Raw genomic sequence first — 72,089 nt, forward strand, 5'->3', positions numbered from 1 at the left:
GAATGAGCACCAACCCCTTAGTGCAGGGATTCTGGACTGATACTTAGTGGCTAGCAGCTGGAGACATGTGATAGACAGGTGAAACAACTGACCCACACACACACACACACACACTCACACAGTTGATCATCACTATACCTGCAGCTTAAAACTTTCAATCCCTTAAAACCTTAACCTTCAATCCCCATCTAACCAGGTGTTAGGAATTGACATTCAGATGCAGATGAGGTGGGTGTCAGATCTTCTACAGTACATATGCAGATGATGCATATTTAAAACACACAGGAGTGACATACACAGAAGTAGTTAGACATTCTCATTTTGAGGCAATTTAATCTGCGCCAGCCCTCCCAATAGGCAAAACAATCATAATAATCAACACTGATTTTCTCAAGTATAAACCCTTTTCTGACCTGAAAGAACCAGACATTGATGAAAGGTAGCAGGTTGAACCGTGTTTTTTTGTCTTTCAGAATTCAGACCCAATTTTGCGACCCCTGCTGTTTACAGTATAGAGACACAACATGGTGTAGAACACAGGTGGGTAGTCACTAGATCACATCTATACTAGGTACAGTTTCTCACCCCCATAAGACACATAACATGTTGACTCCATTTATTATGATCATACAAGACTAGTCTACTCTACATTCAAAGAAAAATGGGATCTAAAGGGGTTCTTCTGCAATCCCCCTAGGAGAACCCTTTGAATAACTATTTTTGGTTCCAGGTAAACCCTTTTTGGTTCCAGGCAGAACCCTTTTGGGTTCCATGTAGAACCCTCGGTGGAAAGGGTTGAACCAAAAGGGTTCAACATGGAACCAGAAAGGGTTCTTCAAAGGGTTATCCTATGGGGACAGCCGAAGAACCCTTTCAGGTTTTAGATGGCACCTTTTTTTCTAAGAGTGTATGGAAGTCATCCTCATGCCCCCGACCACGTTGTTTACATCAAAATGACTCCTCCATTCACACCTCCCAACCGGCCGCCACGTTCTCTCCCTAAGGACTCTGGCTGAACGCCTGTTAGGGTTGACCATCATCAACTGCATTATCTTCCTTTGTCCTCGACGGAGTAGGTAGGGGAGAAAAAAAACATATAAATTATATTAGGTACTTTCGATAATGATTTAATTCTGCAAATGCTTGTTATGTGAATACATTAGAGAGGAGAGAATAAGTGGGTCTTTCAAAGAGTGCTATGCTGAGGTCACGTTGGTTCTGACTGCACATCCGCATGAATATATTCACTGTTTTCTATTCCACTGTGTTGACTGAGAGCATGAGGATGAATACAGGGTTGTGTCTCATGTCCATTTTGTTGTGATGGCAGGGTAATCATCCAGGTGTATCTATAAGCATTGATTAGGCTTGAAAGACTGTGTTTCAAGTCGGGGTGTCAGATTGAGGTGTTCAAATGGAAGTAGGCTTTGATGCTGAAATATTTGTAAAGGTTTCCCATAATGCAATGTTTCCTAGTCTTTTCGACCACCAGACGGTTCACGTATTTGTTGTAGCTCTGAATTAGCAGACCTCATTTAACCATGCTGTTACGGCTCTTGTCGAAAGGAGTGGACCAAAGCGCAGCGTAGAAAGTGTTCATGATTTTTATTTTCAAAAAACACTCAAACAAAATAACCAAAGTGAAAACGAAAGCGCACAGTTCTGTCAGGTACAGACACGAAACTGAAAACAAGATCCCACAAAATCCAAACGGAAAATGACAACTTATATATGATCCCCAAACAGAGACAACGATAGACAGCTGCCTCTGATTGGGAACCACACTCGGCCAAAACAAAGAAATAGAAAACATAGACTTTCCCACCCGAGTCACACCCTGACCTAACCAAACAGAGACTAATAGGGATCTCTAAGGTCAGGGTGTGACACATGCAACCAATCATCAATGGTTGTTTCTGGACGGGATCCTTTACTCTTTCACAACAAACCCACCAGACAGGAAGTGCTCAATCATCAATACTATGGCATCACTTCCTCCTGCACACAAGGTCAGCAGAGATATGTTAGAAAAGCATTTAAACAGAACCAACGGCCAAACAGATTCCTCCTTCACACAACACACACAGCTGTTTCGTCCTCTGACTCCCCTGTGTGTGTGTGTGTGTGTGTGTGTGTGTGTGTGTGTGTGTGTGTGTGTGTGTGTGTGTGTGTGTGTGTGTGTGTGTGTGTGTGTGTGTGTGTGTGTGTGTGTGTGTGTGTGTGTGTGTGTGTGTGTGTGTGTGTGTGTGTGTGTGCATGCATGCACTCTCTGGTTCCTGGAAAAGTGAGGGATTGAGTTACACTCTGTGGCGAGGCAAGATGCTGACAACGTCAATTCCTTTTCCATTCAACCCTCTCTCTCTCTGTCTCTGTCTCTGTCTCTGTCTCTCTCTCTCTCTCTCTCTCTCTCTCTCTCTCTCTCTCTCTCTCTCTCTCTCGCTCTCTCGCTCTCTCTCTCTCGCTCTCTCTCTCTTTCTCTCTCGCTCTCTCTCTCTCTCTCTCTCTCTCTCTCTCTCTCTCTCTCTCTCTCTCTCTCTCTCTCTCTCTCTCTCTCTCTCTCTCTCTCTCTCTCTCTCTCTCTCTTTCTCCCTCTCTCTCGCTCTCTCTCTCTCTCAGCCTATTGGCACTCACTACAAAGACCTGTGTTTGTTACAGGTAGAGTTGCCTCCTCAGACTGTAACAGGTAGAGTTGTCTCATCAGACTGTAACAGGTAGAGTTGTCTCATCAGACTGTAACAGGTAGAGTTGTCTCATCAGACTGTAACAGGTAGAGTTGTCTCATCAGACTGTAACAGGTAGAGTTGTCTCATCAGACTGTAACAGGTAGAGTTGTCTCATCAGACTGTTAGAGGTAGAGTTGTCTCATCAGACTGTTACAGGTAGAGTTGTCTCATCAGACTGTTAGAGGTAGAGTTGTCTCATCAGACTGTTAGAGGTAGAGTTGTCTCATCAGACTGTAACAGGTAGAGTTGTCTCATCAGACTGTTACAGGTAGAGTTGTCTCATCAGACTGTTAGAGGTAGAGTTGTCTCATCAGACTGTTACAGGTAGAGTTGTCTCATCAGACTGTTACAGGTAGAGTTGTCTCATCAGACTGTTAGAGGTAGAGTTGTCTCATCAGACTGTTACAGGTAGAGTTGTCTCATCAGACTGTAACAGGTAGAGTTGTCTCATCAGACTGTTAGAGGTAGAGTTGTCTCATCAGACTGTTAGAGGTAGAGTTGTCTCATCAGACTGTAACAGGTAGAGTTGTCTCATCAGACTGTAACAGGTAGAGTTGTCTCATCAGACTGTAACAGGTAGAGTTGTCTCATCAGACTGTAACAGGTAGAGTTGTCTCATCAGACTGTAACAGGTAGAGTTGTCTCATCAGACTGTAACAGGTAGAGTTGTCTCATCAGACTGTTAGAGGTAGCGCTGTCTCATCAGACTGTAACAGGTAGAGTTGTCTCATCAGACTGTAACAGGTAGAGTTGTCTCATCAGACTGTAACAGGTAGAGTTGTCTCATCAGACTGTAACAGGTAGAGTTGTCTCATCAGACTGTAACAGGTAGAGTTGTCTCATCAGACTGTAACAGGTAGAGTTGTCTCATCAGACTGTAACAGGTAGAGTTGTCTCATCAGACTGTAACAGGTAGAGTTGTCTCATCAGACTGTAACAGGTAGAGTTGTCTCATCAGACTGTTAGAGGTAGAGTTGTCTCATCAGACTGTTAGAGGTAGAGTTGTCTCATCAGACTGTTAGAGGTAGAGTTGTCTCATCAGACTGTTACAGGTAGAGTTATCTCATCAGACTGTAACAGGTAGAGTTGTCTCATCAGACTGTTACAGGTAGAGTTGTCTCATCAGACTGTTAGAGGTAGAGTAGTCTCATCAGACTGTAACAGGTAGAGTTGTCTCATCAGACTGTAACAGGTAGAGTTGTCTCATCAGACTGTAACAGGTAGAGTTGTCTCATCAGACTGTAACAGGTAGAGTTGTCTCATCAGACTGTTAGAGGTAGAGTTGTCTCATCAGACTGTTAGAGGTAGAGTTGTCTCATCAGACTGTTAGAGGTAGAGTTGTCTCATCAGACTGTTACAGGTAGAGTTATCTCATCAGACTGTAACAGGTAGAGTTGTCTCATCAGACTGTAACAGGTAGAGTTGTCTCATCAGACTGTTAGAGGTAGAGTTGTCTCATCAGACTGTTACAGGTAGAGTTATCTCATCAGACTGTTACAGGTAGAGTTGTCTCATCAGACTGTTAGAGGTAGAGTAGTCTCATCAGACTGTAACAGGTAGAGTTGTCTCATCAGACTGTAACAGGTAGAGTTGTCTCATCAGACTGTTACAGGTAGAGTTGTCTCATCAGACTGTAACAGGTAGAGTTGTCTCATCAGACTGTAACAGGTAGAGTTGTCTCATCAGACTGTAACAGGTAGAGTTGTCTCATCAGACTGTTAGAGGTAGCGCTGTCTCATCAGACTGTAACAGGTAGAGTTGTCTCATCAGACTGTTACAGGTAGAGTTGTCTCATCAGACTGTTAGAGGTAGCGCTGTCTCATCAGACTGTAACAGGTAGAGTTGTCTCATCAGACTGTTACAGGTAGAGTTGTCTCATCAGACTGTAACAGGTAGAGTTGTCTCATCAGACTGTAACAGGTAGAGTTGTCTCATCAGACTGTAACAGGTAGAGTTGTCTCATCAGACTGTAACAGGTAGAGTTGTCTCATCAGACTGTAACAGGTAGAGTTGTCTCATCAGACTGTTAGAGGTAGAGTTGTCTCATCAGACTGTAACAGGTAGAGTTGTCTCATCAGACTGTTAGAGGTAGAGTTGTCTCATCAGACTGTTAGAGGTAGAGTTGTCTCATCAGACTGTTACAGGTAGCGCTGTCTCACTGAAATTCAGTTGACATGGAGTAGGCTACCTGCTCCAGTCCTAGCCCAAGTAACTAGGCTACCTGCTGGTTACTGGCCCAACGCTCTAACCACTAGGCTACCTGCTGGTTACTTGCCCAACACTCTAACCACTAGGCTACCTGCTGGTTACTGGTCCAACACTCTAACTACTAGGCTACCTGCTGGTTACTGGCCCAACGCTCTAACCACTAGGCTACCTGCTGGTTACTTGCCCAACACTCTAACCACTAGGCTACCTGCTGGTTACTGGTCCAACACTCTAACTACTAGGCTACCTGCTGGTTACTTGCCCAACACTCTAACCACTAGGCTACCTGCTGGTTACTGGCCCAACACTCTAACCACTAGGCTGTCTGCTGGTTACTGGCCCAACACTCTAACCACTAGGCTACCTGCTGGTTACTGGTCCAACACTCTAACAACCAGGCTACCTGCTGGTTACTGGTCCAACACTCTAACCACTAGGCTACCTGCTGGTTACTGGTCCAACACTCTAACTACTAGGCTACTTGCTGGTTACTGGTCCAACACTCTAACTACTAGGCTACCTGCTGGTTACTGGTCCAACACTCTAACCACTAGGCTACCTGCTGGTTACTGGTCCAACACTCTAACCACTAGGCTACCTGCTGGTTACTGGTCCAACACTCTAACCACTAGGCTACCTGCTGGTTACTGGTCCAACACTCTAACCACTAGGCTACCTGCTGGTTACTGGCCCAACGCTCTAACCACTAGGCTACCTGCTGCATGTGTAAATACCTCTACTACAGTAGATCCCTTCTCATATCAAGGTTGGGACATTTACAGTATAGTAAACTCATTATTATTGGATTTATTGCTGTCTACAGCTTTGTTCTTTTAATAATGTTGCCAATGCCAGTCAATACAAAAATCCCCTTTCATTCATATCAATCTCATTTCAATCTAAAGGCCAAGACTAAATTAAGTTCTTTGTATGAGTCTCTATTGAATAGTAAGGTTTCTTGTTAAGCAATTTTTCCAGGTGGGTTTTTTCAGCTCTATTGGCTTCAATCCCCTTCTATGAGGATCATGAAAGGCAACAGTGACTTAAAATTCTGTGTGTGTGTGGTGTGTGTGAGCAAGCGTGTATGTGTAAGCGTGCGCGCGCATGTGTTTGTGCGTGTATATATGTGTGTGTGTGTAACCTTGCCCTGAGGCATTACTATTGTATTAGCAGTTGGAACATGTAGCCTTCACCTTTACTCTCGACTCAACGTCCAACATAACACAGACACACTTATTATGTACTTCTTCAACTCTGTCAGCCTTTGCTTTGGCTCCCCCTCCAGCCTTCCCTTTGGCTCCCCCTCCTGTCCAGCTCAGGCTTTCTGCATCAACGGCCTTCTAGCTGCTGCCGAACCTACTGCTGGCAAACGCCCTTCACTCATTAACACCGGACTTGTCTTGTCATCATTACACACACCTGGTTCCAATCCCCACTCTATCACTGTATATATACTCCCTCTGCCTTTTGTCTTTGTCGGTCATTGTAAATGTTACTTGTTTTCCTGAGAGGAATCTCTCCTACTATTTCCTGACTACTTTATATTTTGTACTTTGGGTTCACCCTGTGCCTGTTTGTTTATGAAGATATATTTTGAGCACAACAGCGTTTGGGTTTCGTCCTGCTTTGTTCTATGATGCTTAAATAAACTCAGTAGTTCTAAACCTGCGACTGCCTCCTGCCTACAGCTCTCTACACTAGTGACAGAATGACCGACCTAAGAAAACAGGAAGTAGCAGGACATCCCGACCTCTCCACTGTAGGAGCGAACTTGTGCCTGGAGCGCCTCGGGACTGCCATGGACGAGATGCTCCGGGCCGCACGCTAACTGCAGGATACACCACCACCTTCCCAGCTCCCCTTCGTGGTTCCAGCCACCCCACCACCATCTACATCACCCGGTCTGATCAGCAACATCTACCTGCCCCTTTCGGAGCGGTCTGACAGCACCTCCAGCTCATTGTAGGCAGTTTCTCCTGCATTGTGACCTCCACCTGGCCCTCCATGCCGGAACGGCCTCCGAGAGGGACAAGGAGGCCCTGGTGATCTCGGTGCTGACAGGCCGGGCTCTGGAGTGGGCGCACGCCGTCTGGTAGAGGGACGGACCAGAAGTGCAGTCCTATGAGCGCTTCACCCAACTCTTACGTGCCGTCTTCAATCACCCTACAGAGGGCAGAGAGGGAGGTGAGCATCCCCATCTATGTCAGGGGTCCAGGACAGCGTCGGAGTACACTCGGCGTCCACTGGCTGGAACGACCAGGCCCTGTTGACGTTTTTCCGCAGCGGGCTACAGGCTGAGGACCTCACGCTGGACCAGCTCATCACCATGGCCATCCGCCTGGATAATCTCCTGCGAGCCTGTCGTGGCCCATCCCGGGGGTTTGGGTCTCTCCCAGGAACCACCAGCGAGACTGAGCCCACAACACACTTTCCCCCTGAGGAACATCAACGCCGCCGTCAACAGGGTCTCTGCTCCTACTACGTGTAGTTGGACCACCCCTGCAACACCTGTCCCAGAAGGAGAACCAGGCGAGGAAGCGACAGGCCAAGGAGCGCTCCTGCACCTTCCCAGGTAAGCGTGGCCGTGCCTTGCTCCTCTATCCACCCAGCCCGTCCTCCTCCCTGTCACCTTCCCTGACTATTCTGGCCCCCCACTGAGTCCTGCTCTAGTGAACTCAGGTGCCGCAGGCAACTTCCTAGACCGGTCTGTGGCCTTATCATTACGCATTCCTCTAGTCCCTTTACAACCCCCTATTCCAGTCCTTGCCCTAGACAACCGTCCCCTGGGAACAGGACTGTTGCGCCAGACCACGATTCCCATTTCCCACAGTTACTCACAACCACCATGAACACACCACTTTCCTCATCTTAGACTCTCCTGCACTTCTCCTGTCTTATCCGGTGTCCTGTGTGAATTTAAGTATGCTCTCTCTAATTCTCTCTTTCTCTCTTTCTTTCTCTCTGAGGACCTTAGCCCTAGAACCATGCCTCAGGACTACCTGGCATGATGACTCCTTGCTGTCCACAGTCCACCTGGCCGTGCTGCTGCTCCAGTTTCAACTGTTCTGCCTGCGGCTGTGGAAACCTGACCTGTTCACCGGACGTGCTGCTACCTGTCCCGGACCTGCTATTTTCAACTCTCTAGAGACAGCAGGAGCGGTAGAGATACTCTCAATGATCGGCTATGAAAAGCCAACTGACATTTACTCCTGAGGTGCTGACCTGTTGCACCCTCGACAACCACTGTGATTATTATTATTTGACCCTGCTGCTCATCTATGAACATTTGAACATCTTGGCCATGTTCTGTTATAATCTCCACCCGGCACAGCCAGAAGAGGACTGGCCACCCCACATAGCCTGGTTCCTCTCTAGGTTTCTTCCTAGGTTCTGGCCTTTATAGGGAGTTTTTCCTAGCCACCGTGCTTCTACATCTGCATTGCTTGCTGTTTGGGGTTTTAGGCTGGATTTCTGTACAGCACTTTGTGACATCAGCTGATGTAAGAAGGGCTTTATAAATACATTTGATTGAAGAGGGAGAGAAAGGTAGAGTAAGAGGGGAAATAAAGAGAGAAAGGGGAGAGAATGCGAGATTAGAGGAGAGACTAGAGAAGGAATGGGATAACAGCCCTGTTTGAAGTGATAATGGCACATCTATATAACATTATGCCTAGAGTTAATGTGAATGATGAATCCAGCTCAGTTAAGGCATGCCTTCCAAATCTGAAGACTCCATGTTGTTGTGGAGTGTGATTAAAATAGTAACTCACTGTCATTGTCAACATCAGCACTTTTTGGAGGAACTCCTTTCAATGTCTCTTCTCCAACGATTAATGACAAAGTAGTCTACCACTAGAACTGAGTTTAAATTAAAGGTACAAAGGTACATAGTCCCGTGGGAAATCTTAATTGGGCATGGGACACAAGCTAAGGCTTGATCACCCTTTAGCTGGCCACCTTTGATGAGGGTGTTTAGTAATTAAAGGCCGAAACACCCACTGATTCGAAGGCACACTACTGAGGATGTGTCCCAAAATTGACATCTTAACCCAGTCTAAGAAATAAACCTCCCATGCCACTCTGTCAACATCACGGCAAATCTCATGTGAGTGCATACCATCTATTGGCACAATGGACAGTTTTTAACATCTCGTCCCGTGTTTTATGATTCTGATTATCTGGACTTGTCCAGTGACTGCTGTGAAAGGACAGCTGACAACATAGGAAAGTCTGTGTGACAGCTTGGAAAGACAGCTGACCGGAGGGAATAGACCCCAATGGGGCTGTAATGGGCTAGCTACCCATGTTGGCAGTCTCCGACGCTGCTTCAGTATGTTGGAGACACCCGCTAAGTGCTACTGAAAGTCAACAAAGGAACATACCCCTAGAGCCTGCGAGAGCTGGGGCGCAAGATGGCTCAACGACTGATCACACGGCTACGGACCCAGGAATGGAAACGACTACGAGTAGGAACACAGCACATGAGACAACCATAACAGCAGCAGGACACACACTTCAGGTGTGCAGCTGTGGTTGGGAGAGAGTAACATCGGCAAGGGGGTTAAGGATCCATCAAGGGAGGAAAAGGTGCTTGGTAGAGCAGAGACAGGGACCTCGCATTGACCAGTACTTCTTACGAAGCAGCCAGTCAAATCAGTCGAATGAAGCACAGCGACGGGACGCAAACCAAAGTTCGCAGAGCATCAGCACCCCTGTAACGGAGGAGGATAACACAAGCACAGAAATGCCGGTGGATGAACTCACCCAACCACAGAGACCTCTAAAAGAGGAAAAGGTCAAAGGGCACAGACCGAGTGTGAAGTGGCCCAAAGCTGTTGAAAAGAGAGAGTGGGAAACAATCAACAACGACCTGACAAAAATCTTGGAACAACAGGTAGGAACAGCAGAGAAAAAGCTTGAAAGGATGGGAGACATTATCTACCACTACGGAGAAGAGCGCTTTGGAGTAAACGAAAGGAGAAGTGGCAAGACACCACCCGCGCCAGCCAAATCTAGGAGGCAGCAAGAGATCGAGATACTTGTCAGAGAGAGAAGGCAGCTGAGAAAGCAGTGGAAGAAGGCCTCTGATGCAGAGAGAGAAGGTCTCATGCTACTCCAAGCAGACATCAAATGTCGGCTGGCAACCTTGCGAAGAGCGGAAAACTTAAGGAAACTTCGTAGGAAGAAGGAACACTCAAGAACACGGTTCTATAAAAACCCCTTTAAGTTTGTCAAAGACCTCTTCGCAAAGGAAAAGTGCGGAATCCTAAAAACTCCAAAGCCAGAACTGGAAGAACATCTGGAAAAGGTCCACCAGGACACGAAAAGGCATGAGCAGATAATCATCCCACATGACATCCCACCTATTCAACCACCAGAATTCAATCTGGACACTGACCCTCCAAAATGGAAGGAAGTAGAGAACGTTGTCCGACGAGCAAGAGCGGCCTCGGCTCCTGGGCCTAATGGAGTACCATATAAGCTCTACAAGAACGCCCCGGATGTTCTACGCTTTCTTTGGAGGCTCATGAGGATAGTGTGGCAGAAGGAAATAATACCAAAGGCATGGCAAAGGGCTGGTGGTGTGCTAATCCCGAAAGAGAAGGATGCGACAGACATCAGTCAATTCCGACCAATCTCCCTTCTCAACGTCGAAGGGAAGATCTTTTTCAGTATAATAGCACAGAGGCTGTCCACTTACCTGGAAAGGAACAAGTACATTGATACATCTGTACAGAAAGCAGGCATTCCTGGTTTCTCTGGTTGCCTGGAACATACTAGTATGATTTGGCACCAGATCCAAACAGCTAAGAAAGACAAGAGAGACCTCTATGTCATCTTCCTCGACCTGGCCAATGCCTTTGGCTCAGTTCCCCATGAACTCCTCTGGGAATCCTTCAACTTTTTCCACGTACCAGAACCCATCACTACACTGGTAAAGGCCTATTTCCAAGACCTGCAATTGTGTTTTACAACACCTGACTTCACAACAACATGGCAGCGCTTGGAAGTGGGCATAATGGCAGGCTGTACAATTTCACCTCTGGCCTTCACTATGGCCATGGAAGTCATCATCAGGGCATCGAGATGGGTGGTCGGCGGTGAGAGAACTAAGGAAGGGCTCCGTCTCCCACCTATCCGAGCATACATGGATGACATGACTACACTGACCACCACTGCAGCATGCACCAGGCGGCTACTTGCAAAACTGCAGGATAACATCAAGTGGGCCCGGATGAAAATCAAGCCAAGCAAATCTCGAAGCATCTCCATAGTCAAGGGACAGCTTAAAGATGTGAGGTTCTGCATTGGAGATGACCCGATACCAACGGTGTCTGAGCAACCCGTCAAGAGCCTGGGTAGATGGTACAACGAAAGCCTCCGAGATAAAGATCAAGTGCAGCAAGTAAGACAGGACATCGCCGACGGACTTGAGAACATCAACAAGACCCTACTGCCTGGGAAGCTCAAGCTTTGGTGCCTACAGTTTGGACTTCTCCCCCGGGTAATGTGGCCACTCACCGTCTATGAGGTCCCAATAACAACAGTGGAGAAGATGGAGCGAACCATTACCTCATACGTGAAGAAATGGCTGGGTGTCCCACGATGCCTGAGTAACATCGGCCTCTATGGCAAAGGGGTCCTTGAACTACCACTTACAAGTCTAACGGAGGAGTACAAGTGCTCTAAAGTAAGACTTCAGATGACATTGAAGGACTCCAAAGACCAGACCATTAGCAAGGCTGCACCTCCCCTACAAACTGGACGGAAATGGACATCATCCAAGGCTGTGCAGCAAGCAACATCAGCCCTGAGACACCAAGACATTGTGGGGAATATCCAGCATGGAAGAGGAGGCTTTGGCCTGGCAGCAAGCAAACCGACGTTCCATAAGGCAACAACATCTGAACGCAGGAAGCTGGTGGTCGAGGAGGTGCGCAGACAGGAGGAGACTGCAAGAAGTGCAAAGGCTGTCTCTCTTGCTAAACAAGGGCAATGGACGCGGTGGGAAGGCCTGGAGAGGAGAAAGATCAACTGGAGTGAGCTTTGGCAAATGGAGGCAAGCAACATCAGCTTCATCATAAGAGCTGTTTATGATGTGCTTCCATCACCAAAAAACCTACATCAATGGTATGGCGAGGACCCGACCTGCCCCCTCTGCCCAGCTCCAGCGACTCTCAGGCATATAATGACAGGTTGCAAGACCAGCCTCTCACAAGGCCGCTACACCTGGAGGCACAATCAGGTCCTCAAGAGCCTGGCTGCAGCACTTGAGACCAAGAGGAGTGCAACCAATTCATTACCTCCAAAAACAAGCAATCCCGTCAAAACAACAACATTCATCCGGGAGGGACAGAAAAGGCCCAAGCATCCTCCTACAAAGCCAGAAACTGGACACCTAGGCATGGCCCGGGACTGGAAGATGCTTGTCGATATTGGCCAGCAACTCATTTTTCCACCTGAGATTGCTTCTACCAACCTTAGGCCAGACATGGTACTCTGGTCCCCTTCACGAAAGGCTGTGTACATCATAGAGCTCACAGTCCCGTGGGAAAACTCTGTTGAAGAGGCCTACGAGCGTAAGAAACTGCGTTACACAGAGTTGGCAGCAGACGCAACTCAGCGTGGCTGGAATGCAAAAGTCTGGCCAGTTGAAGTGGGATGCAGAGGATTCGTGGCTTCTTCCAACATCAGGTTGCTGAAAGAACTTGGAATCCATGGACAGGCTCTGCGGCAGACCGTCAGAGCAGTTTCTCAAGCAGCTGAAAGAGGCAGCCAGTGGATCTGGATCAAACGGAAGGACCCTTGCTGGGCTATAATTTCATGACCCCCCCACCCCCACCTGAGAACCCAATTCAGATCCCTCCAACTTGAGGAGGGCATATGAGGTATGCGGTCAGCTGTAGGGCTGGCTCAGGGAAGAGGACGCCCCTGCCTTGCATAGTCCCGTGGGAAATCTTAATTGGGCATGGGACACAAGCTAAGGCTTGATCACCCTTTAGCTGGCCACCTTTGATGAGGGTGTTTAGTAATTAAAGGCCGAAACACCCACTGATTCGAAGGCACACTACTGAGGATGTGTCCCAAAATTGACATCTTAACCCAGTCTAAGAAATAAACCTCCCATGCCACTCTGTCAACATCACGGCAAATCTCATGTGAGTGCATACCATCTATTGGCACAATGGACAGTTTTTAACATCTCGTCCCGTGTTTTATGATTCTGATTATCTGGACTTGTCCAGTGACTGCTGTGAAAGGACAGCTGACAACATAGGAAAGTCTGTGTGACAGCTTGGAAAGACAGCTGACCGGAGGGAATAGACCCCAATGGGGCTGTAATGGGCTAGCTACCCATGTTGGCAGTCTCCGACGCTGCTTCAGTATGTTGGAGACACCCGCTAAGTGCTACTGAAAGTCAACAAAGGAACATACCCCTAGAGCCTGCGAGAGCTGGGGCGCAAGATGGCTCAACGACTGATCACACGGCTACGGACCCAGGAATGGAAACGACTACGAGTAGGAACACAGCACATGAGACAACCATAACAGCAGCAGGACACACACTTCAGGTGTGCAGCTGTGGTTGGGAGAGAGTAACATCGGCAAGGGGGTTAAGGATCCATCAAGGGAGGAAAAGGTGCTTGGTAGAGCAGAGACAGGGACCTCGCATTGACCAGTACTTCTTACGAAGCAGCCAGTCAAATCAGTCGAATGAAGCACAGCGACGGGACGCAAACCAAAGTTCGCAGAGCATCAGCACCCCTGTAACGGAGGAGGATAACACAAGCACAGAAATGCCGGTGGATGAACTCACCCAACCACAGAGACCTCTAAAAGAGGAAAAGGTCAAAGGGCACAGACCGAGTGTGAAGTGGCCTAAAGCTGTTGAAAAGAGAGAGTGGGAAACAATCAACAACGACCTGACAAAAATCTTGGAACAACAGGTAGGAACAGCAGAGAAAAAGCTTGAAAGGATGGGAGACATTATCTACCACTACGGAGAAGAGCGCTTTGGAGTAAACGAAAGGAGAAGTGGCAAGACACCACCCGCGCCAGCCAAATCTAGGAGGCAGCAAGAGATCGAGATACTTGTCAGAGAGAGAAGGCAGCTGAGAAAGCAGTGGAAGAAGGCCTCTGATGCAGAGAGAGAAGGTCTCATGCTACTCCAAGCAGACATCAAATGTCGGCTGGCAACCTTGCGAAGAGCGGAAAACTTAAGGAAACTTCGTAGGAAGAAGGAACACTCAAGAACACGGTTCTATAAAAACCCCTTTAAGTTTGTCAAAGACCTCTTCGCAAAGGAAAAGTGCGGAATCCTAAAAACTCCAAAGCCAGAACTGGAAGAACATCTGGAAAAGGTCCACCAGGACACGAAAAGGCATGAGCAGATAATCATCCCACATGACATCCCACCTATTCAACCACCAGAATTCAATCTGGACACTGACCCTCCAAAATGGAAGGAAGTAGAGAACGTTGTCCGACGAGCAAGAGCGGCCTCGGCTCCTGGGCCTAATGGAGTACCATATAAGCTCTACAAGAACGCCCCGGATGTTCTACGCTTTCTTTGGAGGCTCATGAGGATAGTGTGGCAGAAGGAAATAATACCAAAGGCATGGCAAAGGGCTGGTGGTGTGCTAATCCCGAAAGAGAAGGATGCGACAGACATCAGTCAATTCCGACCAATCTCCCTTCTCAACGTCGAAGGGAAGATCTTTTTCAGTATAATAGCACAGAGGCTGTCCACTTACCTGGAAAGGAACAAGTACATTGATACATCTGTACAGAAAGCAGGCATTCCTGGTTTCTCTGGTTGCCTGGAACATACTAGTATGATTTGGCACCAGATCCAAACAGCTAAGAAAGACAAGAGAGACCTCTATGTCATCTTCCTCGACCTGGCCAATGCCTTTGGCTCAGTTCCCCATGAACTCCTCTGGGAATCCTTCAACTTTTTCCACGTACCAGAACCCATCACTACACTGGTAAAGGCCTATTTCCAAGACCTGCAATTGTGTTTTACAACACCTGACTTCACAACAACATGGCAGCGCTTGGAAGTGGGCATAATGGCAGGCTGTACAATTTCACCTCTGGCCTTCACTATGGCCATGGAAGTCATCATCAGGGCATCGAGATGGGTGGTCGGCGGTGAGAGAACTAAGGAAGGGCTCCGTCTCCCACCTATCCGAGCATACATGGATGACATGACTACACTGACCACCACTGCAGCATGCACCAGGCGGCTACTTGCAAAACTGCAGGATAACATCAAGTGGGCCCGGATGAAAATCAAGCCAAGCAAATCTCGAAGCATCTCCATAGTCAAGGGACAGCTTAAAGATGTGAGGTTCTGCATTGGAGATGACCCGATACCAACGGTGTCTGAGCAACCCGTCAAGAGCCTGGGTAGATGGTACAACGAAAGCCTCCGAGATAAAGATCAAGTGCAGCAAGTAAGACAGGACATCGCCGACGGACTTGAGAACATCAACAAGACCCTACTGCCTGGGAAGCTCAAGCTTTGGTGCCTACAGTTTGGACTTCTCCCCCGGGTAATGTGGCCACTCACCGTCTATGAGGTCCCAATAACAACAGTGGAGAAGATGGAGCGAACCATTACCTCATACGTGAAGAAATGGCTGGGTGTCCCACGATGCCTGAGTAACATCGGCCTCTATGGCAAAGGGGTCCTTGAACTACCACTTACAAGTCTAACGGAGGAGTACAAGTGCTCTAAAGTAAGACTTCAGATGACATTGAAGGACTCCAAAGACCAGACCATTAGCAAGGCTGCACCTCCCCTACAAACTGGACGGAAATGGACATCATCCAAGGCTGTGCAGCAAGCAACATCAGCCCTGAGACACCAAGACATTGTGGGGAATATCCAGCATGGAAGAGGAGGCTTTGGCCTGGCAGCAAGCAAACCGACGTTCCATAAGGCAACAACATCTGAACGCAGGAAGCTGGTGGTCGAGGAGGTGCGCAGACAGGAGGAGACTGCAAGAAGTGCAAAGGCTGTCTCTCTTGCTAAACAAGGGCAATGGACGCGGTGGGAAGGCCTGGAGAGGAGAAAGATCAACTGGAGTGAGCTTTGGCAAATGGAGGCAAGCAACATCAGCTTCATCATAAGAGCTGTTTATGATGTGCTTCCATCACCAAAAAACCTACATCAATGGTATGGCGAGGACCCGACCTGCCCCCTCTGCCCAGCTCCAGCGACTCTCAGGCATATAATGACAGGTTGCAAGACCAGCCTCTCACAAGGCCGCTACACCTGGAGGCACAATCAGGTCCTCAAGAGCCTGGCTGCAGCACTTGAGACCAAGAGGAGTGCAACCAATTCATTACCTCCAAAAACAAGCAATCCCGTCAAAACAACAACATTCATCCGGGAGGGACAGAAAAGGCCCAAGCATCCTCCTACAAAGCCAGAAACTGGACACCTAGGCATGGCCCGGGACTGGAAGATGCTTGTCGATATTGGCCAGCAACTCATTTTTCCACCTGAGATTGCTTCTACCAACCTTAGGCCAGACATGGTACTCTGGTCCCCTTCACGAAAGGCTGTGTACATCATAGAGCTCACAGTCCCGTGGGAAAACTCTGTTGAAGAGGCCTACGAGCGTAAGAAACTGCGTTACACAGAGTTGGCAGCAGACGCAACTCAGCGTGGCTGGAATGCAAAAGTCTGGCCAGTTGAAGTGGGATGCAGAGGATTCGTGGCTTCTTCCACCATCAGGTTGCTGAAAGAACTTGGAATCCATGGACAGGCTCTGCGGCAGACCGTCAGAGCAGTTTCTCAAGCAGCTGAAAGAGGCAGCCAGTGGATCTGGATCAAACGGAAGGACCCTTGCTGGGCTATAATTTCATGACCCCCCCACCCCCACCTGAGAACCCAATTCAGATCCCTCCAACTTGAGGAGGGCATATGAGGTATGCGGTCAGCTGTAGGGCTGGCTCAGGGAAGAGGACGCCCCTGCCTTGCATAGTCCCGTGGGAAATCTTAATTGGGCATGGGACACAAGCTAAGGCTTGATCACCCTTTAGCTGGCCACCTTTGATGAGGGTGTTTAGTAATTAAAGGCCGAAACACCCACTGATTCGAAGGCACACTACTGAGGATGTGTCCCAAAATTGACATCTTAACCCAGTCTAAGAAATAAACCTCCCATGCCACTCTGTCAACATCACGGCAAATCTCATGTGAGTGCATACCATCTATTGGCACAATGGACAGTTTTTAACATCTCGTCCCGTGTTTTATGATTCTGATTCCAACATGAAAATGTGTAGCAGAAAACTAAGCTACTTATAGTGCTTACTGTATATGGCCAATGTAGAAAACATTGCGAACAGTTCTTTAACCAATATTCTACTACTGCTACTACTATTACCACCACTACTACTACTACTATTACCACCACTACTACTACTATTACCATCACTACTACTATCACCATCACTACTACTACTATCACCATCACTACTACTACTAACACCATCACTACTACTACTATCACCATCACTACTACTACTATCACCATCACTACTACTACTATCACCATCACTACTACTATCACCATCACTACTACTACTATCACCATCACTACTATCACCATCACTACTATCACCATCACTACTACTACTACTATCACCATCACTACTACTACTATCACCATCACTACTACTATCACTACTACTACTACGACTAAATGACCATGCTGGTCATTTATGAACATCTTGGCCATGTTCTGTTATAATCTCCACCCGGCACAGCCAGAAGAGGACTGGCCACCCCTCATAGCCTGGTTCCTCTCTAGGTTTCTTCCTAGGTTTTGGCCTTTATAGGGAGTTTTTCCTAGCCACCGTGCTTCTACACCTGCATTGCTTGCTGTTTGGGGTTTTAGGCTGGGTTTCTGTACAGCACTTTGAGATATCAGCTGATTTAAGAAGGGCTTTATAAATACATTTGATTTGATTTTGATTTGGCTACTCTCTACATTGACCACGTTTTTCTTGATGGCCATGAGACACAACCGATACACTCCCACTGTTGTCAATGCAGCGTACTACATCGGCCATCCAAGCAGCATGTTAGTGAGGCAGCAACATGCACGCCTGGTGTCTTTAGAACTTTCCATACAATTTCAGTCTATTTCCAAGAATAACCTGGTAATGGGTCTACTAAGGTAGCTGCTAGGATTCTAGGTGGCTGTGCAGTATACCACACCTCTCCATGTTATGTGCATGTTTCCTGTTTCACTGGTCAGGTTAAGAATGGCCCATTCATTCATGCAGTCTGCTTGGCTTTCATGTGGCTCTGAAACACGGACCAGGCAAATATTCATAACATCCCATGTTAACAGAGCCTGTCTGTGTGTGCTCCAGCCCTCCAACGTGCAGGCTCACGCACGGTGCTCACACACGACCAGGGAAATAATCAGGAATGGCACCCCACCTCTGGCATTGAAAAAGGTTATCCAGCTACCATTCCCCCAACAACTCTGAAGGCTTACAACAATAATATATATACACACACACACACACACACACACACACACACACACACACACACACACACACACACACACACACACACACGCACACACACACACACACACACACCCCATTCTTCTATCACCAGTACCGTTGAGTATGAGAGCTTTACATAAATAAACCCAGATCTTTTCCTGTAGCTCCAGTTACATGGGGAGGACAGAGTGGGTTAAAGGGCTGGAAGATGGTTTGATGTAGATATAGTTGGAAAGGGGTGAGGAAGGAGAGCATTGTTTAGATAGATGGTATTTTGGGGATTGACCAAGGGAAGTATTGCTTATAGAGCTCCGAGACAGGATTGAGTTGAGGGACAGACCTGGGAAGGGTACCAAAACATTTCTGCAGCGTTGAAGGTCCCCAAGAACATAGTGGCCTCCAACATTCTTAAATGGAAGAAGTTTGTAACCACCAAGACTCCGCCGGGCCAAACTGAGCAATCGGGGGAGAAGGGCCTTGGTCAGGGAGGTACATAACTTCAGAGTTCCTCTGTGGAGATGGGAGAACCTTCCAGAAGGGCAACCATCTCTGCAGCACTCCGTCAATCAGAACTTTATGGTAGAGTGGCCAGATGGAAGCCACTCCTCAGTGAATGACACGACAGCCCACTTACAGTTTGCCAAAAGGCACCTAAAGACACTCAGACCATGAGAAACAAGATTATCTAGTCTGATGAAACCATGATTGAACTCTTTGGCCTGAATGCCAAGCGTCACATTTGGAGGAAACTTGGCACCATCCCTACGGTGATGGGCTTTGCAAGGAAGAATGGGAGAAACTCCCGAAATACAGGTGTGCCAAGCTTGTAGCGTCATACACAAGACTCAAGACTGTAATCGCTGCCAAAGGTGCTTCAACAAAGTACTGAGTAAAGAGTCTGAATACTTATGTAAATGTGATATTTCAGGTTGTTATTTTTAATTTAAACAAATTTAAATCTAAAAAACTGTTTTTTGCTTCGTCATTATGGGGTATTTTGTGTAGATTGATGAGGGAAAAAAACTATTTGGAATAGAATAAATCTATAACGTAACAAAATGTGGGAAAAGAATGCACTGCATATAGTTTTAGGGGATTGAGAAGGGCAACGAGAGCTCGGCATGGAAGAGATAAAAGACAAGAAGCAAAGAATAGGGCTCTGGTCCAAAGTGTTTAAATCTGAAACATTTCAGTCATACAGTCATCTCAAGGCAGCTAGGTAATACAACAGCACATCAGTCATAGTAAGTCAAACTTTCCTCAATAAAGCAGCTATCAGCCAAGTCAGTGCTACTAAGAGAAGAAAAGTGCTAGTGTTAGTGCAAGAAAGGCAAGTATAACTTTAAGCTGTTATTTTCTACTGTTTTTTTGTGCACAATATAGGGAATAGGGGTGCCGTTGAGATTCATGTGTTCTTTCTCGTGAAGCCAGTATTCCAGGTGATAGAAATGAAATATTATTCTGATTAACTGACTCAGTGAGGTGTTGTGACCGGTTTTGTACCCCGGAACACAACGTGAGGCAGCGGTACAGTGATAAATGACGTCTCCCTGTGATTACCTGTTCCCGTCAGGTGAGTTCCCTGAGATCGGTCTGAGAAAACACCAGCTGTTGTAGTGACTTTCCTCTCTCTATGTGTCCATGTATTTTATTAATGTCAATGAATATTAAGCCTATTCAGACATCCATAACTACATAATTATATTGTATCCTGTCATTAATTTGATCCATCCATATTCATAAATTGTAACATCTGCTTTAACAGCTGCCAAACACTACTGGTTGGTTGCTTTCTTTGGATGATGATAATAAGCTTAGGCCGCTCTAATGCTACTTGATGCCTCTTCTTAGCTCTAAGTACATTTCTGAAAATTACTAGTATGTTAAACTTATGATACAAACTAAGGAATATTGGGATGTTAGCTCCAGGTAGAAGTTTCCTTTCTCTAAAAAGTTGCCCTTAGGCATAGATCTAGGATCAGTTTACCTATTTCCCACAAAACTGACCTAAGATCAGAATCAAGGGGTACCCAGATAGCACATAACGTTCTGAGAACCATATGTATCTTAGAGCTTGGTGAGAGTGTGGTTGTCCTATCGTTATTTTGCATACAACCTTCCCACATATTTCTGGGAATGGTGCAGGATAGTTGCTTGGCATTGGTACATTCTTAGCAAATTTATACGGAACTTGACAAGAAAACGTTACTTTCTTGGTATTTCTTCTTTCATTTAATTTAAATTTGGTTAATGTTCTATGAAAATTCTCCAACTGGTTTGACATTGGGAATGTTCTCAATTAGTTCAGAGAACGTTAAGAAACAACGTTCTTCTGTGGGAATTTCAGTACTTCAACATAACGTTTCCTACAGGTTTCCTTGTGGTTCTATTTAAAGTCATGCTCTCAAATTGTTCCGAGAACATTAGGAAAACTTTACATAAAAAACATAAGAACATTTTAGTAACATTCTAAGAATCCTATTTTAAAGGTAGTGGCTCGTAATCCATGACCAGATCTTTTATTTCTGAGGCTTCATATCCGTGAGTGAGCAAATTCTCGCAGTATATCGCAGGAATTTGATTTCATGCCGAAACCGGATTAGATACATAGCTAGTTAAATCAGAGTTCAATGCCAAAAATATGAAATTCCCAAAGTCACAAAAAAATATATATATATATAAGATTTTGTCATGAGTTCAGTACCATTTGCTTGATTTTGCAGACCCTTGACTATGGTGTATCTTCATTAGCTAGCTAGCTAACGTTAGCTACCTAGCTATCAAGCTCTAGTCTAGTCCAATGGAAACCAATGGAAACCGATGCTGGCTACGTGCATAGCTAGATGACCAAATCAAAGTACAACAAGTACAGTACAACAAGCCGAGTACAACAAGTTACCTTGAAATGCTTACTTACAAGCCCTTAACCAACAGTGAAGTTCAAGAAGAGTTAAGAAGCAAAAAATAATAAAAAGTAACACAATAACATAACAATAATGAGGCTATATACAGGGGGTACTGGTACCGAGTCAGTGTGCAGGGGTACAGGTTAGAGTTTATTTGTACATGTAGGTAGGGGTGAAGTGACTATGTATAGATAATAAACAGTGAGTAGCAGCAGTGAGGAGGGGGGGGGTCAATGTAACATTTGATTAATTGTTCTGCAGTCTTATGGCTTGGGGGTAGAAACTGTTAAGGAGCCTTTTGGTCCTAGACTTGGTACTCCGGTAGCAGAGAAAACAGTCTATGACTGGGGACTGGAGTCTGACAATTTTATGAGCTTTCCTCTGTATGCGAATTGGAGTGGGTCTAGAGTATCCGGGAGGATGCTGTTGATGTGAGCCATGACCAGCCTTTCAAAGCACTTCATGGCTACAGACGTGAGTGCTACGGGGCGGTAATCATTTAGGCAGGTAACCTTCGCTTCCTTGAGCACAAGGACTATGGTGGTCTGCTTGAAACATGTAGGTATTACAGACTCAGTCAGGGAGAGGTTGAAAATGTCAGTGAAGACACTTGCCAGTTGGTCAACGCATGCTTTGAGTACATGTTCTGGTGATCCATCTGGCCTCGCGGCTTTGTGAATGTTGACCTGTTTAAAAGTCTTGCTCACATCCGCTACCAAGAGCGTTATCACACAGTCAATTGCTTTCCTCGAAGCGAGCATAAAAGGCAGTACCACTCTCCTTGCCGTGAGCACGGGGAGTTAGCTCCGCCAACCTCCCCGTGTGCCAACCTCCCCGTGTGCCTCCCCCCCCAAAAAAAATTTAGTGGCTTCTCGGGCTTCCGTCGATGACTTGCCTCCTCATATCGTCGCCATTCCGCCTTCGATGCTTCTTTAATCTCCTCCTTTGGACGGCGATATTCTCCAGCCTGCCTCCAGGGTCCTTTACCGTCCAGAATCTCCTCCCATCTGCATTCGTCCCTTTTTCCACGCTGCTTGGTCCGTTGGTGGTGGGTAGTTCTGTTCAGAGGAGCTAACCTACAACACATCTAACACAGTCAGTTCAAACTGAAGCTGGAAAGACTGAAAACTAGCTGCACTTTGTTTAGTTTTACGTTTTTTCAATTTACATTTCTTTGTTTATATCCATAAAAATTACGCCAGCTGATTCATGATTTTGACTGGCTGAGAAACGCTGCCAGTCGTCCAGACTCACGACATGTTCATTACTATGGGACAGCTGGAGATAGATGGAATATTGAAACAATGTTGCAAATGTCGGAGAGTCAGACAGCAAGTTTATACAAATCTCAGCTGTTGAAAACGAAATGTTATTCTAAAAGAAATGTGAGATAATGTCTAGATGCTTTTTATAGAGGAGATTAAGTTTATAAATAGCATAGCTGGGTTGATGAGACAGTGGATTGCACAGTCAGATGGAACAGAGTAAATAGGCATTTTAACATCACAGATTTAGCCGGTGGTAACTTGTGGAATAGACACCGCCTGGAATGCAGTTTTAACCAATCAACATTCAGGATTAGAGACACCCGTTGTATAATAGTCCACATTTTCTCTGACATTTGGCTTGTAGTTCTTGCACAGGAAAGAAGTGGAGACTGTTTTCAGGGACCTACCAGATCACAACAAACAGTGAACAGTGAGGGGGAGATAAAAAAATGATGGTTATGGAGAAATCAACCATACAACCACTAGGTGTCATCGTATACCGACGGATCAAATTGATTTCAACAGTACTTGATAGTCTACTAAAATCAAATCAAATGTTATTCGTGACATGCTTCGTAAACAACAGGTGGAGAGTAGTTTTTAGGATGATACTAAGACACTGCCCAAACAAAAATCAACTCATAAAACTTTGCCTCAGCTGGTAATCATGACAGTTTGGTACCGCAAAGGAAAAACAGTGATGACGCTCAATGACATTGTTGCAAATGATGGGGAATAACCTATCACGCTTCACTCAAAAACTGTGAATATGACTGTACATCAAATATTGCCATGGTAAAACGTTTGATATCATTTTTGCCTGACACGATCATTAATTCTTTGCTAATATGTTGACATGCATAAAGTTATTTTTTTTAACCAATTCTAATTGTTGTTAAAAGCATAACTTGCAAAATATTAGCGTTATATCAACCTACTCGTCACTCCCGTTTAACAACTCTAAATCACTTTGGCACAGTTCCAATCAAATCACATGCATAAAACGTTTGAAAGGTCTATCATTTTCATCAAACACAATCAAAGTTTAACATGGGCCCTAGATGCCTTCAATTGCCCAACTTTTTTTTACGTGTTATTGTGCACCAAAGGCATAACTTGAAACAACATGATATAGGTTAATTAAATAATCAAAAGAAAAATGTGATTATTTATTACCCTATGTGGTTTTAAGTATTTAGGCATATCATGTGAAATATAGGTAATGTGAAATAATTTTCAAAAGCGCAAGAGATACTGTTGCATGTAGGTCTAGATTATTTATGGATTGATCACATAGAAATATCAAAACATTCTTTCAACAACTCCAAAGCAATTGCATGTGGTGCAGGAACCACTGACTCACTGCTTTTTTTCTACTATCAAGACACCTGCTGGCAACTCTTAACTTTAGATCACCTTATGAAGTGTTTTACATATCTGTCGACTAGGTGGGTCTCTTATGACTAAAGGCTTCATGCATAGCTTATATTTTTACCCATAAGAGTAGGAGACAGAGTAAATGTCTCTATTCTCAGCACTTATGCCAAATGTTCTACTCTGAAACGCTTTGTGGATACGGGCCATGGGTCCCTATCCACAAAGCATCTCAGAAAATGTCATAGGAATCCTTATTTAAGACTTAAAAAACTTTCACAGGAAAGATTGTGAAGACGCTCAGTAGACAGGTTTACATTGACCCAGGTTTATTCGACAAAAGCAATGACGCAATAAAAAAAATCATTCCGACATGTGTAATGGAAACGGCAGATATAGGACACATTTCCTAAAGATCGACACCATTTTTATCCGTTCAAAAGGGGTGGGTTTTTCTTCTGTTTAACTTTATTTATTGCGACAAATGAGGATCGAAACAGTGTTTTTCGAATAAATGATGACTGCAGAATAATTTTGAAGGTATGCGGGGCACGTGATGTCACCTCAATTGATTGGACATGATTTGGAAAGGCACACGCCTCTCTATATAAGGTCCCACAGTTGACAGTGCATGTCAGTTTTTTAACTGACAGTTGTTTAACACTTTTTTGGTTACTACATGAATCATATGTACTATATCATAGTTTTGATGTCTTCACTATTATTCAACAATGTAGAAAATAGTCAAAATAAAGAAAAACCCTTGAATGAGTAGGTGTGTCCAAACTTTTGGACTATGGAGATTTTTAGGATGAAAATAAAAAGGAATAGAGCTAAGCACAGACAAAATCCTAGAGGGAAACCTGGTTCAGTCTGCTTTCCAACAGACACTGGGCGACAAATTCACACTTCAGCAGGTCAATAACCTTAAACACAAGGCCAAATATACACTAGGGTTGCTTACCAAGATGACATTGACTGTTCTTTTCCTATAGTCCACGATCAGCTACTTTGTCTTGCTCACATTGAGGGAGAGATTGTTGTCCTGGCACCACACTGTCAGGTCTCTGACCTCCTCCCTATAGACTGTCTCATCGTTGTGGGTGATCAGGCCTATCACTGTTGTGTCATCAGCAAACTTAATGATGGTGTTGGAGTCGTGCTTGGACACGCAGTCATGGGTAAACTAAGCACGCACCCCTGAGGGGCCCCAGTTGGATCCAGTTGCAGAGGGAGGTGTTTAGTCCATGGGTCCCTAGTTTAGTGATGAGCTTTGTGGGCACTATTATGCTGAACGCTTAGCTGTAGTCAATGAACAGCATTCTCGCATAGGTGTTCCTTTTGTCCAAATGGAAGGAAAGAAGAGGTGGTGTTTGCTCAGTTGCATCTTGGACATTGTACATTGAACTCGTCATTATACCTGGTTGGCAAGCATACAAATGGATAGTGAACGGAGTGTATGGTTGATGAAACAGTGAAGCATCTGTTGATGTATTGTTGTAAGTACTGGTATGTGGAAGAGAGGGAAAGATTGATGTGTAGGGTTATTGAGGTAGGACAGGGATGGGGGGTGGGGATGTGAAAGGGATTTGGGGAATGGGGGAGGGTTTATAATAGTTAGTAGGGCTCTAGTATAGGATTAGATAGGAGGGGTGAATTTCACTGAATGTTTGTTTCTTTAATCATTTAGTCTGTAAACTGGTATTGACTACACACTCCAGTACAGTACATGGCGACATGCACCTCTAACGTTTGTTTGCAGACCGCCATAATATTACAGAAGAAGAAGGTAAGCGAAAGGAAAAGTGTCAGACTCACTTGAGAGTTAGAAACTGCTACACGAGGCTACTGCAAAAGTAGTGAACATTTCTAAATCATGGACAAACTGTCTGTCCTTTTGTTTGTTCTTTCCTTATCCACCATTGTCAACGCAGGTAAGATGGATTATCTACTTTCTATCATTGAAGATAAATGATGTTATAAAATGTTGAATCTAGAGTTTGGGACTATAAGGTTCTTTCTGCATTTTTGTCCAAACGTAGTTATTGACATAGACTTGTCAATCATGTCTATAGGAGGCACTAACTATAGGAGGCACTAACTAGCTTAATTACATTTTGTGATGATGAGTGAGTGTGCTTTTTTAATTTGGAGCATGTGCCCCCTGAAAAGTCAGCATGGCCCTCGCTGACACAATTCAAACCAATGAGGGTTTGGAGCTTTAAAGACAATTATCTCATAATCATCTTTTTGCAGATAGAACCTTATAGTCCCAAGAGCTCAATGTAACTGTTCATAATATCACTCCTCTCTCAGGTCCAGGATCACATTCTCTGTGGGCACTTGCAACATACATCATCGGAGAGACGCCTTTCCCTGAGTTTACCAGTGTAGGGCTGTTGGATGATGTTCAAGTGGGTTACTATGACTCCAAAGATAAACTGTCTGTCTACAGGGGACTTAACCCAACAGACAAAATGTATGATGACCTAGCTCAGGAAGGAGATCGTGTATTTGAAACTATGTACCAAGATATGAAAGAGAGAGCCTTCCAGCTAAAACACCACTTTAATCTCACAGGAGGTGTTCAAGTTCAGCAAAGAATGGCTGGCTGTGAGATGTTAGACAATGGTGAACCAGCCATGATCATGTATAAGGAAACTTTCAATGCCATTTATACAGATCAAACAGTAATTTCCAACACAACACATTTTACATATGATGCTGGGAAACTACTACTAGGATGGGATGGGATGATGCAAGATTTCAAAAGAACACTTTATATTAATGTTCACCTTCCCAGGTGCATCAGAACACTGAAAAAATTCCTGAAGAGAGAGAAGAATGTTGTGATGCGTAAAGTTCCTCCCAGACTCAGGTTGATAAAGAAAGAGGTTTCTGGAGGGCTCCAGGTGAGCTGCCTGGCGTTTGGTTTCTACCCCCGCCACATCAACCTGACCCTGCTGAGAGACGGCCAGCCAGTGGCAGAACAGGAGCTGACAGGGGGGGAGCTGCTGCCTAGTGGAGATGGGAACTACCAGCTGAGGAAGAGTCTGGAGGTCAGTACTGAGGAGCTAAAGAAGAGAAACAGCTACACCTGTACTGCCTCTCACCTCAGTCTGGACAACAAGCTGGATGTCAGTTGGGAGTCTGGGGCAGAGAGAGTTCACCTATCCACCCTCTCAGTTCTACTGGTGATGCTGCTGATTGTTATTCTATTCAGCATTTTCATTTGTGTCAAAAGGAGGAGACGCACCGCATCACAGGCATTGTCACAACTTGCAAAAGTGGCGGAGGAAATTAACCTTTCTTCAGATTCTGCAACATAAAGGGACATATCATAATTTACTGGGTGGAGGGAGCGGGTCCAAAAGGGAGGGTTGTCAAACTTCTTCTTTTTTGCTTTGGGGAGTTTTTTTTATTGGGCACAGGGGAGGATATGCTCTATTGGGTAAGTAAATGAAACAAGCTCCAGTAAACTAATATTGTATGGACTGCGCACTGTATTACTGTATTGTATTGTATGGACTGGAATTACACACCTTTTTCAAACCATGAACCTGGGAGAGAACATGCATTGCTGGTGCAGGACATGCGGCCTACAAAGTTATAATTATAGGCTCTCAATTTGATTTTAATATTGAATTATAATAGGGCCTGTTTTACATTTTATAATTAGTAGGCTGATGCATGCATACCTTTCATAATGTTTCCCCTAATGTTGTGCAACATGCATATTAGCCTATGTTCTCTTTCTCCATTATTTCCTTGTTTTCAACAGTTAAATTACATATTTTGTTGTCCTGAACTTCATCATTGTAATGACGTGATTGAATAATATAGATTAAGATGCAGATGGCTTTCTTTTCTCTTCACAAAGATTGAATGGTTACATGTCTGAACAAATAACTGCTATAGCCTACAGTCACCCCGAATTCTCTCTTCTTTCAAACTCCCCAGCCTGTGGCCGTGAGTTCTATTGGCTGCTGTATTTAACATTCAGCCAACAAGAGCTTGCATCCATCCAGCTTCCAATAATGTATTAGTATAAGAAATGCTAAAAATGAATTATTCCAGCAAGCTATTCTAGTCAAGATTTTCCTGGGAGTCCAAGAGCTAAGAAGCATTTTTGAAGTAGAGGGGCCAACGGAGTGCATGGTGCGTACTGCGCAAGAAACAGGCTAGAAGTTGGAACCTTACACATAGGCCATCATTCATTAGCTACATATAAGGATAATAACTACATTGAGGTGATGCCCAAAGCCACATGGAGATGTGTAAATTAGAGGCCCATTTAGCCCTTACATTACTGTAGCATATGCTGCAGCAAATAGGGACCACAATGAAAATAAGTCCCAGAGTTTATTGTGCAATCCCAGTCAAATACAGTGTAAATAAGCTATTTCTGTTTTTAATTTTGTATATATTTGCAAGAAAATGTAGCTTTGTCATTATGGTGTATTGTGTGTAGATTTTTATTTATTTAATCCATTTTAGAATAAGGCTGTAAAGTAACAAATGTGGAAAAAGTCAAGGTGTCTGAATACTTTTCGAATGCACTGTAATATTTTTTTTACTGTAAAATAAAATCAATCAATTGATCAATCAATCCAACGGCAATTTGATGAATGGAAAGAGACATCTGTTACAAAACACCAAACAGTTTGACAAGGTAGGGAAGGATGTGTTTTCTGTTTGTTGAGATTGACATACTGACATACTTATTGTGTTAAGATTGTTGAGGGGAAAAAATGTGTTTTATCCATTTTAGAATAAGGCTGTAAAGTCAAGGGGTCTGAGTACTTTCTGAATGCACTGTATGTATTTTTTTGACTGACAAATAAAATCAAACTGTACAGCGGCAATTTGATGAATGGAACGAGACATCTGTTACAAAACACCAAAAAGTTTAATGACATTTGGAGATTGCCAAACCTTTGATACTGGCTAAGCCTACAATGTACGGAAGGATGTGTTTTCTGTTTGTTGAGATTGGCATAGTATATTTATTGTGGGGTTGAAAACGCAAACCATGATATTGAAGTGCCCGAAGTCGGTATCTTTTGTTTATTGGCTGTGTGGTGCATTGGCACAGAACAATCTAGAAGAAAAAGAAACGCACACCTATTTAGGCGAGGTGCTGGCTAGCGGAGTAGAAAACTTAAAAATAAAGGAGAGCTCTAAGAGCTCAGAAGCAAAAATATTTAATTTACCAACGTTTCGACAGGCAAGCTGTCTTCATCAGGGTACAAATTGGCACAGAAACCTGTTGGTGGATTTATTTTGGTGCATATATTTTATATAATTATTGTCTACAACTGGCTGTCATATTTTTTTTATGACACCTTGAGTTGGACCAGCCCCTCTCCCCAGTAAATGTAGTCTCTAATATTATTTTTGAACAATGACAAAACTTTGACAATTGAGCTCAATTCACAATGAAAAGATGACTGCTGGAGCAGCCATGAGGGCAGACACAACATGTGAGTGATTCAGTTACCCAGCAAGCACATAATGTTCTGAGAACCATATGTTTCTTAGAGCTTGGTGAGAGCATGGTTGTCCTATGGTTATATTGCATACAACCTCCCACAATGTTCTGGGAATGGTGCAGGATACCCAGCTAGCACATAACGTTCTGAGAACCATATGTTTCTTAGAGCTTGGTGAGAGCGTGGTTGTTCTATGGTTATTTTGCATACAACCTCCCACAATGTTCTGGGAATGGTGCAGGATACCCAGCTACCACATAACGTTCTGAGAACCATATGTTTCTTAGGTTGGAATTTCAGTCCTTCAGCATAAGGTTTCCTCATGGTTCTATTTAAAGTAATGTTCTCAGAACGTTCAGACAACATTAGGAAACAATGTTTTTCTGTGGGAATTTCATTTTCTGCAGGTTTCCTCGTGGTTCTATTTAAAGTCATGATGTTCAAAGAACATTCTAAGAATGTTATTTAAAAACATATACATTCTGTTCTCAGCGTCAAACAAACTCTCTATCCTCTATCTTGTTAACCTTTTCTCAATACAGGGGGTGCTGTTTCCACTTTGGAAAATATCGTCTCCAAATTAAACTGCCTCATACTCAATTCTTGCTCGTACAATATGCATATTATTATTACTATTGGATAGAAAACAATCTCTAGTTTCTAAAACCGTTTGAATTATGTCTGTGGGTGAACCAGAACTCTTTCTACAGCGAAAATCATGACAGGACATGCGAAGGTCAGAAAAATAGTCTCTGTTCTCAGATCAGTTTAAAGCTCTGTGTGTGCCCTATGGATCGAAATGAACTGCACCCGCCTTCCCCTGGATGTCAGTAACCAATGAGAAGTGGAATGGAGTCTCTACGTATTTCTCAGAGCTTATAAAGCCCCAAGGAACGAAGTGCGCTCTCTTTTCGACTTCCGCCATTACGCAACGCAAGACCTCAGGATAGCATTTTGAAACGCTCAGTTATCGGCCTTAGATATGTCCGTCTGTAATTTAATTTGATATAGGTGTTAGAAACATCATAACGAAGTTATTTTAAACCGAGTTATATCAGTTTATGCGAGTATATTGCTATTTTCGGTATTTCCTTAGTATTGCACTTTGGCCATTTGGGCATGTCTGTGCGACATAGCTATTGTTAGCTGCTAGTTCCGAAGTTGAAGAGGACGTTTTACAACAAAGCAACGATTCTTTTGGACAAAGGACAACTTGCCCAAGATTCTGATGGAAGCTCGTCCAAAAGTAAGAGCTATTTATGATTTTATTCCGTATTTATGTGGAAAAATGTAAACGCATTTGTCGGCCATTGTTGCGGCACTAGTCTGGCTGTAACGCACACTGTATGTCTAGTAACGTTAATTTTAAAAATCTAACTCAGCGGTTGCATTAATAACTAATGCATCTTTCATTAGCTGTCCAACCTGTATTTTTTTTGTCAATCTAATCGATAAATAATCGTAAACTTAGGTGCCTTTCCAAGATGGCGCCTGCCAGAATGCATGCCATGTTTTGACTGATTACATTGCATAACCACGATTTGTGATGCTAAATATGCAAATTTTCGAACAAACTCTATATGCATTGTGTAATATGATGTTACAGGACTGTCATCTGAAGAATTCTGAGAAGGTTAGTGAAAAAATTAATATATTTTGGTGGTGATAACGTTATCGCTCTTTTTGCCTTGAATCAATGCTGGGGTGATGTTAGCTCATGTGGTATGCTAATATAACGATATATTGTGTTTTCGCTGTAAAACACTTAGAAAATCTGAAATATTGTCTGGATTCACAAGATCTGTGTCTTTCAATTGCTGCACGCTGTGTATTTTTAAGAAATGTTTTAGGATGAGTAATTAGGTAATACACGTTGCTCTCTGTAGTTATTCTAGTCGCTTTGGTGAGTTTTGTGATAGTGGCTGCAATGGTAAACTATGATTTATACCTGAAAAATGCAAATTTTTCTAAAAAAACATATGCTATACCATAAATATGTTATCAGACTGTCATCTTATGAAGTTGTTTCTTGGTTAGTGGCTATATATATCTTTATTTAGTCGAATTAGTGATAGCTACTGATGGAGTAAAAAACTGGTGGAGTAAAAAAAGTGGTGTCTTTTGCTAACGTGGTTAGCTAATAGATTTACATATTGTGTCTTCCCTGTAAAACATTTTAAAAATCAGAAATGATGGCTGGATTCACAAGATGTTGGTCTTTCATTTGCTGTATGCTGTGTATTTTTCAGAAATGTTTTAGGATGAGTATTTTGGTAATTGACGTCGGTCTCTGTAATTATTCCGGCTGCTTCCAACGCTATTTCAGATTGCAGCTGCAATGTAGAACTGTGATTTATACCTGAAATATGCACATTTTTCTAAACAAAACATATGCTATACCATAAATATGTTATCAGACTGTCATCTTATGAAGTTGTTTCTTGGTTAGTGGCTATATATATCTTTATTTGGTCGAAATTGTGATAGCTGCCCATGCAGGAAAAAAATGGTGGAGAAAAAAAAGTTGTGTCTTTTGCTATCGTGGTTAGCTAATAGATTTACATATTGTGTCTTCCCTGTAAAACATTTTAAAAATCAGAAAGATGGCTGGATTCACAAGATCTGTATCTTTCATCTGGTGTCTTGGACTTGTGATTTAATGATATTTAGATGCTTGTATTTACTTGTGACGCTATGCTAGGCTATGCTAGTCAGCTTTTTTACTGTGGGGGGTGCTCCCGGATCCGGGTTTGGGAGGAACTAGAAGTTAATTTTAAGTGTGTTCAGGTATCTGAGCATGAGGCATTTGGCATTAGTCCAGATTTGCATTTATACACAGTATTTCATATGCTTGTTTAGCTTCCTGAGCCTTTATCCACAAAACGTTTCAGAAAAGAACATTGGTGGTATGTGCTGACAATAGACATTTTACTCCTACTCTTCAGTCTTAAGAGTCACTCCTAACCGACAGATTTAGGACACCACATGCGCTGTCCTAACCACTGAAGAGTTACCAGCAGGTTTCTTGATAATAGAACAATGCAGTTAGTCAGTGGTTCCTTCATCACATGCAACTGCATTTCAGTTGTTAAAAGAATGTTTTGATATTTCATCAATCCATAAAAAATCTAGACCTACATGTAACAGTATGAGTATCTCTTGCACTTATGACAATTTCACAAGGCATGATATGCCTAAATACTTATAAACACTAGGCTAATAAATAAACATGTTTTCATTAGATTATTTAATTACCTACATCATGTTATTTTAAGTTATCCATTTTGAACGCAATATCACAATGTAAACAAAGATCTCTAAATTGGGCATGCCTATAAATTGTGCAATGGAAGGCATCTATAGTGGTTATGTTAACTTTGATAGTGTTTGATGAAAATGATAGACCTTTCAAAACGTTGTATGCAACATCATAGGCAAGTGACTTGATGCTTACTATGCTAAAGTGATTTAGAGTTGTTAAACGGGAGTGACGATGAGTGTGTTGATAACAGCAATGTTGTGAAGATTCAGCTTTTAACAATCAACAAAATGTGATAAATAAAGGTTATGCATGCCAACATATTAGTCAATAAATACAATTAGGCAAAGTGATTGTGTCAGGCGAAAATTATATCAAACGTTTTACCATTACAACATTTGATGCAGCATTTCACTACACCCGCAATAACATAATAATATTATAATAACTTCTAAATATGTGTATGTGACCAATAAAAAATGTATTTGATGTACAGCCACATTCTGTAGCGATACATCATCATGATTGGTTATTCCTCATCATTTGCAACACACATTTGCAGTTGCTACATGTGCATTTATGGACTTACAAAATAATGAAATGTACCGATTTGATTCTGGAAGAATATAACTTATAAATGCCTCATGAGCTTAGTCCAACTGTCATACCCCATCAGAACCCCAAATATATAATCTTGTTTTACTCTAATCCCAGCTAGCATAAAACATTCGGAGAGCTTGGTGAGAGCGTTTTTAGTCCTATGGTTATCTTGCATACAACCTTCCCACAACATTCTGGGAATGGTGCATGATAGTTGCTTGGCTTTGGAACATTCTCAGCACATTTAAGGAACATAAAAAAAATATATATTTTCTTGATTTTTCGTTACTTCAACATAACCTTTCCTAAAAGTTCACACATGGTTACATTTAATTACATTTTTGGTAATGTCCTAGAAACATTCTCCAACTGGTTTGACATTGGGAATGTTGTAAAATAGTTCAGAGAACATTAAACAACTTTCTTTTGTGGGAATTTCAGCACTTCAGCATAAAGTTTCCTACAGTTTTACTCATGGTTCTATTTAAAGTCATGTTCTCAAAGTGCTTTGCTCAGGCAGATAATCAGGCCGTTGGACAGAAAATGAATCTGCAAGTAGTTCGGGGGACAGCTCTTGGTTTTGGTCAGAGGGTTCTGTAGGGATGGGCTATAGAGGCTCTGGGGTCACCTCATTGGTGGAGCACCAATAGCTGTCAATGCGAGCGGACGGACATGGAAGACGTCTACACACTCTGTCGCAGCTTTTATCGCAAAACATCCCCAAAAAACAGTTACACTCATTGCAAATGTCGTAGCACTCAATCTTGTTATAGTACTGATTTAATACCTTACCACGCAACAGGGTGGGTGTGTGGGGATCACGACATGAGTAAGAGCCTGTGTCGGGGTTCATCTGAGTCAGGTTCTGGCAGATTGGGTCTGCATCGAGCATGGCACACTGCTGAAACACAAAAGGTGAGGTTGGTGGCTGGACCCTTGCAGAAGTTGTCTTCCACATTGGCTTGGAAGTTGAAGTTCGTGGAGTCTGAGTTGACGCAGCCGGGCGGGTGTTGATGGTATAATGGCGATGTATGGCTTCACTCACAAACAGGGACAGTTTGCCTACTGTTGGTTCAGGAGGATCAGGCAAGGTCAACCGGTTGAGGAAGTAGTGCAGTGGCACAACTGGTCGATGTCTACCAGGCTGTTCATGGTGCTCTCCTGCTATTTCTGCAGAGTGATGCCCAGGTAGAAGGGTGCCCCACCATGATGTAGGTGATGTTGCCCTGATAACTGAGTGAGTCAGATGTCTCTTGTGCACCCTTGCTGCCAATGTCAAACTTGAGTTTATCAAAGAAGTTTAGACCTGCCAATGCCTTGACAGAGAACTTGTCTGTCGTGGACACGTAATTGGCACTGAGATAGCCCTCTTGCACTAAGGAGGCACCTGTATCGATGCTGGTTATCACATGGTTGCCAAGGTCAAGCACCGTCTTCTCAGATAAATACGCCGCCTTGTTTTCTATTGCATCTGCGATCTCCTCAGCCTGGCGGACAAAGCGGCCATCCAGAGTGAAGTCAGGCTGACGTTTGGTCATTATTTAAAGATGAAATCTGTGATATTTACAGGCATTTTTGGTCATTTGAACATTTATGTATAGTATACCATTGATTTGAAGAACATACTATCTGTTTGTTGTCTTGCAAGTTAAATTGAAAAAGTTATGGATTTCCTTCCATTCAAATTAAGGATTGGGCATTTAATAGAGGTATGAGAATAAAATGTTCGCTTCAAAGCTTTCAAAGAAACTCACTGCCCTCTAAAGTCTATTCCCAGAATGATCTCTTGTAATGAATGAATGATTCATGTTGTTGTCAACTGACGTCAACAGATCCGACATTTCCTCCACTGGTCTACTTGTGCTGTGATGGAGTGAGGTGGTGATAGGAGTCAACAGTCATTAGCTGTGATGAAGTACCATGGAAACAGCTGGGAAAATATACAGGTTAAATATAGACTAACCTCGATGCAGGTGTGCACACACCACACACATACACACAAACAATTGTAGCACATACACATGTACGCACGCACGCACTTACACACACACACACACAAACACAAACAGACTATATAGGCTTACTTTATTGAGTTAGGTGTCCTTTTTCAAACTCTTCCTAACCCAGTGTGTAATACCTACATGTTTCAAGCAGACCACCAAAGTCCCTGTGCCCAAGAATGGCAAGGTAACCTATCTAAATGACTTTCGCTCCATAGCACTCGCATATGTAGCAATGAAATGATTTTAAAGGCTGGTCATGGCTCACATCAACACCATCATCCCAGACACCCTATACCCACTCCAATTCGTATACCGCCCCAACAGATCCACAGATGATGAAATCTCTGTTGCAATCCGCACTGCTCTTTCCCACTTGGGCATAAGGAACACCTACGTGAGAATGCTGTTCATTGACTACAGTTCAGCGTTCAAAACCATAGTGCTCTCTAAGCTCATCACTAAGCTAAGGACCCTGGGAGTGAACACCTCCCTCTGCAACTGGATCCTTGACTTCCTGACAGGATGCCCCCAGGGGGTGAGGGTAGGCAACAACACATTCACCACAGTGACCCTTAACACCGGGCTGCTCAGGGGTGCGTGCTTAGTGCCCTCCTGTACTTCCTGTTCAACCACGACTCCAACACCATCATTAAGTTCGCCGATGACACGACTGTGGTAGACCTGATCACCGCCAACGATGATTAAGCCTATAGGGAGCAGGTCAAAGAACTGGCAGTGTGGTGCCAGGACAACAACATCTCCCTAAACGCCAGCAAGACAAAGGAGCTGATCGTGGACTACAGGAAAAAGAGAGTTGAGCACACCCCCATTCACATTGACAGGAGCAGGTTGAAAGCTTCAAGTTCTTTGGTGTCCACATCACTAAGGATCCATCATGGTCCAAACACACAAACTCAGTCGTGAAGACTGGCATGGGTCCTCAGATCCTCAAAAAGTTCTACAACTGAACCATTGAGAGCATCTTGACTGGCTGCACCACCCTGTTTGGGATAGGAGTCCCGCCAGCGGGGCAACTTCCGGTGAGACTGGAGGGCGCACAATTCAAATAAATAATCATACAAATTATGGATATTAAACATTTAGGTACATATAAGTGTCTTTTATCTGCTGAAAGCTTAAATTCTTGTTAATCTAACTGCACTGTCCGATTTACAGTAGCTATTACAGCGAAAACATGTCATGCGATTGTTTGAGGACAGTGCCCCACATCCAAATATTTTTCCACCGGCACAGGTTTCATACATTCACAAATAACGATTAAATATTCACTTACTTTTTTGAAAATCACGTAAACTTTGTTTCAACAAGTCAAAATACATTTCTATTGACTCCTCAGACACCCTAAGATGTAAATAAACTATAATATTTCTTACGGAAAGAAGTATGTTCAATAGGAAACCGATTGTAGCAGGTGTGTCCTGTCTTCATGGCACGCGCAAACCCGAATTTCCAGACTGTGTCCCTGTACTAAAACTGATATTTCTTATTGGTTTTTGAAGTTACAAACCTGAAACCTTGAACATAAACTGCTGACACCCTGTGGAAGCCATAGGAATTGCATCCAGGGAGCTAATTTTCAATATGACCTTTTACTTGCCTTTCGAAGAGGATAGTCTCTCAAAGAATATTCTGGTTGGTTTTTCTTTGGATTTTCTCCTACCATATCTATTGTGTTATATTCTCCTACATTATTTGAACATGTCTACAAACGTCAGTGTTTTCTTTCCAATGGTACCAATTATATGCATATCCTGGCTTCAGGGCCTGAGCAACAGGCAGTTTACTTTGGGCACGTCATTCAGGTGGAAATTGAGAAAAAAGGGGCCTAACCCTAAGAAATATATATATTATGACAACTGCTTGGTATCTGACCGCAAAGTGCTACAGAGGGTAGTGCGTACGGCCCAGTACATCACTGGGGCAGAGCTCCCTGCCATCCAGGATCTCTATAGCAGGCAGTGTCAGAGGAAGGCCCTAAAATTGCCAGCCACCCAAGTCATAGACTGTTCTCTCTGCTACTGCATGTCAAGTGGTCTGGAAGTCTGGAACCAACAGGACCCTGAACAGCTTCTACCCTCAAGCCATAAGACCCTTTTTGCACAATATTTTTTTTGACGCATCACGTACGCTGCTGCTACTGTTTATTATCTGTCCCTTTATTCCTAGTTATATGTACCTATCTATCTCAATTACCTATTATGCAGGGGGCACATCAACTCAGTACTGGTACCTCTTGTATATAGCCAAGTTATTACCTCGTACCCCTGCACATCAACCTAGTACTGGTACCCCTTGTATATAGACAATTTATCATTAATCATTGTGTATCTATTATTACTTTTATTATTACACATTTAACCTTTTATTCAATGCAGGTTAGGAATAAAGAAACATCTGCCTTCTGAGGTAACGTGTTTCTGTACACGGTGAGCAATGTTTCCTATTTCTTGGCTGAGTCCCCTCCACAGTTCATCAACAGAATGGTCAGGTATTGGACTGTATGTCTATCTCTCTCATGTTGTGTTTTAAACATACAGAACAGACATGGTCTGAGTGTCACGGTTGTTATAGGAAGAGGACCAAGGTGCAGCGTGGTGAGCGTACATATTCTTTTATTTAGAAAAGACGCCGAACAAAACAATACACACTACAAAACATACCGTGAAGCTAAAGGCTATGTGCCATGAACAAAGACAACTTCCCACAAAGAAAGGAGGGAAAAAGGGCTGCCTAAGTATGGTTCTCAATCAGAGACAACGATAGACAGCTGTCCCTGATTGAGAACCATACCCGGCCAAAACATAGAAATACAAAATAATAGAAAACAAAACATAGAATGCCCACTCCAAATCACACCCTGACCAAACCAAATAGAGACATTAAAAGGCTCTCTTAGGTCAGGGCGTGACACTGAGTCACAAAAGGCACCCTATTCCCTATTTAGTGCACAACTTTTGACCACAGACCACGGTCAAATGTTATGTTCATTTGGGATACAGGCATGGGCTAAGAGAGAGCAAATGTTCTTGTCAATGGAGATAATAAATAATAAAGTAATCAAGTAAGTATGAGAATTTCTACAGTATCAGGCTACGATAGAAAGATCATCCTTTGAGGGAAACCTTAACCTTTTATTGCAGTGGGCTAAATCAGGGTCACACAGAGTGGTTCTTGGTAGTCTTAAACAAATCTACTTTGAAACAAAAGTATACACCTCACTCACATGGTTATGGGCTTTAAAAAAACACACCTAGACCATGTCAGATATACAATTGACATTTATTAAATTTTGAGTTTGCATCCCAATATTACACTTTATATACATCATAGAAGACCGTTTGACATAGAAACACTGAATTTTCGGTGTTAAAAATAATAATACATGTTTATTAATTATGAAATTATAAGAAAAATTTATAATATTCCAGCCATGTGTAAGGCGTCTAGGTGTAGCAGGTAAGGCGTAGTCAGGCGCAGCACACAGAGATGAGTAATAAACGTAACTTTACTCAAAACAACAAATATTCCAAGAAGGAAAAATTATCAAGCTCACAAATACAGACCAAGTTACAACGAACAAACATGCACAAAACCATGGGGGGAACCAGAGGGTTAAATAAGGAACATATAATTATGGGAATGGAAACCAGGTGTGTACAATGAAGACAAAACAAATGGAAAATGAAAAGTGGATCGGTGGCGGCTAGAAAACCGGTGACGTCGACCGCCGAACGCCGCCCGAACAAGGAGAGGGACCAACTTCGGCGGAAGTCGTGACACCACGAGGCCACTGAAGGGCGATTTGGTCATTTGACTGCAAGAAAGCATCTTCATTCTTTTTGTGTTTTCATTGAGTGGAGCCTGGCCTGTAATGTCTAAATAGATTTTATTTGTTTCTAGTCTTTTTTCTAGTTTTTGTAGTTTTTTTCCGTAGCGTTCTACAGAACTGTAGCTGCCTGTCAACACTAACACAGCTGACTCTACGTACTGTATCAGTAGCTTATTAGTCTCATGTTTGTGTATAGGGCAGGAGAAGAAACCTGCACACCCAGTAGCTCTCTATGCAGCAGGCTTGGCCACCCCTACTACAAATGGGTGTTGGCTTCTCTATTTGTCTACCATTATAGTTTTCAACCCAAACTATAGTGGATTATGAGCTAGCCTAGGGTTTATGTAATTTTTAAATGACATAATGGCAAGTCGATGTCAAATCAAATCACATTTTATTTGTCACCTACTTAGTAAAAGTTGTAGCACAATGCTTGTGTGCTAGCTCACTCAATATTGCAGTACAAGTCAAAAAGAACAAGTATGTATAGTACATTTTTGCAGATGCTCTTATCCAGAGAAATTAGGGTTAAGTGCCTAGCTCAAGGGCACATTGGCAGAACTTACACATAGTCTGCTCAGTGATTCGAACCTGCAACCTTGCGGTTACTGGACAAACCTCTTAACCACTGGGCTACCTGCCGCTAGACTACCTAATATGTACAGTCGTGGCCAAAAGTTTTGAGAATGACACAAATATTAATTTTCACAAAGTCTGCTGCCTCAGTTTGTATGATGGCAATTTGCATATACTCCAGAATGTTATGAAGAGTGATCAGATGAACTGCAATTAATTGCAAAGTCCCTAATTGGCATGCAAATGAACTGAACTCCCAAAAAATATTTCAACCTCCTTGCTTAAAAAGTTTTTGGGATGCTAGTGGTTGTATTAATTTGGGATCTATCACATCCCACATCCCACAACTGTCCCAGACTATGTTTGGAATATTTATTCATCGCACAGAATAGAGTAGGTCAACTTTTGTACTATGGGGGATAATAGATTGACATAGACTAGTGCTTTTGTTGTTCATGAGGCCTACTCATCTTGTTGGCTGACATAAAGTAAATGTGTACAGTTCTTCCAACATCTTCAATATGCCTCTCAGAATTGGATAAAGGACGCACACAGTTGCGCCCCCGATGTATCTGTCTTCACTTGTAGCCTAAAATAAATAATGGATTTATTGTGATGGTGTAGGCTATATTACATGGATTTATTAGACTCAGGTGGAACCGTTTATATGTGTGTTCATAAAATGTAGATGTTACAAATGTCTGCCTCAGTGGCTTGAAGGCTATTCGTGGAAGCCAGGAGATGTTAAATGTGTTTATGTTAATTAACGGTCAGTTACCGTGAGACCGGCAGTTATTTACTTGACAATTACGGATGATGAAATTTCATGACCGCCACAGCCCTGTTTGTGACAGATCTGTCTTGAACCTGGTGGGTCTTCACCCGCTGGTTCTCAGTGGAGAACTTAGCATTGAGCCCTGGGAGGAAGGACACACCCACATTGATGGATTGTGATGTGGAACTGTGCTGCTCAAGCCAATTACTGATGACCTCTGAACTAGTCACAACACCAGTTAACTTCTGGGGGATGACAAACACCTCGTCTGGGATGAGGTAGACTCCGTCCTCCGTGGTCTGGCACTGGCAGTAGCTAAAGTTCATGACTCGTCCCATGTCCATGTTCCTCAGGTTGTCCCATCCCTCACCCGGGAGCACCTCCAGGGCTAGAGAAGACAGGTTGGTGCAGCACTGCGAAGCCTGTTGCTGGGAGGGCTGAGTGGGTGAGGGACACACTGGTGGAGCAGAGAGAGAATGTATGCTCTCAGAGCCATGGCTGAATCAGATGTCACCTCTATGAGGAAAAGGTTAAGAAATATGATCCTCCTCCCTTTCCCTTGTCACAAGACTGACAACAGAAGACTTACCCGCTTTGAATGTTGTTGATAAATGTTGTGGTTTTGGTAGGTTTCGGTCACAAGACCATGGGGGACCGGGCATTCAGTGGCGCGGCCCTCAAACTCTGGAACTCTCTCCCCCCAATTACCTGCAACTCTGACTGTATCACCGCTTTCAAAAACAATCTCAAACCCCACCTGTTCAGTCTGACATTCCCCTCAGCTGAGCTCACCCTTACTCAGCCCTAGCCTGTTCAGTCTGACATTCCCCTCAGCTGAGCTCACCCTTACTCAGCCCTAGCCTGTTCAGTCTGACATTCCCCTCAGCTTAGCTCACCCTTACTCAGCCCTAGCCTGTTCAGTCTGACATTCCCCTCAGCTGAGCTCACCCTTACTCAGCCCTAGCCTGTTCAGTCTGACATTCCCCTCAGCTGAGCTCACCCTTACTCAGCCCTAGCCTGTTCAGTCTGACATTCCCTTCAGCTTAGCTCACCCTTACTCAGCCCTAGCCTGTTCAGTCTGACATTCCCCTCAGCTGAGCTCACCCTTACTCAGCCCTAGCCTGTTCAGTCTGACATTCCCCTCAGCTGAGCTCACCCTTACTCAGCCCTAGCCTGTTCAGTCTGACATTCCCCTCAGCTGAGCTCACCCTTACTCAGCCCTAGCCTGTTCAGTCTGACATTCCCCTCAGCTGAGCTCGCCCTTACTCAGCCCTACCCTGTTCAGTCTGACATTCCCCTCAGCTGAGCTCACCCTTACTCAGCCCTAGCCAAGCTAATTAGCTTTTATAAATGTCATTGTCTTGTTCTTGTTTTGTTTTATACTCTTTGCTGTTCAGTCCTTGTATTTTTTAAAGTTGCTTAAAGTCCCATTTTTATTATTATCACAGCTATGCAACTGGACTTTCAGTTCATAGACTTTCAGTTTCATATATTAAATAAAAGATTATATATATATATATGCATATCAAAAAGCAGATACATTAATGTCACATACAAGGGTGGACTGGCATTTCAGGCCTGTCCATTTTTTGCCCAGTGGGCCTGTCTAACTATTTGTTGGGTTTTTTTGCGCAAAATTATCATTATCTGGCAAATACTGGGGGCTTCAAGGAAAACAATTAATAAACAAAAACTGGTAGTGTGAGTGAAAATTATTGATATCAAAATGTTTTAAATACAACACATATAGATAAACGAAAAATATGATGGTGACTCAAGGCTCTTTGAGGAACTCTTTGACCTGACATGTTACACTATTTGCATGGCCCGATCAGCAAGGGAGGATGTTTTGTTGTTTTCATTCAGATGTCTTTACATCACCCCTCACCCTAAACCTGTTTCTGAGAAAAACACCACTTCCTGCCCACACAGAGAGGAAGTTTCCATGAAGTGCTGCAGTGCATCGTGGTCTTATGGCCTACTCTCAGGTGGAACCCGTTATACTCTATGTGTGTTCATTTGAGTCAGATCTTATTTTTACACTGAGCAAAAAGGACGTTTTGTGTTTTACAACAGTTCAAAACTTGTTGATGTTAAAAATCATGCATGCAAGTTGAACATCAAATCAAATAATATTTTACACACACTCCAAAAACAACAGGTGTAGACCTTACCGTGAAATGATTACTTACGAGCCCTTAACCAACAACGCAGAGTTTTAAAAAATGAAGTAAAAAAATTGCTAAATAAACAAAATAAATAATTGTAACACAATAACATTTAAATAACGACGCTATACACAAGGGGTACCGGTACCGTGTCAATGTGCAGGGGTACGGGTTAGTAGAGGTAATTGAGGTAATATGTACATGTAGGTAGGGGGTAAAGTGACTATGCATAGATAATAAACCGAGTGTAGCAGTAGTGTATGTGAAGAGTGTGAAGGAATGTGAATGTGTATGTGTGTGGCGTAAATTTGTGTGTGTGTGCGTGTGTGTGTTAGCATGTCAGTGTAGTATGTGTGGGTCTGTGCTTAGAGTCCAGTGAGTGTACATGGAGCCTGTGCAAGAGAGTCAGTGCATAAAATAAGAATAAATAGTAATAAAATAAGGGTGTCCATGGAAATAGTCCTGGTAGACATTTGATAAAGGCTTGGGGTGTAGAAGCTGTTAAGGAGCCTTTTGTTGTGCGGTAGCAGAGAGAACAGTCTATGACTTAGTTGGCTGGAGTCTTTGAGAATTTTTAGGGCCTGCCTCTGACACAGCCTGGTATAGAGGTCCTGGATGGCAGGAAGCGTGGCCCCAGTGATGTACTGGGCCGTACCCACTATCCTCTGTAGCGCCTTGCGGTCAGTTGCCGAGCAGTTGCCATACCAAGATGTGATGCTTCCAGTCAGGATGCTCTCCATGGTGCAGCTGTAGAACTTTTTGAGGATCTGAGAATCCATGCCAAATCTTTTCAGTCTCCTGAGGGGGAATAGGAGTTGTTGTGCCCTCTTCACGACTGTCTTGGTGTGTTTAGACCATGATAGTTTCTTAGTAATGTGAACACCAAGGAACTTGAAGTTCTCGACCCGCTCCACTACAGCCCTGTCGATGTGAATGGGTATGTGCTCGGCCCTCCTTTTCCTGTAGTCCACGATCAGCTCCTTTGTCTTGCTCACCTTGAGGGAGAGATTTTTGTCTCTGACCTTCTCCATATAGGCTGTCTCATCCTCGTCAGAAAACCTACTGATGGTGTTGGAGTCGTGCGTGGCCACGCAGTCATGGGTGAACAGGGAGTACAGGACGGGACTAAGCACGCACCCCTGAGGGGCCCATGTGTTGAGGGTAAGCGTGGCAGATGTGTTGTTGCCTATCCTTACCACCTGGGGGCGGCCCGTTGGGAAGTCCAGGATCCAGTTGCAGAGGGAGATGTTCAGTCCCATGGTTCTTAGTTTAGTGATGAGCTTGGAGGAAACCATGGTGTTGAATGCTGAGCTGTATTCAATGAACAGCATTCTCACATAAGTGGGAAAGGGCAGTGTGGAGTGCAATAGAGATTGCGTAATCTGTGGATCTGTTGGGGCGGTATTGAAATTGGACTGAGTCCAGGGTTTCTGGGATGATGGTATTGATGTGAGCCATGACCAGCCTTTGAAAGCATTTAATGGCTACAGATATAAGTGCTACTACAGGCCGGTAGTCATTTAGGCAGGTTACTTTGGTGTTCTTGGGCACAGGGACTATGGTGGTCTGCTTGAAACATATATGTATTACACACTGGCTCAGGGAGAGGTTAAAAATGTCAGTGAAGACACCTGCCAGATGGATAGCACATGCTCTGAGTATGCATCCTGGTAATCTGTCTGGCCCTGCGGCCTTGTGAATGTTAACCTGTTTAAAGATCTTACTCACATCGGCTTTGGAGAGCGTGATCACACAGTCGCCTGGAAGAGCTGGTGCTCTCATGCATGGTTCAGTGTTGCTTGCCTCGAAGCGAGCATAGAAGGCATTTAGCTCGTCTGGTGGTCTCGCGTCACTGAGCAGCTCGCGGCTGGGTTTCCCTTTGTAATCCGTGATAGTTTGCAAGCCATGCCACATCCGACAAGTGTCAGAGCCGGTGTAGTAGGATTCAATCTTAGTCCTGTAATGAAGCTTTGCTTGTTTGATGTGTTGTCGGAGGACGTTCTTATAAGCATCTGGATTAATGTCCCGCTCCTTGAAGCGGCAACTCTAGCCTTTAGCTCAGTGTGTATGTTGCCTAGAACAGGCTGTTGGGGAGTAGAAGGAGACTGTGTGTGTGCGTGTGCATGTGCGTGTGCTCGCGTATGTGTGTGTGTGTGCTTCCAAAGATGTACAGTGAATCCAGCTGCACGGAACTGACCCCAGGAACCAGAGAAGTCAAAACAGAAAGCCTAAAACAGACCCTGGAACAGACAGGGGAGACATCTTAATGGCTGACACAACTGTCTTCTGCTTCACAGCTTGAATTCTAATCCCTGACATTGTCATTAGCTGTGGAATTATTGTTTTTGCTCCACATTTCAAAGGTCCAAATCCATTGTAAGACACTGATCATTGTCATGTTTAGAGATAGACAGACAATGAAAGACACTGATGATACCATTAAAATGGCACCCTATTCCTACATAGTGCACTACTTTTGACCAGAACCCTAGGTAGGCAGGCAGACAGACAGACCCATGACCATGTTTAGCTTCACTGCACATGTAACAGACTTGCCAGACATTGACAAACAGAGGAGAGCTTGTTCAGACTGCGGCACTTCTCCTCAGACAGAACTCCATCCTGAAGCCTTAGTGAAACCAGCTGGTTTCTGAGGCGTGGAGCTTGTTCAGACTGCGGCACTTCTCCTCAGACAGAACTCCATCCTGAAGCCTTAGTGAAACCAGCTGGTTTCTGAGGCGTGGAGCTTGTTCAGACTGCGGCACTTCTCCTCAGACAGAACTCCATCCTGAAGCCTTAGTGAAACCAGCTGGTTTCTGAGGCGTGGAGCTTGTTCAGACTGCGACACTTCTCCTCAGACAGAACTCCATCCTGAAGCCTTAGTGAAACCAGCTGGTTTCTGAGGCGTGGAGCTTGTTCAGACTGCGGCACTTCTCCTCAGACAGAACTCCATCCTGAAGCCTTAGTGAAACCAGCTGGTTTCTGAGGCGTGGAGCTTGTTCAGACTGCGGCACTTCTCCTCAGACAGAACTCCATCCTGAAGCCTTAGTGAAACCAGCTGGTTTCTGAGGCGTGGAGCTTGTTCAGACTGCGGCACTTCTCCTCAGACAGAACTCCATCCTGAAGCCTTAGTGAAACCAGCTGGTTTCTGAGGCGTGGAGAAAAGCAGAACAAACTCTGATCTCCTGTTAAATCAAGGCCGAGTGAAAAGAAAAATGTATTTTCATCTGGCTGTAATGACTTTTTACGAGTGCTACTGGCTTCAATTAACAAGCCAAAGGTTTGGCCTCCGACAAGGCAAAAGGTATTAAAGCTTAGTGTGCTCTCTAACCTTGACCTCAGGTAAGTCAGGCCAATGCACATATACCCGGCTTTTCTCTCTCTGTGTTAATGGCTCTACTCTCTAAATAGACCATTTTTATTGCTGTAATACAATGGTCTCCTCTTTTATGCCTAATTTATACCTTACGGCAGAGGTTGTCAACAGGCGGTGCAAATCAAATCAAAGTTTATTTGACAGGTGTAGACCTTACAGTGAAATACTTACAGGCTCTAACCAATAGTGCGGGAAAAAAAGGTGTGTGTGTGTGTGTGTGTGTGTGTGTGTGTGTGTGTGTGTGTGTGTGTGTGTGTGTGTGTGTGTGTGTGTGTGTGTGTGTGTGTGTGTGTGTGTGTGTGTGTGTGTGTGTGTGTGTGTGTGTGTGTGTGTGTGTGTGTGTGTGTGTGTGTGTGTGTGTGTGTGTGTGTGTGTGCGTGCGTAGGTAGGTAAGTAAAGAAATAAAACAACAGTAAAAAGACATTTGAAAATAACAGTAGCAAGGCTATATACAGACACCGGTTAGTCAGGCTTATTGAGGTAGTATATACATGTAGGTATGGTTAAAGTGACTATGCATATATGATGAACAGAGAGTAGTAGCAGCATAAAAGAGGGGTTGGGGGGGGGGGGGGGGGAGGGCACACAATGCGAATAGTCCGGGTAACCATTTGGTTACCTGTTCAGGAGTCTTATGGCTTGGGGGTAAAAACTGTTGAGAAGCCTTTTTGTCCTAGACTTGGCACTCCGGTACTGCTTGCCATGCGGTAGTAGAGAGAACAGTCTATGACTGGGAGGGCTGGGGTCTTTGACAATTTTTAGAGCCTCCCTCTGACACCGCCTGGTGTAGAGGTCCTGGATGGCAGGCAGCTTTGCCCCAGTGATGTACTGGGCCGTACGCACTACCCTCTGAAGTGCCTTGCCGTCGGAGGCCGAGCAATTGCCGTACCAGGCAGTGATGCAACCGGTCAGGATGCTGTCGATGTTGCACCTGTAGAACCTTTTGAGGATCTCAGGACCCAAATCTTTTTAGTTTCCTGAGGGGGAATAGGCTTTGTCCTCTTCACGACTGTCATGGTGTCAAGACTGATTGTTTTTATTTTGATTGTTTTTGACCCCCCAAAGTTTTTAGTAAAAAAATCTGTTCCCAAGTATTCCCACGAATTAAAAAAGAGACATATGTGATCATGTCTTAATATAATCAAGGTATGGAATGATTGTTATTTTCAAATCAAATTTATTTTTGGGCTTAGTTGGGGTCAATTTGTACCAATGTATTATAATTATGTTCGGGCTCCCAATCATCAATCAACAAAAATCTGCTCTTGTCTGAATCTAGTGCACACGTCTGAGTATTTTTGCTACGCAACTACAAAGGATTACCATTTTGCATAGTTAATTCTTGTATTGCGTACTCCGTAGGGTATTCATTTATTTAAAATGTAAAGGTATTTTTGTATTAAAGTTGTTGTGAAAGATGTTCTTACCTGTTTATCTTATTGTAAATCAATACAATTGATCACAAATGACAAAGAAAAGAAAGGTACGGTACTGTTCCATTCATGCATCAGTATATAAATCAGCATACCGGTATATACACACTGATTCATACACAGGACAATCCACGCGCACAATTTGTTTGTTTCAGAATGTACTCATGCTGAAATGTGGTTTATATTGTCTGTTCTAATCTCCCTAATTACAATGCCTTGGTCTGTTCTAATCTCCCTAATTATAATGCCTTGGTCTGTTCTTATCTCCCTAATTACAATGCCTTGGTCTGTTCTTATCTCCCTAATTACAATGTCTTAGTCTGTTCTTATCTCCCTAATTATAATGCCTTGGTCTGTTCTTATCTCCCTAATTATAATGCCTTGGTCTGTTCTTATCTCCCTAATTATAATGCCTTGGTCTGTTCTTATCGCCCTAATTACAATGCCTTGGTCTGTTCTTATCTCCCTAATTACAATGCCTTGGTCTGTTCTTATCTCCCTAATTATAATGCCTTGGTCTGTTCTAATCTCCCTACTTATAACGCCTTGGTCTGTTCTTATCTCCCTAATTATAATGCCTTGGTCTGTTCTTATCGCCCTAATTACAATGCCTTGGTCTGTTCTTATCTCCCTAATTACAATGTCTTAGTCTGTTCTTATCTCCCTAATTATAATGCCTTGGTCTGTTCTTATCTCCCTAATTATAATGCCTTGGTCTGTTCTTATCTCCCTACTTATAACGCCTTGGTCTGTTCTTATCTCCCCAATTATAATGCCTTGGTCTGTTCTTATCTCCCTAATTATAACGCCTTGGTCTGTTCTTATCTCCCTAATTATAATGCCTTGGTCTGTTCTTATCTCCCTACTTATAATGCCTTGGTCTGTTCTTATCTCCCTAATTATAATGCCTTGGTCTATTCTTAACTCCCTAAATACAATGCCTTGGTCTGTTCTTATCTCCCTAATGACAATGCCTTGGTCTGTTCTTATCTCCCTAATTAGAATGCCTTGGTCTATTCTTATCTCCCTAATTACAATGCCTTGGTCTGTTCTTATCTCCCTAATTACAATGCCTTGGTCTGTTCTTATCTCCCTAATTATAATGCCTCGGTCTGTTCTTATCTCCCTAATTATAATGCCTCGGTCTGTTCTTATCTCCCTAATTATAATGCCTCGGTCTGTTCTTATCTCCCTAATTATAATGCCTTGGTCTGTTCTTATCTCTCTCATTACAATGCCTTGGTATGTTCTTATCTCCCTAATTATAATGCCTTGGTCTATTCTTATCTCCCTTATCTCCCTCATTACAATGCCTTGGTCTGTTCTTATCTCCCTAATTATAATGCCTTGGTCTATTCTTATCTCCCTAATTATAATGCCTCGGTCTGTTCTTATCTCCCTAATTATAATGCCTTGGTCTATTCTTATCTCCCTAAATACAATGCCTTGGTCTGTTCTTATCTCTCTCATTACAATGCCTTGGTCTGTTCTTATCTCCCTAATTATAATGCCTTGGTCTATTCTTATCTCCCTTATCGCCCTCATTACAATGCCTTGGTCTGTTCTTATCTCCCTAATTATAATGCCTTTGTCTATTCTTATCTCCCTAATTATAATGCCTCGGTCTGTTCTTATCTCCCTAATTATAATGCCTTGGTCTATTCTTATCTCCATAATTACAATGCCTTGGTCTGTTCTTATCTCCCTAATTACAATGCCTTGGTCTATCTTTTCTTCCTGCTGCATTGTCATTACAAGTTTCCAGAACGATTTACCTAAAATATCAAATCTCCAATCCCAAAGTGCACTCAAATTGACAGTTTTACCTCGTTTCTCAGCCTTGTCTTCCTCTCAGTCTCTATACGGTTTTTCTTGGTCTCCATCCCAAATGGCACCCTGTTCCCTAAATAGTACATTACTTTTGACCAGAACCTATGGGCCCTATGGGTCATGGTCAAAAGAAGTGGACTATATAGGGAATAGGGTGCAATTTGGGATGCCGACTTGGTCTTTAGGGGGTGCAGATCGCTGGCGTATCAGCTTGGCTCCTAATGATGTGCTAAGTCTGTTTCATGAAGGAAAGGTAAGATGCAGGTCAGGATCTTGCTCAGTTTAATGAGCGATAACCCAGTGTGTGTGTGTGTGTGTGTGTGTGTGTGTGTGTGTGTGTGTGTGTGTGTGTGTGTGTGTGTGTGTGTGTGTGTGTGTGTGTGTGTGTGTGTGTGTGTGTGTGTGTGTGTGTGTGTGTGTGTGTGTGTGTGTGTGTGTGTGTGTGTGTGTGTGTGTGTGTGTGTGTGTGTGTGTCTGTGCAGCCGAGGTCCCTCACCCAAGCAATCTGAAGTGAATTACATCCTATACTTAGAACGTATTCTTCTATAGCCCCATTACACCCAGAGATACACAGGGACACAGGGTCTCCCCACTCAACACATCTTCTCCCTGCAGAGCAAAGTCAACAGAAACACAACAACAACAATATAGATTAGAACCACATATGGAATTATTTTCAGATGGTCATATCATGGATCCTTTAGCTATTTGATTTACAATTTTAGGACCCCTTTACGTATAACAAAATATATTGAAAAAATATTTGGTAAAATATTGAATTTGCCCTTTACTTCTATAGCCCATAGAAACCATTGAATAACACATATATAAATGGCTATACATTTAGACAAGGGATGGGGAACGATATCAACACCCATACATACTGCATGATGAGAGACTCTGTGTCAACAAGCTCCCACAGTCTCACTGCAGAATTTAGGTCATCTCACCATTGAACCTAGTGGCTGATTTTAAGTCATCTCTCCATTGAACCTAGTGGATGATTTTAAGTCATCTCACCATTGAACCTAGTGGATGATTTTAAGTCATCTCACCATTGAACCTAGTGGATGATTTTAAGTAATCTCACCATTGAACCTAGTGGCTGATTTTAAGTCATCTCACCATTGAACCTAGTGGCTGAATTTAAGTCATCTCACCATTGAACCTAGTGGATGATTTTAAGTCATCTCCCCATTGAACCTAGTGGATGATTTTAAGTCATCTCACCATTGAACCTAGTGTATGATTTTAAGTCATCTCACCATTGAACCTAGTGGATGATTTTAAGTCATCTCACCATTGAACCTAGTGGCTGATTTTAAGTAATCTCACCATTGAACCTAGTGGATGATTTTAAGTCATCTCCCCATTGAACCTAGTGGATGATTTTAAGTCATCTCACCATTGAACCTAGTGGATGATTTTAAGTAATCTCACTATTGAACCTAGTGGATGATTTTAAGTCATATCACCATTGAACCTAGTGGATGATTTTAAGTCATCTCACCATTGAACCTAGTGGATGATTTTAAGTCATCTCACCATTGAACCTAGTGGATGATTTTAAGTCATCTCACCATTGAACCTAGTGGCTGATTTTAAGTCATCTCACCATTGAACCGAGTAGCTGATTTTTAAGTAATCTCACCATTGAACCTAGTGGATGATTTTTAAGTAATCTCACCATTGAACCTAGTGGATGATTTTTAAGTAATCTCACCATTGAACCTAGTGGATGATTTTTAAGTCATCTCCTGACGTCTTGGGTACCTGGACGGACGTTGAATTTCACCTTGGATCTTGAGCGACCTGACTGCTCTGTACACACACACACACACCCACACACTCCTGATGACTCGCCCACCCCATGACAGCCAGCCAGAGTTTGGGGATTGACCGGAATCTCAATTTGGGGGAAAGAGGAACTAAGAGGAGAATGAATCTCAATTTGGGGGGAAAGAGGAACTAAGAGGAGAATGAATCTCAATTTGGGGGGAAAGAGGAATTAAGAGTGAGGAGAAGACATCCCATACACTATCTCTGAAATGACAGACATCATTTGAGGGATGATGCTCCAGGCATCTGCAATGGCTCACTCCCCATCTCTCTCTGCCTCTCTCTCACTGTCTCTCTCTCACTGTCTCTCTTCCTGTCTATCTCACCCTGTCTCTAGGCATCTGCAAGGGATCACTCCCCATCTTTCTCTGCTCTCTCTCTCTCTCTCTCTCTCTCTCTCTCTCTCTCTCTCTCTCTCTCTCGCTCTCTCTCTTTCTCTCTCTCTCTCTCTCTCTCACTCTCTCGCTCTCTCTCTCTCTTCCTGTCTATCTCACCCTGTCTCTAGGCATCTGCAAGGGATCACTCTCCGTCTCTCTCTAATTTCTCTGTCTCTATCCTCTCCCTCCCTTTGTCTTTTTCTTTCTCTCGCTGTATCTCTCTTTCTCTCACACACACACACGTTTGTTTTACTATCCTTGTGGGGACCAAACAATTGAATCCCATTTTTTTTTAAATCACCTAACCCTAACCTAACTCCTAACCTTAACCCTTAACCTAAACCCCAAAGCCTAAAATAGCCATTTTCCTTGTGGGGACCGGCGAAATGTCCCCACATGTCCATATGTTCAATGTTTTACTATTCATGTGAGGACTTCTGGTCCCCACAAGGATAGTAAAACCAAACACACACAGAAAGAGTCCCCCCGATTAAAGTTTGGGTTCCAGTGTGGCTGTATATCATTCACACTGTCAGCTGTGCATTTTGACACGTTATCTAACAGGGATGATTTCAAATCCACCCACTCCTTCTAAAATGAACCCTCGAAAGGCATACACACACACACACACACACACACACACACACACACACACACACACACACACACACACACACACACACACACACACATAATAGCATAGATTTTCTCTCGGAGACAGGTGTGCTATTTCATCCCAGTGGCGATGAGACAGCAGATGATGGTTCTAACTTCCCTCCAGACATTCAGACAGGATTCCTTTGTCCTGTCTGACTCTCAAAATAATACACTGCTCAAAAAAATAAAGGGAACACTTAAACAACACAATGTAACTCCAAGTCAATCACACTTCTGTGAAATCAAACTGTCCACTTAGGAAGCAACACTGATTGACAATAAATTTCACATACTGTGCAAATGGAATAGACAACAGGTTGAAATTATAGGCAATTAGCAAGACACCCCCAATAAAGGAGTGGTTCTGCAGGTGGTGACCACAGACCACTTCTCAGTTCCTATGCTTCCTGGCTGATGTTTTGGTCACTTTTGAATGCTGGCGGTGCTTTCACTCTAGTGGTAGCATGAGACGGAGTCTACAACCCACACAAGTGGCTCAGGTAGTGCAGCTCATCCAGGATGGCACATCAATGCGAGCTGTGGCAAGAGGGTTTGCTGTGACTGTCAGCGTAGTGTCCAGAGCATGGAGGCGCTACCAGGAGACAGGCCAGTACATCAGGAGACGTGGAGGAGGCCGTAGGAGGGCAACAACCCAGCAGCAGGACCGCTACCTTCCTGCAAGAGGAAGGCATTGATGCTATGGACTGGCCCGCCCGTTCCCCAGACCTGAATCCAATTGAGCACATCTGGGACATCATGTCTTGCTCCATCCACCAACGCCACGTTGCACCACAGACTGTCCAGGAGTTGGCGGATGCTTTAGTCCAGGTCTGGGAGGTGATCCCTCAGGAGACCATCCGCCACCTCATCAGGAGCATGCCCAGGCGTTGTAGGGAGGTCATACAGGCACGTGGAGGCCACACACACTACTGAGCCTCATTTTGACTTGTTTTAAGGACATTACATAAAAGTTGGATCAGCCTGTAGTGTGGTTTTCCACTTTAATTTTGAGTGTGACTCCAAATCCAGACCTCCATGGGTTGATAAATTTGATTTCCATTGATAAATTTTGTGTGATTTTGTTGTCAGCACATTCAACTATGTAAAGAAAAAGTATTTAATAAGAATATTTCATTCATTCAGATCTACATTTACATTACATTACATTTAAGTCATTTAGCAGACGCTCTTATCCAGAGCGACTTACAAATTGGTGCATTCACCTTATGATATCCAGTGGAACAACCACTTTACAATAGTGCATCTAACTCTTTTAAGGGGGGGAGGGTTAGAAGGATTACTTTATCCTATCCTAGGTATTCCTTAAAGAGGTGGGGTTTCAGGTGTCTCCGGAAGGTGGTGATTGACTCCGCTGACCTGGCGTCGTGAGGGAGTTTGTTCCACCATTGGGGTGCCAGAGCAGCGAACAGTTTTGACTGGGCTGAGCGGGAACTGTACTTCCTCAGAGGTAGGGAGGCGAGCAGGCCAGAGGTGGATGAACGCAGTGCCCTTGTTTGGGTGTAGGGCCTGATCAGAGCCTGAAGGTACGGAGGTGCCGTTCCCCTCACAGCTCCGTAGGCAAGCACCATGGTCTTGTAGCGGATGCGAGCTTCAACTGGAAGCCAGTGGAGAGAGCGGAGGAGCGGGGTGACGTGAGAGAACTTGGGAAAGTTGAACACCAGACGGGCTGCGGCGTTCTGGATGAGTTGTAGGGGTTTAATGGCACAGGCAGGGAGCCCATCTAGGATGTGTTATTTTAGTGTTCCCTTTATTTTTTTGAGCAGTGTATAATCAAATACAGCATAGTGTAAACAAACACACATATAAGAGAAATAAATAGAATAGAATAGACTGTTGCCCATAAAATGAATAAATATTAGTCGTATGTACAGGATATGCATGGTATACACCATCCAACGAAATGCTTACTTGCCGGTTGCTTCTCGACAATGCAACAACAGTAACAAATAATAAAATATAGGACTGCAAACATAAAGTAAATGTCTCAGTAGAATAGAATACACATTTTAGCATAAGTATAATACAGGAAGGCACAAATTATAGTACAATATTTACATGTGTTCTGGGGAAGGGGGGGTTGGGGGGGAAGTGTTTAAATTGTGCAGTATAAGCATTAGTAAATAAGAGTCTGGTAGCAGCAGTTGTGTGTGTAGCATGAATATATGTGTGGACCTGGAAGACTGGAAAGTGTTTGGCTCCTAAGGCTCGAGGCATTTTTAATGAGTTCCAATCAACCCTGAGAGAAAACACTTTCTGCAGGAAATCAATTCAATGAAATAAATCAATTCCTTGTTGTTACTGCCAGCAAATAATTATCTTGAGTCTTAAAAAAACAGCTTCTGTTAAGCCAATTATTATTTAAATGAAAACAGAGCAAACTGATGCTATTTAAACCATTCTCTCTCTCTCTCTCTCTCTCTCTCTCTCTCTCTCTCTCTCTCTCTCTCTCTCTCTCTCTCTCTCTCTCTCTCTCTCTCTCTCTCTCTCTCTCTCTCTCTCCCTGTCTCTCTCTCTCTCTCTCTCTCTCCCTGTCTCTCTCTCTCTCTCCCTGTTTCTCTCCCTGTCTGTCTCTCTCTCTCTATCTTTAAACTATGAGAAATCAAAGTAGGATTTAAAATAAATATGAATGTACTATTATCTATGGTTAGAAGTGTTTGATTGTTCCTGTTACAGGGTAGAGTGGTTTGATAAATGGATAGATAGAAAACCTGGAGATGATCATCATTACTGTTGTCTAAGTGAAACACATGGTGGGGTTCAACTCTTTCTACTTGGTCGATTCAGGAGACAGTTTGAAATCCAATTAATTGAAAATGGGACATTATTTTCTGTGTCCCTTTCAATCGAGTCCCTGAATTGATTGAGTTGAAATGGAATCGACCGACAACCCTGCAGTGAAGATGCTGCCCGAGGCCCATTTTCAAAAAGCACCCTAGAACAGGAGAGGTGATCTAGGATTAGTTCCCGCCTGTCCATAGAAATCATTTTAGTTATGAACCAAATAGCAAAACTGGTCCTTTATCAGCAATCCTACTCCAAGACGCCCTGACCACAATGACCTCAGCAGCTAGCTGTGACCACAATGACCTCAGCAGCTAGCTGTGACCACAATGACCTCAGCAGCTAGCTGTGACCACAATGACCTCAGCAGCTAGCTGTGACCACAATGACCTCAGCAGCTAGCTGTGACCACAATGACCTCAGCAGCTAGCTGTGACCACAATGACCTCAGCAGCTAGCTGGGACCACAATGACCTCAGCAGCTAGCTGGGACCACAATGACCTCAGCAGCAGGCTGTGACCACACTGTTACAACTCTACATTGACCTCAGCAGCAGGCTGTGACAACACTGTTACAACTAAACAATGACCTCAGCAGCTAGCTGTGACCACAATGACCTCAGCAGCTAGCTGTGACTACAATGACCTCAGCAGCTAGCTGTGACCACACTGTTACAACTCAACAATGACCTCAGCAGCAGGTGGTGACCACACTGTTACAACTCTACATTGACCTCAGCAGCAGGCTGTGACAACACTGTTACAACTAAACAATGACCTCAGCAGCAGGTGGATGATGCTCTTTGATCATTGAGGTATGGAGGCAGTGATGTTCAGTGCTGCAGGCAGCACTGTCTGTCTGTCTGTCTGTCTGTCTGTCTGTCTGTCTGTCTGTCTGTCTGTCTGTCTGTCTGTCTGTCTGTCTGTCTGTCTGTCTGTCTGTCTGTCTGTCTGTCTGTCTGTCTGTCTGTGTGTGTGTGTGTGTGTGTCCCCGTCTGTGTCTGTCTGTGTCCGTCTGTCTGCCTGTCAATCCATCCAGTGATGCTCTGAGATGTAACTTGGCCCTTGAAAGTTCCTACACTAGTCTCTCTAGTGGAAGTGGGTCAGTGTGTTACGTTGTTAAGCATCCCCCTCATCACCAATGAATTCTGATCAAAGAGATTGAACGGGATCACAGGCACACACACACACACACACACACACACACACACACACACACACACACACACACACACACACACACACACACACACACAGTACCCTACCCCAGACTGAGAGTTGAGCAATGCTGCAGTGAGACAAAGGGGAACAAAGGTTTCATAACAGAACATAACAGGACCTCTATCAACCTGATAATGACCTCTAGTGGGGGGACATAGCATGACAGTACCTATATCAACCTGATAGTGACCTCTAGTGGGGGGACAGAACATAACAGGACCTATATCAACCTGATAATGACCTCTCATGAGGGGACAGAACATAACAGTATCTCTATCAACCTGATAATGACCTCTAGTGGGGGGACATAGCATGACAGTACCTCTATCAGCCTCATAGTGACCTCTAGTGGGGGGACAGAACATAACAGTACCTATATCAACCTCATAGTGACCTCTAATGAGGGGACAGAACATAACAGGACCTCTATCAACCTGATAATGACCTCTAATGGGGGGACAGAACATAACAGGACCTCTATCAACCTGATAGTGTTCTCTAGTGGGGGAACAGAACATAACAGGACCTCTATCAAGCTGATAATGACCTCTAATGGGGGGACAGAACATAACAGGATCTCTATCAACCTGATAATGACCTCTAGTGGGGGGACAGAACATAACAGGACCTCTATCAACCTGATAATGACCTCTAGTGGGGGGACAGAACATAACAGGACCTCTATCAACCTGATAATGACCTCTAGTGGGGGGACATAGCATGACAGTACCTCTATCAGCCTCATAGTGACCTTTAGTGGGGGAACAGAACATAACAGGACCCCTGTCAACCTGATAATGACCTCTAGTGGGGGGACAGAACATAACAGGACCTCTATCAACCTCATAGTGATCTCTAAGGAGGGGACAGAACATAACAGTACCTATATCAACCTGATAGTGTTCTCTAGTGGGGGAACAGAACATAACAGGACCTCTATCAACCTGATAATGACCTCTAGTGGGGGGACAGAACATAACAGGACCTATATCAACCTGATAGTGACCTCTAGTGGGGGAACAGAACATAACAGTACCTCTATCAACCTCATAGTGACCTCTAGTGGGGGGACAGAACATAACAGTACCTATATCAACCTCATAGTGACCTCTAGTGAGGGGACAGACCATAACAGGACCTCTATCAACCTGATAATGACCTCTAGTGAGGGGACAGACCATAACAGGACCTCTATCAACCTGATAATGACCTCTAGTGGGGGGACAGACCATAACAGTACCTATATCAACCTCATAGTGACCTCTAGTGGGGGGACAGAACATAAAGGACCTATATCAACCTGATAGTGACCTCTAGTGAGGGGACAGACCATAACAGTACCTATATCAACCTCATAGTGACCTCTAGTGGGGGGACAGACCATAACAGTACCTATATCAACCTGATAGTGACCTCTAGTGAGGGGACAGACCATAACAGGACCTCTATCAACCTGATAGTGACCTCTAGTGAGGGGACAGACCATAACAGGACCTCTATCAACCTGATAATGACCTCTAGTGGGGGGACATAGCATGACAGTACCTATATCAACCTGATAGTGACCTCTAGTGGGGGGACAGAACATAACAGTACCTATATCAACCTGATAGTGACCTCTAGTGAGGGGACAGACCATAACAGGACCTCTATCAACCTGATAATGACCTCTAGTGAGGGGACATAGCATGACAGCCAGAAAGTTACATCTTAGAAAACGTTGTGAATTGCAGAGTTGGCCTTTCTCATGCATCTTTCTTCTTTATAACTTGTCTTGTGTCGTTATCATGTGAGGTTGGACGTAAGGGAAACTATTGATATTCTATTATATTCTGCATGTTCCCCCTTTAGGTTTTACAGATGAAGAATAATAAGAAAACATCAAGTTTGAGATGTTCGTGTAAGAGTTTCAGTCATGTGGGAAAGAGAAGGGATCATCTCAAAGTCTGTGTCCCAAATGGAACTCTATTCATATAGTGTAGCACTTTTGAACAGAACCCTATGGCCCCTGGTCAAGCGTAGTGCACTATATAGGGAATAGGGTGCCATTTGGGACGAATCTAAAAAATGCTATTCGTTCCCAGGTTCTTTCTCCGGTCTTCACAAAGAGTCTTTGTAGCAGGGCAGGATTAGACAGCTGTATTCAGTTTCACACACACACCAGAGAGGTTCCAGCGTCAGGCAGCGGTGACAGGTCCAAATAGAGAAAGTAAATAAACACCAGTCAGAGACGTCTTGAGTTCCACAGTTCTCTGGTGATAAAGACCCCAGCAGCAGCCAGAGGCCTGGGAAACCCACCTTGCCTGTGTGTGTGTGTGGTGCGGTGGTGTGTGTGTGTGTGTGTGTGTGTGTGTGTGTGTGTGTGTGTGTGTGTGTGTGTGTGTGTGTGTGTGTGTGTGTGTGTGTGTGTGTGTGTGTGTGTGTGTGTGTGTGTGTGTGTGTGTGTGTGTGTGTGTGTGTGTGTGTGTGTGTGTGTGTGTGTGTGTGTGTGTGTGTGTGCGTGTGTGTGTGTGCGTGTGTGTGTGTGTCCCGAGCAACAGGTTAGAAGAACAACAAAGAGCCTGTTTTATTATTCAGACGTGGTTCACACAGTCTGACATTGTATGGTCAGGGTCAAGGGTCAAGTGTCTGAGCAGGGGCAGAGGGCTGGTAGAGAGGGGGTGATGGGTTACTAAAGGGGAGTCAGTTATAGCGGAAGTGAGGAGGAGGTGTAGATAATGCCAATGCCTGTTGGGGGGTGGGAGGTGGTTCTCTCCCCTGGTTATGGGAAAGGGATGGAGGCAGGTAGGGAGGGGGAGTGAGGGAGGGACGCAGGGAGTAAGGAAGGGGGGAGGGAGGGATGCCTGGTGGTTTTCTACAGGGGTCAGAGGTGACTGGGGAAGTGGAGTGTGGGGAAACCTCTTTCTCTTCTCCTTATGTTCTCCCCTCTCTCTGTCACAGTTTAAAGGTCCATGACAGTCAGGACTACACAGGGTCTCTGTGTCATGGGGCTTCTAATGAGTAGGCTTCAAACACATGACAGAACATGAGAATGTAAATGTGTATTTGTTGTTCCTGAAGAGCAAAATAATTAAATGCAAATAGATTGTTTTTGCAAATCAGGAGATTACGATGTGTCAGCACGTTATATTTACAAGGCATCTCCAGTACATTGCAGTTAATCGACTAGAGGGCAAGAGCATGCGTTTCAACAACTCTTCATTTGAAAGTCTTTGGCTGTTTGCAGAAATGTATATGTGAACGTATTCCTTTTGGAGGTTGTGTTGCAGCCCAGCACATTGCTTTCAAAACAACTGTAGGGAAAACTGTAGCAGTCATGAGATAACAATTCATCTCCACTATAAAGAAAGTCTCCCCTTGTGGTTGGAGTCAAAGCTTTCCTGTTCAGAAACGTAGTAACTATTGAATAGAATGAAAGGTGTTTATATGGGACATAGAGGAGTAAGAGAGAAACAGAGCTGCTAAATCAGCTAAAAACACTCCTGTGTTTCTTTCAACAACAAAACATATGTTCAAAGAAGATCATTCTCTTTCATCTGAGCTTCCCTCCAAAATTGCATTCTCTGCAAAAAACAAAACAATTCTGCACAAAATGGATAATATTCACCGTTTTCTTTTAGGCATGATTAACACGATTACCAAACCGTCAACAGACGGTTGATACTTTACCCGTGGCCTAATTTGCTAAGACAGTCCTCTAAAAAGATAAACCTTCTGCTAGGGCATGATAAGTTTGGGCTCAGGGATTTACTTTAATCCCTAATGTTTGAACAGAAGGCTTTGGTTGCTGGCACGCACACTTACAGCAACTTAATCAGCATGAGTCTCCTGCTCACATTCCTATCAATCAAATGTATTTATAAAGCCTGTTTTTACATCAGCTCATGTCACAAGGTGCTCCTACAGAAACCCAGCTTAAAACCCCAAACAGCAAGCAATGCAGATGTAGAAGCACATTCCTATGTTCTTGTCTTCTGTCCCTAACATCTCCCACAACATGATCTGATTCCCCAATGTAGAGAGAGAGCGAGAGAGAGAGAGAGAGAGAGGTAGAGAGTGAGAGACCAATAAGCATCATAAGAGAAAAAGAGGAGAGAGACAACAAGAGGAAGAGAGTTGGAGAGAGAGAGAAATAACACCAGCTAATTTGTGTGACGCTCCAGCCATGTGTTTTCAACGTCTTTTGTACCGTTTGATCCCTGAGACAGAAATAAAGAAAATGGTTTGTATGATGACACAGTGCATCTGCAGGAGGGACATTGAGGAGGAGGGGAAACCAGTTTTGGTTTCTGTGTTTTGGGGTTTCTGCTGACTGGCAGGAGAGGAGAGGGGAGCAGAGGGGAGGAGAGGGGGAGAGGAGAGGGGAGCAGAGGGGAGGAGGGGAGAGTTAGAGCATGTATCAGCTCCACACACGAGCGCAGAACGTGAGCTGGTGGACCTACAAATTAACACAGAGGTGTCAAACCAACCCAACAGGAGAAATCAGTAACATCACCTCTCTCTTTCTCTCTGCAGAACGCTCTAAAATAACCTTCTCTTGTTGCGACTTTAGCAAAGTTCAGCTAGAGTTCACTGGCGCTCCTCTCCCTTTCCAATAGGGTGAGCCTTTCATGTCTGTGCTGGCTCACTGTCTCGACTGCAACAGCAGCAGCAAATGCAGTCTGTTTGAAGCTGCCACCCAATTTATAGTAGTAGGTTCCATAACGAGCTCCACTTTTTCAGGATCGGTGTTCCCCGTGGGACAGTTGAGCTAATGTAGACTAATGCAATTAGCATGAGGTTGTAAGTAACAAGAACATTTCCCAGGACATAGACATAACTGATATTGGCAGAAAGCTTAAAAGGTCATTATCAAACAAAGAGCATGCAGCAACAGAATGCCTTTAATTAGCTGTGTGAACATGTAGTAGGGATAAGCACTGTATGCTCCCTCTAATTCTCTCTCTCTTTTTCTCTCTCTCTTTTTCTCTCTCTCTCTTTCTCTCTCTCTTCTCTCAGAAGACCTGAGACCTAGGACCATGCCTCAGGACTACCTGGCCTGATGACTCCTTGCTGTCCCCAGTCCACCTGGTCATGCTGCTGCTCCAGTTTCAACTGTTCTGCCTGCTGCTATTGAACCCTGACCTGTTCACTGGACGTGCTACCTTGTCCCGGACCTGCTGTTTTGGACTCTCTCTCTCTACCGCACCTGCTGTCTCTAACTCTGAATGATCGGCTATGAAAAGCCAACTGACATTTACTCCTGAGGTGCTGACCTGTTGCACCCTCTACAACCACTGTGATTATTATTATCTGACCCTGCTGGTCATCTATGAACATTTTAACATCTTGGCCATGTTCTGTTATAATCTACACCCGGCACTGCCAGAAAAGGATCGTCCACCCTTCAGAGCCTGGTTCCTCTCTAGGTTTCTTCCTAGGTTCTGGCTATTCTAGGGAGTTTTTCCTAGCCACTGTGCTTCTACATCTGCATTGCTTACTGTTTGGGGTTTTAGGCTGGGTTTCTGTACATCACTTTGTGACATTGGCTGATGTAAAAAGGGCTTTATAAATACATTTGTTTGAAATTTGATTCATATCCATCAGATCTATATGCGTCCCAAATGGCACCCTATCTCCTATGTAGTTCACTCCTTTCGCCAGGGCTTGGTCAAAAGTAGTGCACAACACAGGCCATTGGGTGCCATTTGGGACGTAGTTTGTCACTCCAATATACAGAACAAGATAGAGACAAGGCTCGCTTCTGCCATCTAGTGCTGATTGATTGACATGTCGGCTACTGTCCGATACCAATTGATTTCATTTATTTGATTGTTAAAGACACACTGTGGTCAAATGAAGAGTAGTTAGTTCTCATATTAAAACAGTGAATTACTTGAAGTTTGGTCTAGTGGTAGCTCTGCCTACTCTGGGCCACACATACCTGCAGGCAACGGGGTCATGAATCCCACCTACTGTACTATCCAATGGCGACCCGTCATTCAGGGCAGCCCCACCTTTTTGGGTTGCCTGTTTTGCATGTTATATTAAAGGCAGTAAATGAGGCTGAATGAACTGTTTTGCTGCCAGACAAGGCTCCGCTGATAGCCAGGTGTAGCAGTGGTAAGGTGTTGGGACTGCTGTTGGGACTCTGAGGTTGTGACAGCTTTATGTAGGCCCTAACAGTTTGTGGGCATAACAAAAAATTGTTGTTTGCCCCACCAAGATTTACATGCTAACATCGCCACTGGACCTATCTGTCTCCCTCTCTACCTTCCAACTGTCACTGTCCTTAAAACAAAAATATGTAAAAAAGCAACAAAATGTATACTACTGAACTGTTAGCTATTGCAATAGCGTTTAGAAAACGATGTACTGTAGGCTAGTGTCAAAACTTCTTGTCAATAGGGGGGCGCTGTTTTCATTTTGGAAAAAATCGTGCCCAAATTAAACGGCCTCGTACTCTATTCTAGATCATACAATATGCATATTATTATTACTATTGGATAGAAAACATTCAGAAGTTTCTAAAACTGTTTGAATTATATCTGTGAGTAAAACAGAACTCATTTGGCAGCAAACTTCCATACAGGAAGTGAAAAATCTGAAAACGAGGCTCTGTTTCAGGGCCTGCCTATTCAACTGGCTTTTATTTATCGATATGTATGCACTTCATACGCCTTCCACTAGATGTCAACAGGCAGTGGAAGGTTGAATGGGGTGTCTAGCTTAATCTGAGACCGAATGAGAGCTTTTGGAGTGACAGGTCCGGTATTTTGTCACATTTCGACGGCGCGCGGGGGATCTCGACATTGTCTTCTGAAAAGCGTTCGGTATACACGGCGAATATCTCCGGCTCTGATTTTATTTGATACATATGATAAAAACATCATAAAGTAGGGTTTTTTAACCGCCTTTGATCAGTTTATTCAACGTTTATTGTGACTTTTGGAATTTTCCGTTCTTTGCGCCAAGAGATGATGGGAATGTTCGCGCCACATGGCTAGCCAAGGATGCTAATTCGACAGAAGAAAAGGACATTCTAAAACCAATCAAAGATTTATTCTGGACCAAGGACTCCTTGCACAACAATCTGATGGAAGCTCAGCAAAAGTAAGACAACATTTATGATGTTATTTCGTATTTTTGTGTAAAACGTTGACTCCTATTCTCCGCCGTGTTGGTGAGCGCTGTCTCACAATAACGCAAGCTGTATGTTATGGTAAAGTTATTTTTTTAAATCTAACACAGCGGTTGCATTAAGAACCAGTGTATCTTTCATTTGCCATACAACAAGTATTTTTATGTAAAGTTTATGATGAGTTCTTTGGTCAGATTAGGTGAGTGTCCAAAATATCTCCGGAGATTCTGGTGAATCGTTGCTACGTATTCACAATGTATAACCAGGATTTGTAGCTATAAATATGCACATTTTCGAACAAAACATAAATGTATTGTATAACATGATGTTATAAGACTGTCATCTGATGAAGTTGTCCAAAGGTTAGTGATTAATTTTCTATCTATTGCTGGTTTTTGCGAAAGCTACCTTTGCGGTGAATAAATACGGTTGTGTGTTTGGCTATTGTGGTAAGCTAATATAATTCTATATTGTGTTTTCGCTGTAAAACACTTAAAAAATTGGAAATATTGGCTGGATTCACAAGATGTTTATCTTTCATTTGCTGTACACCATGTATTTTTCATAAATGTTTTATGATGAGTATTTATGTATTTCACGTTGCTCTCTGTAATTATTCTGGCTGCTTTGGTGCTATTTTTGATGGTGGCTGCAATGTAAAACTATGATTTATACCTCAAATATGCACATTTTTCGAACAAAATATAAATGTATTGTATAACATGTTATAAGACTGTCATCTGATGAAGTTGTTCAAGGTTAGTGATTCATTTTATCTCTATTTTGTCGGTTTTGTGAAAGCTACCTATGCGGTGGAAACATGGTGAAAATATGCGGTTGTGTGTTTGGCTATTGTGGTTAGCTAATAGAAATACATATTGTGTTTTCGCTGTAAAACATTTTAAAAATCAGAAATGATGGCTGGATTCACAAGATGTTTATCTTTCATTTGCTGTATTGGACTTGTGATTTCATGAAAATTATATTATATGATATCCCTGTCCTGTTAGGCTAGGCTATGCTAGTCAGCTTTTTTGATGAGGAGGATCCCGGATCCGGGAGGGTGATGAAGTAGAGGTTTTAAAGATTGAAAGCATTTTAGTTTTTCTATCTTTGGTTTTACTTTTTTCAATGACAGCGGACTAGGATGTCCGTTGGTCCACATGTCTGTCTGAAAAGACCAGAACAATGTGAAGATAAGGGAGCTGTCTGAAAAGACCAGAACAACGTGAAGATAAGGGAGCTGTCTGAAAAGACCAGAACAATGTGAAGATAAGGGAGTTGTCTGAACTCTGACCAGCCTCTTCAGAACAAGTCTAAACGGAGTGATTATTTCCCTGCAGTCTGTTTCTCCTCTGTTTGGTTAAGTCTCTCACATCCAATTTGTCTTCATTTCTCCAAGCTGTTGCTGCTGCAGAGCCTGACCACCTGGGGGTAGAACCAATTAGAATACAGTGTTTACCATACGGCTAGTGAGCCTCTCTGGGGAAGGGGGTGGGGGGAGAGAGAGGCAGAGAGGGGGGAGAGTGAGAGAGAGAGAGAGAGAAGGACAGCCTGCAGATGCATCATGCTGATTGAAACTGAGGGGGAATGTTCATTACTGTACCTGCATCTTTACTAGTCCACTATAATATGACCCATCAAGGACATATACAGCATACACCCTATGCATTTTACTATGCTGAACAAAATATTGAACAAAAATATAAACACAACATGCAACAATTTCAACGACTTTACTTAGTTACAATTCATATAAGTGGGTGGGCCTATGCCCACCCATGGCTGTGCCCCTGCCCAGTCAATCATAATGAGTTTGTCCCCACAAAAGGGCTTTATTACAGACAGAAATACTCCTCAGTTTCATCAGTTGTCCGGATGGCTGCTCTCAGATTTTAGAATGGCCTTTTATTGTCCCCAGCACAAGGTGCACCTGTGTAATGATCATGCAGTTTAATCAGCTTCTTGATATGCTACACCTGTCAAGTGGATGGATTATCTTGGCAAAGGAGAAATGCTCACAAACAGGGATGTAAACACATTTGTGCACAAAATCTGAGAGAAATAATCTTTCTGTCCATATGGAACATTTCTAGGATCAACACTTTACATGTTGCGTTTATATTTTTGCTCAGTACACATAACGGGCTGAAAAGAGGCCATACATAATATCATGCTGTTTTGAAGGGTGAGGCTGCAGACATGGATTTTGTGTCTGGAAATGAAAGAATGAGCCAATGGTTTAATGAAAGGCATCCGCTGACGACTGATGCCAAACAGAGATGATTGTCCGACAAAACAATGTGCAGGTTTTTGTGCATATGCTTCTCGTCCAAAAATAGTTCATTTGACTTGAGTTTTAAAAAACGGGCAATGATGAATGCATTTCGTTTTCATGCCTCTCAGTGCACCTAGTCACCGCTGACTACTGGGAAGGTTCACAAACTGCAAATGTATATCAATCCACTAGGGGGAGCCATCAGGCTGTTTACGAATCCAGCCACTGGCCGTGTACAGCTTCCAGAGGACTAAACTGCGATGCAAGATAGAAAACCCTTAGTAATTCTAAAGCTAAACAGCTTCACGTTCCAACTAAGGCTACATTTGTGACGAAATCAAAATGAAAGAAAAGTTTAGCTTGTAAATTCAGCAGCCTTTGGTGTCACTGACTGGTCTATTCTTTGTATTGTGTATCGTTAATGACGTAATTAGTGTTTTACTTTGCGATAAGTTTTATAAGCATTCTGTCATTACTAAATATGTAATGTGATAGTTATTTCATTATTACTATATTTTAACACACAAAAAACATTAGATTAATAAAATATTTAATCAGTCGTCTTTCTCAAAAAATGGGGATGATGACACAATTTTTGCGAGAGAGAGAATCTGATTAATCGGTCTTCAACACGCGACTCAGACGCTTCATTCAGGTATAAATTGAGTTCGTCCTAAATTAGCCTGCCCGGAGCAGGTTCGTTCTAAACGATTCGTTGCCATAGAAATGTACATGGCTAAAAGGTGAGACACTTTCGTGTCACCAGTTATCCCGAGTTGAACTCAGAGTTGACCAGAGTTACTTCGCTACCTCCTCAAACCAGATTCATAGAACAGGGCTCTGGTGAGCTGTCTGTAATATTAGTTTAGACTCGATTTGCCTAGCTAGGACACCATTATCAGAGCAGGTTAAATGTAATACCAGTAGTAATGACAGCCGCTATAATGTTTCGTTTTAATGCTTAGTGGATTCGTGCCGTTCGCAGACAGCCACACGCACAGCAGAATTATCACCAACGCATTTTATTTATTAGCTTTTATGACCTAGTGGTGTTTTCACAAAAACATTTGCTCAATTAAACGATAATATGGCTCATTCGGCAGCTGCAAGTTTATTCAAATTGAGACATGCATTAAGGGGGAGATATAAAGTGTAATTTATGTAAATTACCTGTGTGTTTAAAATAATAGTTTGAAATGTTTCCCTTGGTAGTTAAGGCTTTTAAAGTAAATCTTATGCTAATTACCATAACATTGTGGTTGCTGTATGGCGTATTTGTTGGTATAGTTAGTTGTAGGCCTATTTCTTTCACATGCCATTTGTTTCAGGGTCCAACTGAGGGAATTCAATTGATTTAAGCAGGAGCAGTTTTATCCCCATACTACTAAGTTTTTTCATAGGAGAATTTTCCTCCCATCCCTCTCTTATATCTAACAAATTACACTTCTTCCACAGATAAAAACCAAGCACACACATTTTCATCAGAATATTCAGCTGTTCTAGTTTGTTATAAAGACATTTCAATCTTGAATCCATCTGATGAAACAGACAAGCCTTATCGAATCAAAATCACATTTTATTTGTCACATGCACCGAATAGAACTGGTGTAGACTTTACCGTGAAATGCTTACTGATGAGCCCTTCCCAACGATGCAGGGTTTAAAAATAATATAATAGTAACGAGGAATAGAATAAAATACACAGAGTGGAGCTATAGTACCAGTACCAGATACATTTTCAGAGGTACGAGGTATTTGTAGTAGATATGTGCAGTGCCTTCAGCAGTGGCGATTTTAGCATGTAAATGTTGTTACACCTGGTTATCAGCAGAGTCCCAACACCTTACCACTGTTACACCTGGTTATCAACAGAGTCCCAACACCTTACCACTGTTACACCTGGTTATCAGCAGAGTCCCAACACCTTACCACTGTTACACCTGGCTATCAGCAGAGTCCCAACACCTTACCACTGTTACACCTGGTTATCAGCAGAGTCCCAACACCTTACCACTGTTACACCTGGTTATCAGCAGAGTCCCAACACCTTACCACTGTTACACCTGGCTATCAGCAGAGTCCCAACACCTTACCACTGTTACACCTGGTTATCAGCAGAGTCCCAACACCTTACCACTGTTACACCTGGCTATCAGCAGAGTCCCAACACCTTACCACTGTTACACCTGGTTATCAGCAGAGTCCCAACACCTTACCACTGTTACACCTGGCTATCAGCAGAGTCCCAACACCTTACCACTGTTACACCTGGTTATCAACAGAGTCCCAACACCTTACCACTGTTACACCTGGTTATCAGCAGAGTCCCAACACCTTACCACTGTTACACCTGGCTATCAGCAGAGTCCCAACACCTTACCACTGTTACACCTGGTTATCAGCAGAGTCCCAACACCTTACCACTGTTACACCTGGTTATCAGCAGAGTCCCAACACCTTACCACTGTTACACCTGGTTATCAGCAGAGTCCCAACACCTTACCACTGTTACACCTGGCTATCAGCAGAGTCCCAACACCTTACCACTGTTACACCTGGTTATCAGCAGAGTCCCAACACCTTACCACTGTTACACCTGGCTATCAGCAGAGTCCCAACACCTTACCACTGTTACAACAGGTTATCAGCAGAGTCCCAACACCTTACCACTGTTACACCTGGTTATCAGCAGAGTCCCAACACCTTACCACTGTTACACCTGCCTATCAGCAGAGTCCCAACACCTTACCACTGTTACACCTGGTTATCAGCAGAGTCCCAACACCTTACCACTGTTACACCTGGCTATCAGCAGAGTCCCAACACCTTACCACTGTTACACCTGGTTATCAGCAGAGTCCCAACACCTTACCACTGTTACACCTGGCTATCAGCAGAGTCCCAACACCTTACCACTGTTACACCTGGTTATCAACAGAGTCCCAACACCTTACCACTGTTACACCTGGTTATCAGCAGAGTCCCAACACCTTACCACTGTTACACCTGGCTATCAGCAGAGTCCCAACACCTTACCACTGTTACACCTGGTTATCAGCAGAGTCCCAACACCTTACCACTGTTACACCTGGTTATCAGCAGAGTCCCAACACCTTACCACTGTTACACCTGGTTATCAGCAGAGTCCCAACACCTTACCACTGTTACACCTGGCTATCAGCAGAGTCCCAACACCTTACCACTGTTACACCTGGTTATCAGCAGAGTCCCAACACCTTACCACTGTTACACCTGGCTATCAGCAGAGTCCCAACACCTTACCACTGTTACACCTGGTTATCAGCAGAGTCCCAACACCTTACCACTGCTACACCTGGCTTTCAGCAGAGTCCCAACACCTTACCACTGTTACACCTGGCTTTCAGCAGAGTCCCAACACCTTACCACTGTTACACCTGGCTATCAGCAGAGTCCCAACACCTTACCACTGTTACACCTGGCTATCAGCAGAGTCCCAACACCTTACCACTGCTACACCTGGTTATCAGCAGAGTCCCAACACCTTACCACTGTTACACCTGGTTATCAGCAGAGTCCCAACACCTTACCACTGTTACACCTGGTTATCAGCAGAGTCCCAACACCTTACCACTGTTACACCTGGCTATCAGCAGAGTCCCAACACCTTACCACTGTTACACCTGGCTATCAGCAGAGTCCCAACACCTTACCACTGTTACACCTGGCTTTCAGCAGAGTCCCAACACCTTACCACTGTTACACCTGGTTATCAGCAGAGTCCCAACACCTTACCACTGTTACACCTGGCTATCAGCAGAGTCCCAACACCTTACCACTGTTACACCTGGCTTTCAGCAGAGTCCCAACACCTTACCACTGTTACACCTGGTTATCAGCAGAGTCCCAACACCTTACCACTGTTACACCTGGCTTTCAGCAGAGTCCCAACACCTTACCACTGTTACACCTGGTTATCAGCAGAGTCCCAACACCTTACCACTGTTACACCTGGTTATCAGCAGAGTCCCAACACCTTACCACTGTTACACCTGGTTATCAGCAGAGTCCCAACACCTTACCACTGTTACACCTGGCTATCAGCAGAGTCCCAACACCTTACCACTGTTACACCTGGTTATCAACAGAGTCCCAACACCTTACCACTGTTACACCTGGTTATCAGCAGAGTCCCAACACCTTACCACTGTTACACCTGGCTATCAGCAGAGTCCCAACACCTTACCACTGTTACACCTGGTTATCAGCAGAGTCCCAACACCTTACCACTGTTACACCTGGTTATCAGCAGAGTCCCAACACCTTACCACTGTTACACCTGGTTATCAGCAGAGTCCCAACACCTTACCACTGTTACACCTGGCTATCAGCAGAGTCCCAACACCTTACCACTGTTACACCTGGTTATAAGCAGAGTCCCAACACCTTACCACTGTTACACCTGGCTATCAGCAGAGTCCCAACACCTTACCACTGTTACACCTGGTTATCAGCAGAGTCCCAACACCTTACCACTGCTACACCTGGCTTTCAGCAGAGTCCCAACACCTTACCACTGTTACACCTGGCTTTCAGCAGAGTCCCAACACCTTACCACTGTTACACCTGGCTTTCAGCAGAGTCCCAACACCTTACCACTGTTACACCTGGCTATCAGCAGAGTCCCAACACCTTACCACTGTTACACCTGGCTTTCAGCAGAGTCCCAACACCTTACCACTGTTACACCTGGTTATCAGCAGAGTCCCAACACCTTACCACTGTTACACCTGGCTTTCAGCAGAGTCCCAACACCTTACCACTGTTACACCTGGTTGTCAGCAGAGTCCCAACACCTTACCACTGTTACACCTGGCTTTCAGCAGAGTCCCAACACCTTACCACTGTTACACCTGGTTATCAGCAGAGTCCCAACACCTTACCACTGTTACACCTGGTTATCAGCAGAGTCCCAACACCTTACCACTGTTACACCTGGTTATCAGCAGAGTCCCAACACCTTTCCACTGTTACACCTGGTTATGAGCAGAGTCCCAACACCTTACCACTGTTACACCTGGCTTTCAGCAGAGTCCCAACACCTTACCACTGTTACACCTGGTTATCAGCAGAGTCCCAAAACCTTACCACTGTTACACCTGGTTATCAGCAGAGTCCCAACACCTTACCACTGTTACACCTGGTTATGAGCAGAGTCCCAACACCTTACCACTGTTACACCTGGCTTTCAGCAGAGTCCCAACACCTTACCACTGTTACACCTGGTTATCAGCAGAGTCCCAACACCTTACCACTGTTACACCTGGTTATCAGCAGAGTCCCAACACCTTACCACTGTTACACCTGGTTATCAGCAGAGTCCCAACACCTTACCACTGTTACACCTGGTTATCAGCAGAGTCCCAACACCTTACCACTGTTACACCTGGCTTTCAGCAGAGTCCCAACACCTTACCACTGTTACACCTGGCTATCAGCAGAGTCCCAACACCTTACCACTGTTACACCTGGCTATCAGCAGAGTCCCAACACCTTACCACTGTTACACCTGGTTATCAGCAGAGTCCCAACACCTTACCACTGTTACACCTGGTTATCAGCAGAGTCCCAACACCTTACCACTGTTACACCTGGCTATAAGCAGAGTCCCAACACCTTACCACTGTTACACCTGGCTATCAGCAGAGTCCCAACACCTTGCCACTGTTACACCTGGCTTTCAGCAGAGTCCCAACACCTTACCACTGTTACACCTGGTTATCAGCAGAGTCCCAACACCTTACCACTGTTACACCTGGCTTTCAGCAGAGTCCCAACACCTTACCACTGTTACACCTGGTTATCAGCAGAGTCCCAACACCTTACCACTGTTACACCTGGTTATCAGCAGAGTCCCAACACCTTACCACTGTTACACCTGGTTATCAGCAGAGTCCCAACACCTTACCACTGTTACACCTGGCTATCAGCAGAGTCCCAACACCTTACCACTGTTACACCTGGTTATCAGCAGAGTCCCAACACCTTACCACTGTTACACCTGGTTATCAGCAGAGTCCCAACACCTTACCACTGTTACACCTGGCTATCAGCAGAGTCCCAACACCTTACCACTGTTACACCTGGCTTTCAGCAGAGTCCCAACACCTTACCACTGTTACACCTGGCTATCAGCAGAGTCCCAACACCTTACCACTGTTACACCTGGTTATCAGCAGAGTCCCAACACCTTACCACTGTTACACCTGGCTATCAGCAGAGTCCCAACACCTTACCACTGTTACACCTGGTTATCAGCAGAGTCCCAACACCTTACCACTGTTACACCTGGCTATCAGCAGAGTCCCAACACCTTACCACTGTTACACCTGGTTATCAGCAGAGTCCCAACACCTTACCACTGTTACACCTG

At 43.9% G+C, this 72,089-nt stretch overlaps 2 pseudogenes; one reads left to right on the plus strand and one right to left on the minus strand.

The window, feature by feature from the left end:
• The first annotated feature begins 25,801 nt into the window (after positions 1 to 25,801).
• On the plus strand, positions 25,802 to 27,453 carry LOC139575658 (major histocompatibility complex class I-related gene protein-like; annotated as a pseudogene).
• Positions 27,454 to 33,870: 6,417 nt separating this feature from the next.
• Positions 33,871 to 43,775, minus strand: LOC139575267 (macrophage-expressed gene 1 protein-like; annotated as a pseudogene).
• Between the last annotated feature and the right edge of the window lie 28,314 nt (positions 43,776 to 72,089).

The sequence above is a fragment of the Salvelinus alpinus genome, chromosome 5 (genome assembly GCF_045679555.1).
Source record: "Salvelinus alpinus chromosome 5, SLU_Salpinus.1, whole genome shotgun sequence".
Classification (NCBI taxonomy): Eukaryota; Metazoa; Chordata; class Actinopteri; order Salmoniformes; family Salmonidae; genus Salvelinus; species Salvelinus alpinus.